The sequence below is a fragment of the Ricinus communis genome, chromosome 10 (genome assembly GCF_019578655.1).
Source record: "Ricinus communis isolate WT05 ecotype wild-type chromosome 10, ASM1957865v1, whole genome shotgun sequence".
NCBI classification, from domain to species: domain Eukaryota; kingdom Viridiplantae; phylum Streptophyta; class Magnoliopsida; order Malpighiales; family Euphorbiaceae; genus Ricinus; species Ricinus communis.
In genome coordinates, this window is record NC_063265.1 from 2,328,102 (window position 1) to 2,389,049 (window position 60,948).

Consider the following 60,948-nt stretch of genomic DNA (forward strand, 5'->3'; position numbering starts at 1 on the left):
CACAGACACACCATCACCTCTACAAATCCTCAAAAACCAAATAAGCAAGCAATCAAGATTCTTCGTATAATTTTCAACCCTTTCTAAAAGCAACAATGTAAATGATGTTAAACAACATAAGCATCAATTAATTGCATGGTAAAGTAAATCCATATCAAAGACCTAAAAACTATATCTGAAAAGAAAAATAAAAGAAAAACAGACCTGGGGAGTGAACATGAGAGGAGAGTGAGTGGCCCTAGGGCTATGAGGAGGGGACTGACCCATCAACTCAGGAGGCGGAGGAAGGTAAGCAAGGCGGGACCCATCTGGTACAACTACACCATCAGTGCCACATCCACCTTCTTCATCAACTACAACTCCAATCCCACCACCACGGCTTGATCCTGATGGACTTTTATTATTGTTAATAATATTATTTTCTCCATCTTCCTCTCCTCTTCCATTCACATTTCCCATTCTATTTAAATATATTAATTGTTATCTGCTAACTTCCACTTACAATTATTATTATTATTAATTAGTAGATTCCTGATTATTAGTTATTTATAAATTATATCCAACGCCTATTACTAATTACCCCAAACCCATCAACTACAAATATTTAAAACAAAATGAAAACGAAACCAGACTAAATTAACAGCAACCCATCAAGCATTTGGCTATAAAGATTCCTAATTTGGACAATTCTTGGAACAAACTGATAATAGGTAAATAGGCAATATGTATGAGAACTCATAGCAGAGTAAAAGCAGTTATAAGATAGGTAAATATAAAAAATAAAGAAAAAGATATACAAAGAAAGAAAGAAGGTGAAAAAGTGAAAAAAGGACTTAGTTTCTTTTTGTTTTCTTTTTTCCGATGAGCTTGGAAAGAGAGATTTGATGAAGAATTGAAATGAAGGGGTGTGGGTGCGGTGGTGGTGGTGGTGGTGGCAGTGGGCCAATTGATAGCTTGATTTATTGTGTATTATGTGTTTCTTTTTCTTTTAGTTCTATTTACCTGATAAATAAATTGAGAGAGAGAGGGGGGATGATGGTCACGTCATCATTTGACAAAGTCTTTTTTTCCCATAAACAAATTACTTTCTATAAGAAAAACTACTATCTTTTATTAAATTTAAACGAAAAATCACAATACAATTTTTATCATAGAATATTACATAATTAAATAAAAATATCACTGATAGTGCTTTCAATTTACAAAGCACAATTTTTATATTTAGATATTAAAAATAAAATATTTTATCTAATTAAATAAAATTTTTATATTTATGTTTATTTTTATAATTATATTAATAATTTTTATTTTTATAATTTTTATCAATAAAAAATTAAAAACTATAAACATTAACTATATAAAATTTATAATGTGTTTGTTATAATATATATAAATATAAGAAAAATGGTATTTACCAAAATTATACTAATGTGATAAAATTTAATGAAAAACGATAAATACTAGTATTATAAAAATAAAATTTATATAAAAACAGGATATTGTAATTATTATATAAAAAATTTAATAAAATATAGAATTAAAATATATATAGAAATAGAATATTAAAAGAAAAAGAAATGTTTCATGAAGTTGAGTTCATTAGACAATGTCGAAATCTTCATTATCAATCTTATGTTAAGATGTGAGGTCAAAGAAATAATTGTTATGAAGAGTGTAGACAAAATTTTTATTCTTCTAAATCTAAACCTAAAAGGTTAAATAGACAACCAAGTCAAGTTTTTATTGCTGAATTGTCAAAAGAGAACAAATCTTTAAGAATCAGCTTTGAAGCATTTAAGCATGGGCTTGAAGAGTTTAATATGTTGACTAACACCTTTCTTAAGCATCTCAAAGATAAAGAAGATTCTAAGTCATCATTGAAGATTAACATCAATTTTTTTTTCACTTATGATGGGAATTATAGGTTTCATCAATTAACTCCCCAATAGCAAAAATACTATGATAAGTTGAATTAGAAGAAAACTAGAAATTACCAATTTAATCCACAAATTCGGATCGTTCAAAGATTGAAGTAAGAAGATGAATGCTACTTAACCCCTTTACCAACAAGGATAAAGATACTAAGATAGACTTTGAATTTCCTCTTATGCCACAAACAAGAAAGTTTGATAAATAACAAGAAAACAAAGATTTAGATTTTGATACCACAAGCTAGAATAAAGTTTGATAAGTCACAAAGTTCAAGTAAGAAATTAAAGACAAAATTCCTCACAATAAAACTCAAACAAAATTTCATATATCAAATTCAATCCCCTAGCAATGTGCCCATGACCCAAACACATTTGATTCCCCTAGTTTGGGTTGGTTGATTCTCACCCTTTCCCTTATTACCCAAGTCAATTTTAGGTTTAGTTTCTTCCACTTTTGACTTAGTAAAAGGTTTATCATCCTTTTTCCCCCAAGAATTTTTCCAAGAAGAAGAAGAACCCATATTTGGTTTAGAATCATACCTCTTTCTTTTCAATTGCCTTTCCACTTTCATGGCCAAATTCACCATATCTTCAATCTCCACATAATGTTGCAAATCAATAACATCAGCAATGTCTTTGTTTAGCCCTCTCAAGAACCTTGCCATGGTAGCTTCATGATCTTCTATCACATTTGCTCTAATCATAGCCTTCTCCATTTCTTTGTGATACTCCTCAATGGAGTGAAAAGACAAAAAAAAGGTTGGTCTAGATTAAGTTGTTAGGTAAGGCCAAATTTAAAGTAGCTAGACACAAGAAAGCAATAAAATAAAATAATAGAATAGGATTTCTATGCCGTCCAAACTTTCTTTTTTTTTTTATCTTCTGATTTTTTTTTTTAATGATAATAACACAAGTGAAAAGAAATTATGAACAACACAATTTTTTTTAGCAAGGGACAACGAAGTTTTACTTTATGAGTACAAAGGTGTAAACTTTGAAAAGAAAGAGTACTTAGAAGGAAAATATTGAAACAAGAAGAATTCGGCACAAAAAAAAATAAAGAAGATGAGAAACTTTAATAAGATTTGCTACCATTGCCGTTGGACAAAGCTAATTTAGAGGGGAAACAAAAAGCTGAATTCATCAAGACTTTGCATGAGAAGGTGTGTGCAAACATTGAGAAGAAGACACTCCAATATGAAAAGCAACACAACAAAGGGAGGAAGCAAGTCATTTTTGATCCTGGAGATTGGGTGTGGGTGCACTTGAGGAAGGAAAGATTTCCTAACCAAAGGAAATCAAAGCTTATGCCAAGAGAAGATGGTCCTTTTAGAGTGCTTCAACGCATCAACAACAATGCCTACAAGCTAGAACTTCCAAGTGAGTATGGCAATGTTAGTGCTACTTTCAATGTTACTGATTTGTCTTTGTTTGATGTAGGTGATGAAGATGATGGAGCTGATTTGTGGACAAATCCTTTTGAAGAAAGGGGGAATGATGTGAATCCAAGTTCAAAGCTTAAAGAGATCCAAGATCCATTAATAGTACAAGAAGGCCCAATCACAAGGTCCAAATCCAAGAAGCTTCAACAAGCCATATTGGCTTTAATTAAGGACATTTGGAAAGCCCAAGAACTTCAACCCAATAAGGCATCCATGGAGGCCCAATGAATAATATTTAACTTGTTTTCATGTTAATAACAATTAGGGTTACATGTAGCCACCATTTTATTTTTTTTCTTATGATGGGAATTGTAGGTTTCATCAATTAACTCCCCAATAGCAAAAATACTATGATAAGTTGAATTAGAAGAAAACTAGAAATTACCAATTTAATCCACAAATTCGGATCGTTCAAAGATTGAAGTAAGAAGATGAATGCTACTTAACCCCTTTACCAACAAGGATAAAGATACTAAGATAGACTTTGAATTTCCTCTTATGCCACAAACAAGAAAGTTTGATAAATAACAAGAAAACAAAGATTTAGATTTTGACACCACAAGCTAGAATAAAGCTTGATAAGTCACAAAGTTCAAGCAAAAAATTAAAGACAAAATTCCTCACAATAAAACTCAAACAAAATTTCATATATCAAATTCAATCCCCTAGCAATGTGCCCATGACCCAAACACTTAAAACATTTGATTCTCCTAGTTTGGGTTGGTTGATTCTCACCCTTTCCCTTATTACCCAAGTCAATTTTAGGTTTAGTTTCTTCCACTTTTGACTTAGTAAAAGGTTTATCATCCTTTTTCCCCCAAGAATTTTTCCAAGAAGAAGAAGAACCCATATTTGGTTTAGAATCATACCTCTTTCTTTTCAATTGCCTTTCCACTTTCATGGCCAAATTCACCATATCTTCAATCTCCACATAATGTTGCAAATCAACAACATCAGCAATGTCTTTGTTTAGCCCTCTCAAGGACCTTGCCATGGTAGCTTCACGATCTTCTATCACATTTGCTCTAATCATAGCCTTCTCCATTTCTTTGTGATACTCCTCCACACTCATGGATCCTTGAATTAGAGTTTGTAATCTTTGATGAAGCTCTCTATAGTAGTGGCTTGGAACAAACCTCTTTCTCATGATTTGCTTCATTTTGGACCAAATGATAGGAAATCATCATCTTAGCAACCACACACCCCAATAACTAATGAGTTATGATACATATGGAATGCAAGAAAATACTCTCCAATCAAGATGATTCCAAAACCCAAGGATCTCCTCAAGTGAAGATAGGAAAAACTAGTTCCAACAATGAAACTAGCACTTGAATTCAACTCCAAACGCCACAAACCAAGTATGATTTGATAAGTTATGAATCAAACACAAGATTTTGGTTAGAGAACGCCACAAACTAAAAATAGTTTGATAAGTTCAAAGTTCATGCGAGAACTTAAGCAAAAACACTCACAAAGAGCAAACAAAGATTATCATTCAAAAATTCTATCTCTAACAATCATGGTCCTCTTATTAGTGCAATCACGTGCATAATGACCATGTCCAAGACACTTAAAACACTTCAAGCTTCTAAATTGATTAGCTTGATTCTCAACTTTATTTTTGCTGCCTATTTCATTTTTATTCTTATTCTCATCCACTTTAGGCTTAGCAAATTTATCATCCTTTTTACTCCAATTCGATTTCCAATTAGAAGAACTAGAACTCGAATTAAGTTTAGAATCAAACTTACTTGCACCTTTTCGCTTGAGTTGCCTTTCAATTTTCATGGCCACATTCACCATGTCCTCAAGCTCCACATAATGTTGCAACTCCACAAGATCAGCAATATTCTTGTCTAGACCATTTAAGAATCTTGCCATGGTGGCCTCTCTATCCTCCTCCATATTTGCTTTAATCATAGCCATTCCATTTCTTTGTGGTACTCCTCCACACTCATGGTTCCTTGCCTTAGAGTTTGCAATCGTTGATGTAAATCTCTATAGTAATAGTTAGGAATGAACCTCTTCCTCATGATGCGTTTCATCTCCATCAAATGATAGGAAATCATCATCTTAGCAACCACACACCCCAATAACTAATGAGTTATGATACATATAGAATGCAAGAAAACACTCTCCAATCAAGATGATTCCAAAACCTAAGGATCTCCTCAAGTGAAGATAGGAAAAACTAGTTCCAACAATGAAACTAGCACTTGAATTCAACTCCAAACGCCATAAACCAAGTATGATTTGATAAGTTATGAATTAAACATAAGATTTTGGTTAGAGAATGCCACAAACTAAAAATAGTTTGATAAGTTCAAAGTTCATGCAAGAACTTAAGCAAAAACACTCACAAAGAGCAAACAAAGATTATCATTCAAAAATTCTATTTCTTGCTCCCTCCCCTGATATTCCCCATATGAAGATTCAAGCTCTTCATATTGTTGTTTAATTCTCACTTGATCATCAAAAATGGCCTTGGGAGGTAATGGTCCAAGATTGAACTTTTGTCCATCAATAGTCAAGGAATATCGATTCTTGAACCCATCATAAATCACACGCCTATCATATTGCCAAGGTCTTCCCAATAAAACATGTTCGGCATACATGGGAACCACATCACAAAGCACCTCATCCTTATATCTCTCAATGGAAAAAGAAATTAGCACTTGCTTATTTACCTTCACAACACCACTATCATTCAACCATTGCAACTTGTAAGGCCTTGGGTGTTTGGTAGTTGGTAATTTCAATTTCTCCACAAGCAAAGTACTAGCAACATTAGTACAACTTCCACTATCAACAATCATGTTACATAACTTATTAGCAATTAAACAATGAGTACGAAACAAATTCTCACGCTGTACCACTTATGACGGGAATTGTAGGTTTCATCAATTAACTCCCCAATAACAAAAATACTATGATAAGTTGAATTAGAAGAAAACTAGAAATTATCAATTTAATCCACAAATTCGGATCGTTCAAAGATTGAAGTAAGAAGATGAATGCTACTTAACCCCTTTACCAACAAGGATAAAGATACTAAGATAGACTTTGAATTTCCTCTTATGCCACAAACAAGAAAGTTTGATAAATAACAAGAAAACAAAGATTTAGATTTTGACACCACAAGCTAGAATAAAGCTTGATAAGTCACAAAGTTCAAGCAAGAAATTAAAGATAAAATTTCTCACAATAAAACTCAAACAAAATTTCATATATCAAATTCAATCCTCCTCCAAAAGAAAGAAAAGGACTTGTTTATATAGAGTACAAGTCCATGCACACACTACTAAAATAGACTCACACATATAGGATTACTTTTACTCTTAAATGGCCTTAGTAACCACTATCCACACTAATAGCCATTACTTGGTATTAATTACCCCATTAATTTTTATATGGTGGCTCTTAATAACCACTACCCACATTGATAGCCATTACTTGGTATTAATTACCACATTAACTTGTATGGTGGCTACATATAACTCTAATTATTATTAACATAAAAACAAGTTAAATATTATTCCTTGGGCCTCCATGGATGCCTTATTGGGTTGAAGTTCTTGGGCTTTCCAAATGTCCCTAATTAAACCTAATATGGCTTGTTGAAGCTTCTTGGATTTGGACCTTTTGATTGGGCCTTCTTGTACTATTAATGGATCTTAGATCTCTTTAAGCTTTGAACTTGGATTCACATCATTCCCCTTTCTGCAAAAGGATTTGTCCACAAATCAGCTCCATCATCTTCATCACCTACATCAAACAAAGACAAGTCACTAACATTGAAAGTAGCACTAACATTGCCATACTCACTGGGAAGTTCTAGCTTGTAGGCATTGTTGTTGATGCGTTGAAACACTCTAAAAGGACCATCTCCTCTTGGCATAAGCTTTGATTTCCTTTGGTTACGAAATCTTTCCTTCCTCAAGTGCACCCACACCCAATCTCCAGGCTCAAAAATGACGTGCTTCCTCCCTTTGTTGTGTTGCTTTTTATATTGGAGTGTCTTCTTCTCAATGTTTGCACGCACCTTCTCATGCAAAGTCTTGATGAATTCAGCTTTTTGTTTTCCCTCTAAATTAGCTTTGTCCAACGACAATGGTAGCAAATCTAATGGAGTCAATGGATTGAATCCATACACAACTTCAAAGGGTGAGCAATTTGTTGAACCATGCACACTCCTATTGTAAGCAAATTCCACATGTGGCAAACATTCTTCCCAATTCTTCATATTTCTTTAGATGATAGCCCTCAAAAGTGTTGCAAGTGTCCTATTGACCACCTCTGTTTGTCCATCTGTTTGCGGATGACAAGTTGTAGAATACAAAAGCTTTGTCCCCATCTTTCCCCAAAGAGTCTTCCAAAAGTGACTTAGTAATTTGATATCCCTATCACTCACAATGGTCCTTGGCACTCCATGCAGCCTTACAATCTCCTTGAAGAATAGATTCGCAATATGGGTTGCATCATCTGTCTTGTGACATGGAATGAAATTTGCCATTTTGCTAAACCTGTCTACAACAATAAAAATAGAATCTCTCCCTCCCTTGGACCTAGGTAATCCTAAAACAAAGTCCATAGAAAAGTCTACCCAAGGTTCATTTGGTATGGGAAGAGGTGTATACAAACCATGAGGCATTGCTTTGGATTTGGCTTATTTGCAAGTAATGCATTTCTCACAAATTCTCTCAATATCCCTTTTCATGTGTGGCCAAAAGAAATGGTCACCCAATATATCCAAAGTTATCTTAATCCCAAAATGTGCCATTAAACCTCCACTATGTGCCTCTCTCACAAGTAACTCTCTCAAAGAACTTTGTGGCACACATAATTTATTTTTCCGAAAAAGAAAACCATCAAACTTATAGAACTTATCAAAACCCCCTTTCTTACATACCCCATAAACATTAGCAAAATCAGGATCATTAGAATAAAGATCTTTTATGTATTCAAATCCTAATAATTTTGCATCAAGTTTAGAGATCAAGGCATACCTTCTTGACAATGCATCGGCCACCACATTTTCTTTCCCTTGCTTGTACTTAATGATGTACGAAAAGGATTTAATGAATTCCACCCATTTTGCATGTCTCTTGTTGAGCTTTCCTTGTCCTTTGAGATACTTTAAGGACTCATGGTCCTTGTGAATTTATGAATTCATTGTAGCCAAGGTAATGCTGCCATGTCTTTAGAACGCTCACTAATGCATAGAACTCCTTGTCATATGTAGGGTAGTTTAGAGTTGCTCCACTTAGCTTTTCACTAAAGAATGCTATGGGCTTGCCTTCTTGCATCAAAACTCCTTCAATACCTATGCCACTTGCATCACACTCAATCTCAAAAGGTTTTTAGTAAAATTTGGCAAAGATAACAAGGGTGCAGAACTTAATTTGTCTTTTACCAAGTTAAAAGCCTCATCTTGTTCAATTCCCCACTTAAAACCAACATTCTTTTTTATGCATTCAGTTAAAGGTGCAGCTATGGTAGAAAAATTCTTAATGAACCTTCTATAAAAGCTAGCTAAACCATGAAAGCTTCTTACATCACTTACACTTGTGGGTGTTGGCCATTCTCTAATTAATTTTACCTTTTTTTGATCAACATGAATACCCTTGTCATTGACAATATTTCCAAGAAAAGTAATTTCATTAGTGCAAAAACAACATTTCTTTAGATTTGCATACAACTTCTCTTCTCTAAGCACATTAAAAACACAAGTCAAATGTTGTACATGCTCATCTAAATTTTTGCTATAAACCAAGATATCATCAAAATAGACAACAAAAAATTTGCCTATGAATGCTCTTAAAACATGATTCATCAATCTCATGAAAGTGCTTGGTGCATTAGTTAAACCAAAAGGCATTACTAACCACTCATATAAACCATGTTTAGTTTTAAAACCTGTTTTCCATTCATCACCTTCTCTCATTCTAATTTGATGATAACCAGATTTTAAATCAAATTTTGAAAACAAATATGAACCATGCAATTCATCCAACATGTCATCTAGCCTAGGAATGGGATGTCTATACTTCACCGTGATTTTGTTGATGGCACGACAATCAACACACATCCTCCAAGTTCCATCTTTCTTAGGTACTAACAAGACGGGTACGGCACATGGACTCATGCTTTCACGAACATAACCTTTCTCTATAAGCTCACTTACTTGCTTTTTGATTTCCTTGGTCTCCTCCGGATTACAACTATATGCTGGTCTATTTGGAATGCTTGCTCCGGGTATGAAATCAATTTGGTGCTCAATGCCTCTTTTAGGTGGCAAACCATTTGGAATTTCTTCCGGAAATAAATCTTCATAAACCTGCAAAAGATTAACAACAACACTAGGCAAACAATTGGTTATTTCGTTAGAAATATGCAAAATCTCCTTGTACATAAGTACAAGCATGTGTTGCCTCAAAAGCATAGCTTCCTTCACATCGCTCATTTTTGCATAAACACTCATTTTTCTTTCATTTGAACCTTCCTTGTTTTCTCTCACCTTGTGTTTCCCATTTTGGTCCAGAGAATTGGTATTTTTAGGTTCACTCATCTCACCTTTTTCTTTACTCTCAAAGGTTTCCCTTCCCAAACAGTTTCCCAATGAAGAACCCATTTCTTCATATTGTTGCTTGATGCGCATTTGGTCTTCAAAAATCTGTTTTGGAGTTAATGGTCCAAGGTTAAACCTTTTTCCATCCATAGTCAAAGTATACATATTTTTGAATCCATCATGACTAGCCCTTCTATCATATTGCCAAGGTCTCCCCAACAACATATGTCCGGCCAACATTGGCAACACATCACACAACACCTCATCCTTATATCTACCAATTTGAAACGAAACTAGAACTTACTTATTTACCTTTACAACTCCACTTTCATTAAGCCATTGTAACTTGTATGGTCTTGGGTGCTTGGTAGTAGGCAACTTCAATTTCTCCACTAGCAAAGTGCTTGCTACATTGGTACAACTTCCACTATCCACAACCATGTTGCACAACTTGTTAGAAATCAAACAATGAGTATGAAACAAATTTTCCCTTTGCTCCCTATGGACATCATGTTTATTTTGCAAACTCAATGTTCTTTGAACAACAAGATTATCTCCCTTAGCACATTCAACATCACTACAATCTTCTAAAGAAGGCATATCATCATCATTATCCCCCTCACTCTCCGACTCAATATCACCATTCCTTAGAATCATAGCTTTCTTATTTGGACATTCCCTAGCAATGTGCCCATTACCTAAACACTTAAAACATTTGATTCCCCTAGTTTGGGTTGGTTGATTCTCACCCTTTCCCTTATTACCCAAGTCAATTTTAGGTTTAGTTTCTTCCACTTTTGACTTAGTAAAAGGTTTATCATCCTTTTTCCCCCAAGAATTTTTCCAAGAAGAAGAAGAACCCATATTTGGTTTAGAATCATACCTCTTTCTTTTCAATTGCCTTTCCACTTTCATGGCCAAATTCACCATATCTTCAATCTCCACATAATGTTGCAAATCAACAACATTAGCAATGTCTTTGTTTAGCCCTCTCAAGAACCTTGCCATGGTAGCTTCATGATCTTCTATCACATTTGCTCTAATCATAGCCTTCTCCATTTCTTTGTGATATTCCTCCACACTCATGGATCCTTGAATTAGAGTTTGTAATCTTTGATGAAGCTCTTTATAGTAGTGGCTTGGAACAAACCTCTTTCTCATGATTTGCTTCATTTCTCTCCAAGACTCCACGGGTCTTTCTCCATATCTACGTCTTTCCTTGCAAAATTGATCCCACCAAACAATTGCATAATCACTAAACTCAACAGCGGCAAGTTTTACCTTTTTCTCCTCTGAATAATTATGACATTCGAAGATGAGTTCCACTTTCCTCTCCCATTCAAGGTACACATCTGGATCATTTCTTCCTTGGAATGAAGGAATCTTCATTTTGATGCTTCCAAGGTTGCGATCAACATCATCATTTGGATGTCCTCTCCGAGCTTGTCTCCTAGGATTGATTCGTTGTCCCAACAAGGTGACTTGATCATCATCCAAATCATCCTCTCCTTCATAGTCCTCTTGGTCAATTGGTGGACGTCTCCTTTGTCTAGGCTCTCCATGTAATTGGTTAAGGATGCCATCATACTTCTCTAATTTTTCATTGACTCCCGCCATCATATTAAACATTCTTTCAAATTGTTGTTGCATAGCTTGAATCACATGATCATTTGTAGAAGAAGAACTTGTGTCTTTTGACATAATTGTAAAACCTAAAATTTTAACAAAAAAAAATAGAAAGAAACAATCTCACAACACTCCCTCACGTGTTTCACTCAAAATTGATGTATACCACTCGTGTTTACACTCAATTTTGGCTTTTTTTTTCTAATGATCTCACACTCTTGCCTTTTACCTCTCAAATTTGCCTTTTGATTTCTTAGATGAACTAAGTTTCTCAATCAAACAAAATTTCAAGAATGTAGTAATCAATGATAAAAAAAAAGGTAGGCTTAAAGAAATGAACAATTTGTAACAAATAGGCTAATAGAAATGAATAACAAAGATACATCATCAAGAACACAAAGAGACAAAATTATAAAGATAGATCTCAATGGAATATGAAGAGTCAATTTTTTTTTATGTAATCTGAGATCTAACACAAGAATATCAAAGATAACAATTTTTTTCTTTTAGGACGATTTTTTTTTTTGATATATGCAAACAAAATCTTGAGATAAGAAGAATAAAGATAAAAATAATAATAACAAGAACAATAGATGGCAAAAGGTGCAAAATATAAGATGAACACAAGATATTGAGAATTAAAAGATAGTTTTGGATACGCAAACCTCAATCTTGAGCCAATGCTCTGATACCACTACCCACATTGATAGTCATTACTTGGTATTAATTACCCAAGTTAATTACCGCATTAACTTGTATATAGTGGCTCTTAATAACCACTACCCACATTGATAGTCATTACTTGGTATTAATTACCACATTAACTTGTATGGTGGCTACATGTAACCCTAATTGTTATTAACATGAAAACAAGTTAAATATTATTCCTTGGGCCTCCATGGATGCCTTATTGGGTTGAAGTTCTTAGGCTTTCCAAATGTCCCTAATTAAACCTAATATGGCTTGTTGAAGCTTCTTGGATTTAGACCTTGTGATTGGGCCTTCTTGTACTATTAATGGATCTTGGATCTCTTTAAGCTTTGAACTTGGATTCACATCACTTTCAGTACAAGAAGGAGGCTAACACAACTAAGACAACTCTTCTTAGGTAACAAACACCCATAATTACAGAGCTCCTTTAAGCATTAGCTAAGTGTCACAGCCCGACTCATCTTGGGCGAGGCAAGGCTTGTCCATGGGCAGAAATATGCTCAACATATGCCCAGTCCAATGCTGCTGCCTAGCCCAAGTTGGCTGTCCAAAGAAATCAAGGGAAGATCCTAAAAGTTGCTAGAGGATGCAAGGCTGTGTGCCAAGCTAAGGAGCTGCCTAAAAGCTTCCCTTATTTGTACATAGAGTAGCTTCCAAAGGAAGCCTTGTACATAAGTAGCTTGTAGAAATTTCTAGATGGATTAATCTTGACCACATGTTTAGGAGGTGGGAAGCCTATATAAAGGCCACCCCACATACTTATAAAGAAGGTTGGAAAAATATTAACAAAAGCTCTCTACACATTTTCAAGTGCTCTACTCTAGTCCTACACCCTTGCTGCCTACTTTGCCCATTTAAAATCGCTCCCAACTCTCATCTAGGCTTATTAAGTTCGACTTTGACAAATAAATTAACTAAGTGCCGCGCGACTTGGCTAACCTCTAAGCCGAAGTTTCGTGACAGGTGGTATCAGAGCAACGGTGTGAATCCTAGGTACCGTTGGTAGAAGTGATTCGAGTGATAAGAAGAAGAGGAGTTCCCAACTATACCGAATACTTGGTGAAGTGGAAAAATCTACCCGACACCGAGGTTACGTGGGAACGTGAAGATTTGATATGGCAATTCCCGAGCATATCCAAAATTACAAAGCTCAAGGCGCGATGAGGACGTCGTGAGATTGAGTGGGAAAGGGTGTCACAGCTTGCCTCATCTTGGGCGAGGTGAGGCTTGTCCATGGGCAGAAATATGCCCAACATATGCCTAGCCCAATGTTGATGCCTAGCCTAAGTTGGCTGCCCAAAGAAACCAATGGAAGATCCTAGAAGTTGCTAGAGGATGCAAGGCTGTGTGCCAAGCCAAGGAGCTGCCTAGAAGCTTCCCTTGTTTGTACATAAGTAGTGATGTGAATCCAAGTTCAAAGCTTAAAGAGATCCAAGATCCATTAATAGTACAAGAAGGCCCAATCACAAGGTCCAAATCCAAGAAGCTTCAACAAGCCATATTGGGTTTAATTAGGGACATTTGGAAAGCCCAAGAATTTCAACCTAATAAGGCATCCATGGAGGCCCAAGGAATAATATTTAACTTGTTTTTGTGTTAATAACAATTAGGGTTACATGTAGCCACCATACAAGTTAATGTGATAATTAATACCAAGTAATGGCTATCAATGTGGGTAGTAGTTATTAAGAGCCACCATATACAAGTTAATGGGGTAATTAATACTAAGTAATGGCTATTAGTGTGGGTAGTGGTTACTAAGGCCATTTAAGAGTAAAAGTAATCGTATGTGTGTGAGTCTATTTTAGTAGTGTGTGCATGGACTTGTACTCTATATAGACAAGTCCTTTTCTTTCTTTTGGGACATTGATTGAATTTGATATATGAATTATAACTTTGTTTGAGTTTTATTGTGAGGAATTTTGTCTTTAATTTCTTGCTTAAACTTTGTGACTTATCAAGCTTTATTCTAGCTTGTGGTGTCAAAATCTAAATCTTTATTTTCTTGTTATTTATTAAACTTTCTTGTTTGTGGCATAAGAGGAAATTCAAAGTCTATCTTAGTATCTTTATCCTTGTTGGTAAAGGGGTTAAGTAGCATCCATCTTCTTACTTCAATCTTTGAACGATCCGAATTTATGGATTAAATTGGTAATTTCTAGTTTTTTTCTAATTCAACTTATCATAGTATTTTTGCTATTGGGGAGTTAATTGATGAAACCTACAATTCCCATCATGAGTGGTATCAGAGCATTGGCTCAAGATTGAGGTTTGCGTATCCAATACTATCTTTTAATTATCAATATCTTGTGTTCATCTTATATTTTGCACCTTTTTCCATCTATTGTTCTTGTTATTATTATTATTTTTATCTTTATTCTTCTTATCTCAAGATTTTGTTTGCATATATCAAAAAAAAAAAATTCATCCTAAAAAAAAATTTGTTATCTTTGATATTCTTGTGTTAGATCTCATATTACATAAAAGAAAAAGAAAAAAAATTGACTTTTCATATTCCATTGAGATCTATCTTTGTGTTCTTTGATGATCTATCTTTGTTTTTCATTTCTATTAGCCTATTTGCTACAAATTGTTCATTTCTTTAAGCCTACCTTATTCTTTTCTTGTTAGCCTACCTTATTTTTTTTATCATTGATTACTACATTCTTGAAATTTTGTTTGATTAAGAAACTTAGTTCATCTAAGAAATCAAAAGCCAAATTTGAAAGGTAAAAGGCAAGAGTGTGAGATCATTAGAAAAAAAAAAGCCAAAATTGAGTGTAAACACGAGTAGTATACATCAATTTTGAGTGAAACACGTGAGGGAGTGTTGTGAGATTGTTTCTTTCTATTTTTTTTTGTTAAAATTTTAGGTTTTATAATTATGTCAAAAGACACAAGTTCTTCTTCTACAAATGATCATGTGATTCAAGCTATGCAACAACAATTCAAAAAAATGTTTAATATGATGGTGGGAGTCAATGAAAAATTGGAAAGGCATGATGGCATCCTTAACCAATTACAAGGAGAGCCTAGATGAATGAGACATCCACCAATTCACCAAGAGGAATATGAAGGAGAGGATATTTTGGATGATGATCAAGTCACCTTGGTGGGACAACAAATCAATCTTAGGAGACAAGCGAGGAAAGGACATACAAATGATGATGTTGATCGCAACCTTGGAAGCATCAAAATGAAGATTCCTTCATTCCAAGGAAGAAATAATCCAGATGTGTACCTTGAATGGGAGCAAAAATGGAACTCATCTTCGAATGTCATAATTATTCGAAGGAGAAAAATGTAAAACTTGTTGCTGTTGAGTTTAGTGATTATGCAATTATTTGGTGGGATCAATTTTGTAAGGAAAGATGTAGAAATGGAGAAAGACCCGTGGAGTCTTGGAGGGAAATGAAACAAATCATGAGAAAGAGGTTTGTTCCAAGCCACTACTATAGAGAGCTTCATCAAAGGTTACAAACTCTAAATCAAGGATCCATGAGTATGGAGGAGTATCACAAAGAAATGGAGAAGGCTATGATTAGAGCAAATGTGGTAGAAGATTGTGAAGCTACCATGGCAAGGTTCTTGAGAGGGCTAAATAAAAACATTGCTGATGTTGTTGATTTGCAACATTATGTGGAGATTGAAGATATGGTGAATTTGGCCATGAAAGTGGAAAGGCAATTGAAAAGAAAGAGGTATGATTCTAAACCAAATATGGGTTCTTCTTCTTCTTGGAAAAATTCTTAGGGGAAAAAGGATGATAAACCTTTTACTAAGTCAAAAGTGGAAGAAACTAAACCTAAAATTGACTTGGGTAATAAGGGAAAGGGTGAGAATCAACCAACCCAAACTAGGGGAATCAAATGTTTTAAGTGTTTGGGTCATGGGCACATTGTTAGGGAATGTCCAAATAAGAAAGCTATGATTCTAAGGGATAGTGATATTAAGTCGGAGAGTGAGGGGGATAGTGATGATGATATGCCTTCTTTAGAAGATTGTAGTGATGTTGAATGTGCTAAGGGATATAATCTTGTTGTTCAAAGAACATTGAGTTTGCAAAATAAACATGATGTCCATAGGGAACAAAGGGAAAATTTGTTTCATACTCATTGTTTGGTTTCTAACAAGTTGTGCAACATGATTGTGGATAGTGGAAGTTGTACCAATGTAGCAAGCACTTTGCTAGTGGAGAAATTGAAGTTGCCTACTACCAAGCACCCAAGACCATACAAGTTACAATGGCTTAATGAAAGTGGAATTGTAAAGGTAAATAAGCAAGTTTTAGTTTCTTTTCAAATTGGTAGTTATAAGGATGAGGTGTTGTGTGATGTGTTACCAATGTTGGCCGGACATATGTTGTTGGGGAGACCTTGGCAATATGATAGAAGGGCTAGTCATGATGGATTCAAAAATATGTATACTTTGATTATGGATGGAAAAAGGTTTAACCTTGGACCATTAACTCCAAAACAGATTTTTGAAGACCAAAATGCGCATCAAGCAACAATATGAAGAAATTGGTTCTTCATTAGGAAATTCTTTGGGAAGGGAAACCTTTGAGAGTAAAGAAAAATGTGAGATGAGTGAACCTAAAAATTCCAATTCTCTTGACCAAAATGGGAAACACATGGTGAGAGAAAACAAGGAAGGTTCAAATGAAAGAAAAATGAGTGTTTATGCAAAAATGAGCGATGTGAAGGAAGCTATGCTTTTGAGACAAGACATGCTTGTACTTATGTACAAGGAGATTTTGCGTATTTCTAACGAAATAACTAATTGTTTGCCTAGTGTTGTTGTTGATCTTTTGCAGGTTTATGAAGATTTATTTCCGGAAGAAATTCCAAATGGTTTGCCACCTAAAAGAGGCATTGAGCACCAAATTGATTTCATACCCGGAGCGAGCATTCTAAATAGACCAGCATATAGATGTAATCCGGAGGAGACCAAGGAAATCGAAAAGCAAGTGAGTGAGCTTATAGAGAAGGGTTATGTTCGTGAAAGCATGAGTCCATGTGCAGTATCCGTCGTGTTAGTGCCTAAGAAAGATGAAACTTGGAGGATGTGTGTTGATTATCGTGCCATCAACAAAACCACGGTGAAGTATAGACATCCCATTCCTATGCTAGATGACATGTTGGATGAATTGCATGGTTCCTATTTGTTTTCAAAATTTGATTTGAAATCTGGTTATCATCAAATTAGAATGAGAGAAGGTGATGAATGGAAAACAGGTTTTAAAACTAAATATGGTTTATATGAGTGGTTAGTAATGCCTTTTGGTTTAACTAATGCACCAAGCACTTTCATGAGATTAATGAATCATGTTTTAAGAGCATTCATAGGCAAATTTATTGTTGTCTATTTTGATGATATCTTGGTTTATAGCAAAAATTTAGATGAGCATGTACAACATTTGACTTGTATTTTTTATGCGCTTAGAGAAGAGAAGTTGTATGCTAATCTAAAGAAATGTTGTTTTTGCACTAATGAAATTACTTTTCTTGGATATATTGTCAATGACAAGGGTATTCATGTTGATCAAGAAAAGGTAAAAGTAATTAGAGAATGGCCAACACCCACAAGTGTAAGTGATATAAGAAGCTTTCATGGTTTAGCTAGCTTTTATAGAAGGTTTATTAAGAATTTTTCCACCATAGCTGCACATTTAACTGAATGCATAAAAAAGAATGTTGGTTTTAAGTGGGGAATTGAACAAGATGAGGCTTTTAACTTGCTAAAAGACAAATTAAGTTCTGCACCCTTGTTATCTTTGCCAAATTTTACTAAACCTTTTGAGATTGAGTGTGACGCAAGTGGCATAGGTATTGGAGGAGTTTTGATGCAGGAAGGCAAGCCCATAGCATTCTTTAGCGAAAAGCTAAGTGGAGCAAGTCTAAACTACCCTACATATGACAAGGAGTTCTATGCATTGGTGAGGGTTCTAAAGACATGGCAGCATTACCTTGGCTACAAAGAATTCATAATTCACACTGACCATGAGTCCTTGAAGTATCTCAAAGGACAAGGAAAGCTCAACAAGAGAGATGCAAAATGGGTGAAATTCATTGAATCCTTTCTGTACATCATTAAGTACAAGCAAAGGGAAAGAAAATGTGGCGGCTGATGCATTGTCAAGAAGGTATGCCTTGATCTCTAAACTTGATGCAAAATTATTAGGATTTGAATACATAAAAGATCTTTATTCTAATGATCCTGATTTTGCTAATGTTTATGGGGTATATGAGAAGGGGGTTTTGATAAGTTCTATAAGTTTGATGGTTTTCTTTTTCGGGAAAACAAATTGTGTGTGCCACAAAGTTCTTTGGGAGAGTTACTTGTGAGAGAGGCACATAGTGGAGGTTTAATGGGACATTTTGGGATTAAGAAAATTTTGGATATGTTGGGTGACCATTTCTTTTGGCCACACATGAAAAGGGATGTTGAGAGAATTTGTGAGAAATGCATTACTTGCAAACAAGCCAAATCCAAAGCAATGCCTCATGGTTTGTATACACCTCTTCCCATACCAAATGAACCTTGGATAGACATTTCTATGGACTTTGTTTTAGGATTACCTAGGTCCAAGGGAGGGAGAGATTCTATTTTTGTTGTTGTGGACAGGTTTAGTAAAATGGCATATTTCATTCCATGTCACAAGACGGATGATGCAACTCATATTGCCAATCTATTCTTCAAGGAGATTGTAAGGCTACATGGAGTGCCAAGGACTATTGTGAGTGATAGGGATGTCAAATTCCTAAGTCACTTTTGGAAGACTCTTTGGGGAAATATGGGGACAAAGCTTTTGTATTCTACAACTTGTCATCCGCAAACGGATGGACAAATAGAGGTGGTCAATAGGATACTTGCAACACTTTTGAGGGCTATCATCCAAAGAAATCTGAAGAATTGGGAAGAATGTTTGCCACATGTGGAATTTGCTTATAATAGGAGTGTGCATGGTTTAACAAATTGCTCACCCTTTGAAGTTGTTTATGGATTCAATCCATTGACTCCATTAGATTTGCTACCATTACCGTTGGACAAAGCTAATTTAGAGGGGAAACAAAAAGCTGAATTCATCAAGACTTTGCATGAGAAGGTGCGTGCAAACATTAAGAAGAAGACACTCCAATATGAAAAGCAACACAACAAAGGGAGGAAGCAAGTCATTTTTGAGCCTGGAGATTGGTTGTGGGTGCACTTGAGGAAGGAAAGATTTCCTAACCAAAGGAAATCAAAGCTTATGCCAAGAGGAGATGGTCCTTTTAGAGTGCTTCAACGCATCAACAACAATGCCTACAAGCTAGAACTTTCAAGTGAGTATGGCAATGTTAGTGCTACTTTCAATGTTAGTGACTTGTCTTTATTTGATGTAGGTGATAAAGATGATGGAGCTGATTTGTGGACAAATCCTTTTGAAGAAAAGGGGAATGATGTAAATCCAAATTCAAAGCTTAAAGAGATCCAAGATCCATTAATAGTACAAGAAGGCCCAATCAAAAGGTCCAAATCCAAGAAGCTTCAACAAGCCATATTGGGTTTAATTAGGGACATTTGGAAAGCCCAAGAATTTCAACCCAATAAGGCATCCATGGAGGCCCAAGGAATAATATTTAACTTGTTTTTGTGTTAATAACAATTAGGATTACATGTAGCCACCATACAAGTTAATGTGGTAATTAATACCAAGTAATGGCTATCAATGTGGGTAGTGGTTATTAAGAGCCACCATATACAAGTTAATGGGGTAATTAATATCAAGTAATGACTATTAGTGTGGGTAGTGGTTACTAAGGTCATTTAAGAGTAAAAGTAATCCTATGTGTGTGAGTCTATTTTAGTAGTGTATGCATAGACTTGTACTCTATATAAACAAGTCCTTTTTTTTTCTTTTGGAGCATGATTGAATTTGATATATGAATTATAACTTTGTTTGAGTATTATTGTGAGGAATTTTGTCTTTAATTTCTTCCTTAAACTTTGTGACTTATCAAGCTTTATTCTAGCTTATGGTGTCAAAATCTAAATCTTTGTTTTCTTGTTATTTATCAAACTTTCTTGTTTGTGGCATAAGAGGAAATTCAAAGTTTATCTTAGTATCTTTATACTTGTTGGTAAAGGAGTTAAGTAACATCCATCTTTTTACTTCAATTTTTGAACGATCCGAATTTGTGGATTAAATTGGTAATTTCTAGTTTTCTTCTAATTCAACTTATCATATTAGTATCTTTATACTTGTTGGTAAAGGAGTTAAGTAGCATCCATCTTTTTACTTCAATTTTTGAACGATCCGAATTTGTGGATTAAATTGGTAATTTCTAGTTTTCTTCTAATTCAACTTATCATAGTATTTTTGCTACTGGGGAGTTAATTGATGAAACCTACAATTCTCATCAAGTAGCTTCTAAAGGAAGCCTTATACATAAGTAGCTTGTAGAAATTTCTAGATGGATTAATCTTGACCACATGTTAAGGAGGTGGGAAGCCTATATAAAGGACACCCCACATACTTGTAAAGAAGGTTGGAAAAACATTAACAAAAGCTCTCCACACATTTTCAAGTGCTATACTCTAGTCCTACACTCTTGCTGCCTACTTTACCCACCTAAAATCGCTTCCAACTCTTATCTAGGCTTACTTAGTTCGACTTTGACAAACAAGTTAACTAAGTGCCGTGCGACTTGGGTAACCTCTAAGCCGAAATTTCGTGAAATAAGTCTAAAGATACTGTAAATATCACAAAACAATTTTCGTTGGCTTACATAGAACAATTCTTTTATGTATATTGGGACTTGCATAATTTGCAGTGCATAAATTAAGAAATTTTGATTTTCTATTCTCTTTAAATTTTAATTAGTATTATATAGCCATATATGTTTTATTTAATTATTAATAAGTTTTGTTTAAATATAAAGATATAATATTTCTACTTTTTAAATTAAATATCTAATAATAAGATTTAGAAGTTTATAGACTTAACGATTTACGTGCAATGCTTAAATGTATATTATCTTACATTAAGTAAATAATTTAAACTTTGTTAAATGAATAATAATGGGTCTGATTATTTATAATTTATTTATGCAATAAAATAAATTAATTAAGACCTATTGTATTCACTTGATTTTCTAAATAAAATAGTAATTAAAAATAAAAATCAACAATAAATTTAATATATAAAAGATTGTAATGAGTTTGGATATATTTGAAAAAGACAATTAAATTGTTTTTAATAATATTATATAAAATTTATTCTTAAAATATTAATTAACAATTATTAAGATTAAAAACAACTGTTATAATAACAAACAATAGAAAGAATTCTAGTTTAAAATAATAATAATAAACCAATTGTATTTAAACATAATGCTATCTAATGATGCTATCTTTTTTTAATACTAGAGGTCCATGTGATTCTAATATTTTTACCAATTATTTAGCTAATTAGATTAATTTAGTTATTTAATTTAATTTAATAAATAATTTATTAAATAAAATCTTCATTATTAAAATCCAATTCTATTAAATTTTCAACCGTTAGATATATTTAAGTTGAAAGAATATAAAACTAAATTTAATAGGCAATTAAGGAAGAAATTGAAGCATAACTTTCTAACAGATTTCCTAAAATAACTTGAAATATACAAGTTAGTCATCTAAAACTAATCTTACTGACGATTGATGTATTTATATTAACCCTATGTTGTGGCAAACAATTGAACTTTCTAATTCAAAGATTATACAAATTACTTTTCATATTTAAATATTAAGATGAATTAATCAAATTTAAAAATTATACCATAATGTAACACTAAAGTGTTTATGATTCTACTATAATAATTATTTTAATTTTTGTTATTGGAATATAATAAGAGTGTAAAAAGGAAAGAGACAAAGAGATTTACCGAAAGGACTTTACTGATTGTTTGATTAATCTGATTAATTTGGTCATTTATTAATTAAATTTCTTAATTGATAACATTAATAATTCATAAGTAAAAGTCTAATTCTATTAGAATTTTTTAAATTAATTATAAAAATAAATTTATTAAATAAAGATAAAAATTAATATTTTATACAAAATAAACTATTAAATTTGAAAAACAATTCGCGAAATCTAATCGCAACTAAAGATAATATTTTTGTTGTTGCCTTTTTTAGATAGAACATGATTACTAATGAAAAAATGAATAGAGAAATTTATAAAAGAAATTATTAGTAAATAATATTAAAAATATATTAATATAAAAATTTACTTTTATACCTAATAAATTATTAAATTTAATTAAAATAAATGAAGTATAATAGCTATTAAAAAAAAGAATTGAGAAGCTTGTATATATAAAAAAATTAATATTTTGCATGGAGATGTAGGATTTACTATAAGTGTGATTTTTCTTGTATATTAAAAGTTATGGTAAATTTAAGGTATAAATTTTTAATGATTCCTAAAATATTATACAATAAGCAATATTCAGAAAATGAGTTATATTCAACAAAGAAACATATAATGACATATTTTTAGAGAAATATAAATTCTATATAAAATTGTAATTTTATATTAAAAACTTTTAATTAAATTTATACCCCTATTAGGATTTTATTAAATTGACAAATAAAAGTATCAAATAAAAAGTGTATCACATTCTTAGAATTTTTTTTTCAATATTTGATGATTTTAGATTTGAGCAACTAAATATCAACTTGGCCTATATAAAATATTAAAGAATATAATTTGATGCATTCTCGACATATAAGATGTGATTAATCAAGAAACTTTTAGATAAATGCTTGAGATAAAAAATTTAATTTAAAATATGTCTTATTTTTAATTAATTGTTTAAAATTAAAACTGAGTAATGTAAAAGCTAAAGATTAATATAATAAAATATACTACTACAAATAACTTGAATCGGTGATTTAAAAATAAAGCAAAGTATTATTTGAATTCATTAAGTTAAAGAGAACATTAATGAAAAAAGTATTATTTTTTCCTTGTGTTTCAATCACATTTTCTATTTCATTTATACGATAAATTAATAATAACGAGTTCAATAATTTAATATTCATATGTAACGCACTTAGACAAAAAACTAGTTTAATAAAAAATACATAGTAAAATAGAGTGTTATTTTATAATATAACTCTTTTTAAATTAAAAAGTTTGACATATATATAGAATGCACCGGAAATACTTTAACGATCTATCATATTATTTATTTTTTTAAATATAAAATAGAAAATTGATTTAGCTCTCTCTATACAAAGAGTTAAACTCTACTCTCTATTTTAAATTTAGTAAATGCACCATAAATTTTTATATATTAAATTAATTGATATTCTTATAAAAATGAAAAGAAAAAGAAGTGAATTTGATGAAATATTTTCTCTTTTATATTTAAATACATGTTATTTATCATAAAAATTATACTCTTTTATAAATAAAGAGTATAACACGCCTAAATTTCTCTAGCAAGGGTATCTCTCTCTACATTTTGTCTCCCAACTAGACCTAAAGATTATGGATTTTTAAGAGTGACTATAACCATCGGAAGCCCACCCTGCGGCTTTGTTTGCTTTACATTTGTATATATGCTCAATCATCCATTAACAAAAATTTAGTTATCTACTATTTAGTTATTTATTCTTTGTTTGTGTTGGTTGTTGGTATTATTTTGCTCTTCGATCCAAGGTTTCATTGTTAATGCCTTTGATAGGCCAAATAGTGCAGCGGTGTTCGCCTCCCAAGTCTACCGTTGTTCCGCAGGTGTCTGTCATTTGATAGATGTGGGATGATGAAGAGGAAGAGCTGTTAAGTTCTTTAATGGAGATCGTTGGAGTGGGAAACCGAGATTTTTTCTATTCTTTTCATGATCTTCTATCATCAAAGCTAGAAGCTTGAAGGCTGATCGATTTCTAAAGGTATTTTGTGCTTGTCCTTTTATTGCTAAAAGCTTTTGGCGTTTGTGCTCTCAGGTGCTTTATCCTTTTCTGTTGAATCATAGGTTGGAAGCCTAGTAGTTTTGGTGTATTTGGGTATTTGAGGTAAAGGGGTTCTCTATCGCCCTTGACGGGGGAGTTGCAGCTGAAGATGGTGGCTTCTTCTAGAAGAGAGGGTCTTAAGTGGGGGCTCTTAATAATTCCTCTCGTGTTATAGGTTTCGGAGACGATTCCCGTTTGGCTTTAAGGGTTTAACGGGCTTTATAACCATTAATCTAAACCCTTTGATATTTCAAAGAAATTTCAGAGGACGCCAACTATTTTTACAACTTCTTTTTTAAAAAAAATTTATTTATACGATTTTTTTTTAAAATTTTGTTTGAAAAAATATTATTTTAACTTCTATTATTGTGAAGTCAATTTTTATTTTATATTATTTTTATTTTTTAAAACATTTTATAAGAAAAAATACTAAAAATATCTAAAAGATAATAAAATAATATTATTTTAACTTGTATTATTACAAAATTAGCCAAAGGAGATAGATTTATTGTATTTATTTTATATTTACTTTTTTCTTTTCAAAATTTTGTCAAAAAAAGATATTCAAAATATATCTAAAAGATACCAAAAAGATATTGTTTTAAATTGTATTATTATTAAACTAGTTTAATATCCGCGCTTTATGCTAAACTTAATTAAATCTTTTATTTATAAATTATATATTTTTTATTTATGAATTAAATTAATATTTATATTTTATAGTTAAATTTATTATGTCTTATACAATAATTATATCATTCGATTTTTTATTCAAATTATTATAATTTCTCTATAAACTACATAATTAATAGAGTATATATATTAAATATTTCATATTAATATTAGTTTGTTTATCAAATATAAATATAATAACTATCCTAACATATATAAATGTAGACATTGTGGCAATGAAGTTAGCCGGTTCTAGTTCCAACCAATTTTTTAAAAATACAAAATGAATTAAAATGAATCATTTTATTTTATGAGTTGGAATTGTAACCGATAGCTTCAATTCTAGTTGACAAAAAGTTAAAAATTTATTTGAGTCGATTCTAGTCTGTTTTGACCAATTCAATTTTGTTTACCTAATTTATAAATTATTGATTTAAATATTAAAATTAAAATAATAAAATATAACAAGAAATAAAGAAGATCATACTTAAGATTTAACTTTGTTGACAACATAAAATATGCATAAATAAATACCATTAATTTTCATTACTAATTAAATTTTAGTAATATAAAATAAAACAAAAAAATTGAAATATAGAAGTATAGAGAGAAAAAGAATTAATGTGATTTAAGAAAAATTTAAATGATTTTAATATATTCTTATTAAAATAAAGTTTTTATTTTCTTCTTTAAGTGTTTCTAGGTATAAATTATAAAATATTATAAACCTATATAATTTTTAGACTTTTTTCTATAATTAATAAATAAAAGATATTAAAAATGAAAAATGAAAGCTAAAAAAATGCAAATTTTAAATTTAAATGAGTAAACGCAAAAAATAAAAATAATTAAATTGTAGAAAAGAAACACAAAATTCATTAATGAACTCAAATTAATAAAAAAAAATTAAAATTAACATAAGTCTATCAAATAAATTATTAAATTTAAAGCAAGACTTTATAATATAGCAAAAGAATTATATACAAATAAAATAAAATAAATAATTAATTAAAATAATAACATAAAAAGTACATATAAAAATTTAGATTTAAAAAGCTGTTATTATTACATTATAAATTCAGAGATAAAAGAGTTACATTTTATATATTAATATCTAACAAAAATGATAAATGTCACATTTTAGTAATCATACGTGTCAAGTGTAGTTAAATTTTCTTTATTTTAGCTTTAATATATATATATATTAACCAAATGAGACAAGCGGGCGTGGTTTGCACATCAAATCAAAATCCTTTTCGAGTTTACAGAGCGTGACTTCTGTAGCTCACCAAGATATTCTTTTTGTTGTATCCTTAATATTATTTTGTCTCAATTTATTTAAACGGATGCATGCTTATAAATTTCGACAAATCGGAGGCAACTGTCAGTATCCATTTTTCATATCTAGATATCAAGAAATTACTGAAAATCCGATAATGAAAGTTACTGCCTTTCTCGAGTCTCCAAGATTGAGAAAGGGTGAATATGAGAGAAGGATGAGATTAATTGAACTTAAAATTACTAGTCTAGAATCAATTTGAACTCAATTGATAGAAAAAATAAAGTTTGAGGGGTAAAATGACAGTTTCACAAGTAAGAATACTACTCTTTTGTCTCTTCCAACCCAAAGGAGAATCTAAATAGCTCCAAAACTAAGAGTTAGAATGATGCATAAGATGTATATTATGCATAATACATATGAAATGCACAATAGAAAAGCTTAGCAAACACTAAAAAAGTAAACGCAGGGTATAGCACAATCATTCCTTTCGCACAAAATTTGAGGTGACTCTCCCTTTCTTAGGATTTTTGGTTTGGAATTACTATCAATAAGGGATGGTAAGTACCAATGCGCATGCAAAAAGCTCTCAAAGCATTAAAGAAATAATAGGATATTTTATAATATAATTGCAGTTTTGGGACGAGGCTTTCACAATGTGGGCTTTAAACTCTTATAAGGGAAATTGCCTAAAAAATAAGCAATTGGGTACCTAGTGGAGATTTCAACTGTCATTACCATTGGGTGAGTCTCAAATAAGGATAAAGGCTCCCACAAATTAAATATTCTTCATTTGCTCGCCTTTCTACTCAAGGGTCCATGCAATAGAGGAAATTTACTTGTTTTATGAGTGATGATGAGCCAATGTTGTAATTCTAAGGTTTGAATGGAGCAAAGAACTACTAACCGATGCAATCAAAGCTATAGGGACCAATGTGCACAATATGTAAAAATGGTGTAGTAATGCAAGTGATAAAATTAAAAGTAAGAATATACTGGAATCAGCTTCTCTTATCCCAAATTGAGTTGCCATTGTGGGCGGCAATTTCGGGCGTGCACCCAAATGTCTTTGGTGACTATGGCACTGCAAAGCTTTTCAAAATTAATCGGGAGCACGCTTACTAGTCATAGAAACTGGTGTGAAGAAAGAGAGTCGTTACCCGAGTAAATATCAGGACACTTCTTCTAATTGAGTAGCATAACTATATTTCTTAAGGAAGCATCGCCATATTCGAAGATGAATATAGAAACCAATTTCCTTAATTGTGTATTGTAACCTTTAATTTTATTAGTTAAGATTCTATTCCCTATAAATACATTAGCAATACAACATGACATAGATCCACCTAATTCTAGCCATTTTATTAAGTTTGGCCCAATCCCCTCTTTATTAGTTATCCTAGTCAGCTAGTCAATTATATGCAAAAGCCACTTAGCCTAGCCCATTTTTATTTATTAAGTCAAAGTTCACTGGTTTTTAATACTAAATGGGCTATTTATTACATGCCAAAAAGCCTATTTTAGATTTTTTAAGTCTAAATGGGTCAATTTATTAATTAGACATAACAAAACCTACCTAGGTCTAGTTATGTTTTATGATTAGACCCAATTTTATCATCTGCTTAACCTAATAGACTATTGAATACAGATCAAAGTCTAATTTTAAGCCTAAGTCTATGTGACTATTTTTAGTTAGCAATCACCAAGTAGCTAATTGCTCACTACTTTACAAGTTACAAAATACAAAAAAAAAAAATTGAAAAATAAAAGAGCAAGAAAATAACAAAATTACATCTTCAAAAACTTAAAAAATAAGTAAAAGCTGTCTAGGTAGGTAAAAGAGGCAAAAATTGTCGAAATTGCTCAAATGAGTGGGCCTGAGATAAGTGTCGATCAGCACTGGGGCATAACTAATCGTCTCTGCAGATAGCCGATTGGCTGTATGTTGAGCAAATTGGCTATGTGGCTTTTCGGGAGATAGAGACAGTCTAATTTGGCAATTTTTAAGCTTTCAATGAATTTCAGTCTCAAAATCCTCCAAACCACGATCAATCATGCATACAGCAAACTAAAAGCAATTAACCATTGATGAAAATAATAAAGGAAAGAGGCAGACAGTGAAATAGGGCCATTTGACCTAAACACGCAAAAAAAAAAAACAGCTCAAAAGGAATACTTACAGTAAACTTAGTTGAAGCATGCATAGATGCAAAAATGGTTATCTAACATGTTAGATCAGATCAATTAATCATGGAGAATAAAAAAATAATGATTCCTAAAACATGTTGGCAATCAAGTTGACAAATAGGAAAAAAATAGATTCATCAAATGGTAAAAGAAACTTTACTAAAAAATCATATTGTAACAGAATGACAGATTCATTACTCTTTATCTTAAATATGGCAAACCGTTTAATAACTTAATCTAACATGCAAATCTAACTTATTATGATTTAGGTTATCAAATTCATTTTCTAAACATATAAATCTTTTAAGTTAAGATTCCCATAGACTTCATATCTAAATCTAAATACCAAAATCATATGAACAGATCCTAAACGTGCCACTAAAACATAAATTGAATAATAAGAGAAGAATGTGAGATGATTGAGTTTTTAGGAACTCTCAGGATGTCACCATTGTGTAGATCCTTGAGTCTGAGGAGTAGAGAAAGAGGTTGATCCAAAAATTAAATAGGAATCTAGAGTGTTTAGTGGGTTTATGTTTGCTCTTTAAAATCATAGTATGTTCACTAAAGATTACTAATTGTTGTTTGCCAAAAATTGCCAACCTCTTGGCCTAGGGTTTTTTTTTTCTATTTATAGAGGTGGAGAAAACCCTAAAGGCTAGAAATATTATCCTTTTAGTTATCAATAATTCTTAAGAATTATTGATAATTAAAGGAATTTGTTAAAACCCTTTCAATTGATAAATGTAAGAGTTTTAAAAATTAAGATAATTATTGATACATAACCATTTAATTAGAAAAATAATCACAAAGCTAGATAATTATCAATAAAATCTTTTTAGAAAGTTGATCTTGATTATTATGGATGTTTAAAATCAGAAAACACTGAAAAACGATATAAAAAAAATTGAGTTTTGGGTTAACTGACACTGTGCATAGCCAATCCACTATGTGTAGAGCCGTACAAAGAGCCGATTGGCCATGATGGTTGGAAAACTTCTAAAAATTATAACTTAGTGACTAAGCTTGGCTATTTAACTGGTTTTGACTCTGAAATCGACTATTAAATGATTTTGATTTTGAAAAATAAGTTCTATAGAATAAATAGTTTCCAATTTTATAAAATATTAATGCTTTGCAAAAGTAAAGAATAGCTATGCAGTTGTTATAGAGAGATTTAAGTCTATTTGATTAATTAGTGGATAGTTATAAGGGTTAAAATCTTTTGTAGCGGTTAAAATTCTTCCTATGAGTTATTGAAGAGAAAAGGAAAAAGTATTATTCTCTTTTTTTTAAAAGGAGAAAGAAGTTTAAGGAATAGTGATCGATTTTTGACCGAGAGCTATCCTTCTCTTTTATTTGTGTCTTTAGTTTTTATTTTTAATTTTAATTTTTTTAAATTTGATTTAGTTCTTATATTTTATTATTATAATGTTTATTTTATTTTTTATTAAGTGCGTGTTTTTATGTCTATTTTCTTTCTTTATGGGAGTTTCGTCATCTTTTATTTTTTTTATAGGAGTTTTGTTTTCTTCCTTAATAGAATTTAGATAATTTAAGTAAAAATTCGACCATAATACAAGACAGAAAAATCATCGGATATAACAAAAGAATATTTTGAAACTATATTAACGTGATTGAAGATCTTTGTTCAATTTTCTTTTCCTTTTTTATTATTATATTTTCTATCATTGATATTGTGATATTAATTTTATATAAAAATGTATGAATTTATTCCTGTAAATGACAACTGTTATCGTTCTCCAAAAAAAAAAAAAAAAACAAAAAAAGCTATTATCTTCTTAGAGGAATACACTATTTTCTAAATTGCCCGTCAATTTCTCTCATTCTACCATATGTTATCCTCCTCTCTTCTTTATTCTGTCACCATCCATTGACCCTGCCGCTGGTGGAATATCAACTTTCCTCACCGGAGCTTCTTCACTCTGCCGTTCACGACCCATTTGCCTGCGAGCAAGCTATTCCTTACTCTTGTCATTCTGTTTGAACTTTGAACTTCCTACTAATGTTGTACTGATGATTCTTTCTTTTTTACTTTTGATCTTGACAGTACTCACCATCATGTTTCCAATATTGGCAGTGAATTGTTGGTGAAGTCCTCAGTGGTAGCATGGCAGCTATTGAGCAGGCTTGCTCCTATGGTTTTGCCTATAATATTCATATTTTGTGTGATTACTTGTGATGAGATTCTTATTATTCCAAGTACTTGTCATCATTTTATCTCAAATTAATACTTCTAAGGTTTATGTTGGGAAATACAGCCAAATCAGTTTTTGAAGCTTTATAATTGCGTCTGTGATTCACCCATTTCCATGTTAACAATTAGATAATTGTGGATGCTAATCATTGGTTATATTTAGCTCCGGATGGATATTTTCAAACAAAAAATTGAATTAACTATTAGTGCAAGGAATGATATATGATTTTTTTTCTAATTCTTTTTACATTTTGTTATGAATTGTCATTGAAAAACAACATAAGCAAAAAAATGAAAAAAAAAAATAAAAGAAAAGCCAAATGCATATTTAAATATTTTTTAAAATATGACTTCACTCAATCCTTTAATTTCACTCAATACTTCAATGCGTATTGCTCATAAATATTTAAATATTATCAAAAATTTATATTAAATAAAAAATTAAAAGTGTTTAACAGGTTATAAAAATAAAATTCAAGTGTTTGTTATACTAAATTAAAAGTTAAAATATTCAAGTGATTAAATTACTAAAAGTGTTCAATTATGCATTATGCAAAAAAGAAAAAAAAAAAAAAACCAAATAAAACAGCTACGTCTTTTGCTTGATTAATCGCTCCACTTATACTTAAAAAAGAAGAATTTTATTTTATGATGTACTTAAATTATAGGAAGATAAAAAAATAGATATAATTTTTAATGTATTATAAATTCAATTTTTAAGTAAAAATTGCTGACGTTATATGCCTATTCAATTTCAATATCATTTTAGATCCTTTAGCAATATTTGCTAATAGTTTATGCTTAAATTAGTACATATGCTAATTTTTCTTTTCACTTATTTGTAAGGTTTCATCTAGTATGACATGCATCATCTTATATAAATTGAATTTTATAGTTAGTATTATGTAATATGAAAAAAAAATATTTTCTAAGGAATCACAAATAAAAACATAAATTATGGATAAAATGTACTAAATTTATGAAATTTTTATATTTAGAACCATGATTTGCAATGAACCTATCTAGGTTTCATTCAAGAGCTTAAGAATGAAGAATACTTGCTTCCGTCTCTCGATACTTCAAATTGTATGCATTTCCTATTTCCCCTTCCTCATCTAGTTCCAACACTAGGACCTGCTACAAAACCACCGTCTGACTATTGACAGACAGCCCGAAGCACAGGGCTCTTAAGAGCAAAAGTTTACCCATTATAGATAGCTCTAGAAAATTTGGAATAGTGTGAACAAATATTCAGGATATATTAAACCAAACCCGATCACTGCAAGAGTGACACCAATATGAGTATTTTACTTTAAAAAAGAAAATAATAAAAAGTTGATAAATATCATATTTAATATAACTAGCCAATACGTGTTAAACATCCAAAAGTTTGGTATAATACCCTCAGACCAGACAATAATTTTTCATGAGAGTTTGATAAACAGGGTGCATAAAGGGGGAGGTTCAAAGGAGCAGAAAACTAAGGACGCTATCGGAGAGTGAGTCGGTAATGCAATTGCTCCCAAAAGTCGACAAATCCAATCTAAACTGAACCTCAAAATGAACTAATTGACAGAAAATTCAGCTCAGATATGTCTAGTTGCATAACTCTTCCAAATCCGTCCTCAAGACCAACCATTAATAGAAGTGTAAGACAGTAGCTAATATTTTTTAACAAATTGTCACGTGTACACTTTCACAATTTCTGGGCCAAGGCTTATCCATAACTTGCATATTAGACTCCACTCTCTTTATTCATATTTTCAGAGTCTGAAAACTAGAATTTGGTTTAGATTTAGAACTAGAATCAAGAGCAGTATCTAGATTTTTTTTTTTTTAAAAGTAAAGGCAAAATGTAAAGAACAAATTAAAGAATGGCATTAAAGTACTTGTATTCCGAATCCTCTTCACAAAAGGATCATGGAGGATGAAACTGATGATATACAAACTTTTGGGTTGTTAGTATGCAGCGTATACAAAATTCACTTGGAATCATGCCAATTACCTGGTTAGTATTTGATAACATGGTGGCGCAACCAAAGATCAAACATGACCATATGGAACGCATCGTATTTGATTGGAGGTGAATTCCATTGGAAGTGCTTCTGAACCTGATATAACATGCCATTGAGAGATTTCATCAGTAACAAGTTGCTATCATGGAATATAAAGTTGCTGGGGCATCTAGCTCCGAAGCAAAAATATCTTGACAAAACAAGCAAGGTTTAGAATAAAAAGATCTCTACCTCAACTAAATTCTCATGTAGTGCAACAAATTCATCATCAGATATGTCCTTGAGAACTTGCTTGAGCCGGTATACATCTTTCTCCTTAAGTATGACAGAGAATCTTTTCCAATCAAGAATGTCATTGAATGGCAGGTCATAGTAGTCGGATAATATTACTGCAAAAGTTGCAACAAAAGAATGCAGGTTACCGACTTTCAAAATTTAAAATTAAAGCCCAAACCTCAAACAGAGACCATTGTTGCAACTCTTTTGACAGGCAAAAGAGATAGGTTAACAATGGCTCAACTAGTGCCACTGCTGTTGTGTATGTACTATGGAAACAAAGATACATTGCTGGACCGGTACTAAAGCAAACAATAGACTTTCAATTTTTATCTTCATAAGCGAAGGTGTATCAGAGATACATGTCTAAATGAAATGATGTGCCTCTTTCAATCTAACTAAGAGGTAATAAAATAATTATAAATATTTTATTTTTCTAAAAAATTTTATTTTTAAAAAGGCACTATCAGTTATGCTCAACAGGTGACCCTCACTTCTTGCTATCACCTATAGGAATTCAAGGTTATTTTAATAAAGCTCAAATATATATGAAAAGATAAATGGTAAGATCAAAGGAATAGTTCTCATCTTGCACTGAGCAAGGTGTTGCAAAGGCTACCTGTCACTGTTAAGGTCAGGCACCATAACTGTTAACCACCAGTCAAGCATCTAAAAAGCAATGAGAAACAGAAAAGAAGTAGTAAATCTTAGACAGGTTCTTTTCATTTTTCAGGAGGGGGGAAGAGCAGAAGGAGAGATTTGATGGGGTTGGGTGGCGGGAGTTATTGGCGGAATGCCGGAACTTGGTCTAGAGATGCAAACATTGACTTCATCATCTGATTTGTAAACAACATATGGTTTGCAACAATTACCTGGAACACATCCATAATGGATTGAATCAGCTATGCGAGCACTGTTGACCTGAGAACCACCAGGGCATATGCAGAACTTAGTCCTGTAAAATCTCTTTTGATAGACTAGATGTCCAGTAGCCCTATTTATTCTGTTGTTTGAAATATCAAGTTCCGTATCATTCTCCCAAACCCGTGCCAAAATGACTCTAATTTTGGAGTTTCTATGACCAGCCCAAAAACCAAGCGTTGTCCTGCAAAGCATGCTTCTTGTTAAGCAAAGAACTCAACAAATGACTATTGATTTGAGAGATAATTTAATCCCTTTTTGCAGATGCATTCCACAGTAATCAACAGCAGCTAAAACAGGTAGTAATTCAGTCACATAGCTATCCCTACTCTGAAACTTCTTTCTTTTAGAAGCAAACATAGATACAACAACATAATATATCACTACCAATGATAAGAATTCCAGATTTTACATTAGTTTATATCTAAGTTGTTTTTACTCCAACTAATGCTAGGGAAAAGACTGAAAATGGAGATAAGGACTGGAATAAGGATCCTGAGAACCCTCATGAAACAATTGGGCAGACTGAGGTTGGCAACACAACCGGAATACAAGTGAATTAATTAGGCTGTTAAATTGTACTGAGTGACTTAGTTTGATATCATATACTCGATAACCATGTCTGAGTTGGTGACAAGATGTGCTCCTAACCTAAAGTCAGAAAAGTTCATAATTACCGCAATTTATAGTGTTACCTGTTCTCTAAATCATTTCCTCCAGCTGGGAGGGCAAATGGCTGTAAGACTTGAGGAAGAGCAACATCTTTGTGAGGAATGAATCCAACATCATAACTTGGGGAGCACACAACTCGAATTGCATTCTTCACAAGAAATGGAACTCCTTCAGTTGCCCTTACACCAACGTCATGACAGGTAACGAAGAAGTGATCTGCACCCAATGTTCTGTTCCAATAGGGATACTTGACTGCTAAGCTCTCAACATAATTCTGAACAATTATGGTCATATTCTCATAAGAGGTGCCCTGAATACAAGAAAGAAAGCATCATATGCCATTACAGACGGGACCCCAATTCTAAGGTGGAGGAGCAACTCAATTAATCAAAACAACTGACATCATATATATATATACACTTATCAACTTAGTATTTAAAATATCGCATAAAACTGGCTCACAAGGGGCAGTAAAGAAAATAGTGATGTCATCTGGAAAAGATTGCATCACATGGAAATCATACTGTGGCAGATGCTTATCTGTTACCTTATAGCAAACTAAAGCAGACAAAGGCAAAACTTACCAAATAATCTGCCAAAACAATAGGATGAACAAATTGTGAATTTAAAGATCTCTACCCTCAATCAAAACTATAAACATCTAATTAAAGACTCGGTTGCTTTAATAATAGTTCATTTATCATCCTTATGAAAGAATCAGCAACTTGCCTGAAGATTTTATGAGCATCAACACGTATTTAAAACAAAATCTTCTTTTTGTACATAAATTAACAAGAATGTACAAAACGTCATCTAAAAATGTCTGATAAGTCTAGAACTTGTGGAGACATGTCATGTCATTAATTTGTCATTCTAGTAATCATACATAGCATACATTCCAACAACAGAAAAGACAGAAAATATATCACTCTTGTTTGGAAAGTCTTTATAAACATGCAGTAATTCAATTCCATTTGGTTCTATTTATTCAGCTTTCATGCTTGAAAAGCTCGTAATTGCTACAATTCAATTATGTCCAACTTTTGGAGGAAAGAAAGGAATTGAAAAGAGAACAAATCATTTTTTGCAAAAATTTCAATTCACTGGGATTAAATTCTTACGCAAGAATGATTACGCGCTTTTAGTCAACTTTTTATAACTCACAAGCAGTTTACAAGCTAAAACATTGAGTTAGCTTTAACATTTAAGATAGCACATTATATACATTGCATTATAACCGAACTCAATGGCCATAAATAAACAAAAGAAAATGTAAGTTAGTTCAAGCTTTTGTTTTACCTTTCCACGCATCTTATGGCAAGAGATGGGAATAAAGAAGAGATGAGCCTGATCTGGATCGTTAGTTCGAAACTTACTTTCACGAATATTCTGGAAAAAGTAACCCTCACTAGCATATTTACCAGTCAATTTCCTAGGTGTTTGATAAAAAGTGTTTGGATCTCCATCTGGATATATGTAAACCTTGAAATTCCTCTCCATTTCCTCATAGTTCAATTTGAATATCCTCGCCGAATGATATAGATCCGACATTACATCATCTGTATCATCTGCATGTACAATAGAGTTGATGACTCCTGGAGGAGATTCAGAGTGGAGATAATTGACGGATAGGTAAACGAAGGAAATTAGGGTTAAGACTGCTAGAATGAGAAGTGAGCCTTTTAGTGAAAACATGAATTGTGGTGCTGCTGCTTGTTGTAGGAGTTTTCCGGGGGTCATCGCCGGCGGGATTTACCGATGATAATTGATAACGTGCCGCTAGTGGCGGTCGCGGTAAAATGCGAGGGAGAGTAGCAAGTAAAAAGAAGAATCAGTGAGATGAGCTGAGAAAGTAAGCGTGTGTCTGTAGCTTTTGGTAATCAGCGTCGGTGTAAGTGTAACTAATCTAGACGAGTCAAAGCCACTGAGTAAGCTTGCGCTTGCACATGACAGGGATGAATTTCAATTTTTCAATTTCTTTTTTTATTAAGAAAAATCTTCTTAATGGGTTTTCCTTTTATCAATTAAAATGATTGATAGGAGTTAATTGCACAAATAATTTTCACTTATTCTTGCATTAACTATAAGAATCGTGTGGAGTACGGTGCAAATTAAATATCAGGTAAGTATATTACATGTTTTTAATTTTTATAATTGTATATAATTATTTTAAGATTAATTAATTAATCATCTTTTCATGCGTTACAAGTTTTTGCTTTTATAATTTTGATTATATAATAATTCAAAATTTTTACTTAGAAATATTTTATAAAATTTGGTTAGTAACAAATTAGATATATAAAATAACAATTTAACAAAAGATATAATTAATATTTTTAACCTATTAATTAATATACTAATTGTATTAATATTAAAAATATAATTAGTATAATATTAAAAATTATATTATATTTAAAAAATAAATTATATTTAATATTAGAACCATTGTTTAATTAAAAAAATAACTTATATTGTAATATTATTATATAATAATTTGAATAAATATAAAAATAAAACATCATCATTATGTATGCATGTCAATAATAAATATACATATTAAAAATATTTTATATATCAATTTAAGTCATAAATCATAATATATATATATATATATATATATATATATATATATAAGTATGTGAAAAATAGAAACATATAAATTTACTAATAGGATATTAATTAAGTTAATTTTATCTTTTATTAATTTAATTTAATAATATATGATTTTATTATTAATAATTTATTTAGTACAATTCTAATTCCATAAGTCTAATCCTATTAGAATGTTAAATTAATAATGATTCTAATCTTTAAAATAGCTTTATAATTATATTTTTAATATTTTATTAACTATTATATTATTTTTTAGTTTTAAAATAAATTTTAATTTTAAAAATTAGTATATTAATTATATTTTGATATCAATTATGTATTTAATTCAATATCAATGTAATAAATAAATAATTAAAATAACATACTAAAATAATAACAATAATAATAAAAAATATTGTATGAGAGTAATTACAATTTTATATGTAAGCTTGTAAGAATTCATAGTTTATAAGATAAAAAACTAAATATATCGAGATTACATAATAGAGTTATTACATAAATTAATAGAGTAAAGAATTTATTAAAAAAACTAAAAATATTATCGATTGAAAATAAATATTGACATACTATTATAGCTTTATTATGGCAATATAAATGTTGCTGTATATTTTATGAGAAAAGAGTTTTTATTTATTATTTATTCGGATTCAATTTTAGAATGGTTTACCTGATTAATCAAAAGATATAATATATATAATATAATTAAAATTTATTAATATATATAGGTTGATGTATATCTTTATGTGGAAACTAACTTATAACAATAACAACAATAATAATAATATTATTAACGTAATAATAATAGTAGTACTTTAATTGAATTATATTAATATGATTGTTACTTTATTTATCTAATACTGATCTTAATTGAAATACAATTTTAAGATTATATAAATTTACTTAGTTTTTATAAAATACTATCTAAATTTGAGATTGTATGCAGATTCTAGATTAAAAGGAGTACAATATTATATATTATATGTGTATATATATATAGTAAAACTATTGTTACAAATTAAAGAAAATAAAAAGGAAAAAGGTTGTAGGGACGTATAAATATATTTACATGAAGTATTAAATTATTATTCTTATTATGATATATGTATATATATATTATATATATTATAAGAGTTTTGTATATTAATATATTCTTATCAGTTTATAACGAAAGTTAGAAATCACAATAAAATTAACATATAATCAATATATGAAAGTATTCTAAAGTTTAAATAATAATTTGGATAGTTTTTTATTTCTACTTCAGATAATTTTGGAAAGTAAATTATTAATTTAATAAAATTAATCCTAAATAGTGATAATAACTTAAATGTATTTTAAATATCTAAACCTATATAAAATAATAAATTTAAAAGATTTAGTTTTATAATTTACAAAGTAAAAAAGAAGTTAATAGTGGAAAGTATTTGTTGTATTTTACTTTATTAAAATATTAATATATAATTTTTTCAAAATGTATATAAATCTTAATTTTCTTAATAAAATATTAAATCTATTTGTTGCTAGCTATATAAATTATTAGTATAAATTTTCTACGTTATAAATAGGTTGATTTTCATATGAATTTTCTAAGTTATAAATAGGTTATTATTGACAACCAATGTCACACACATAGAGTAGCTCAAGTTACCCTTTTCTTTGAAGTCTGGCGCTAGTCAAAGGCAGGCAATGGTTGGAGCTGGTAGCTCACGGTTGTAGATATCAGGAAAGAGAGGGAGAGAGAGAGAGAGAGAGAGAGAGAGAGAGAGAGAGAGAGAGAGAGAGAGAGAAAGAAGGGAAGATACTATATATTATATATATATATATAATGTATAACTTTTTAAAAAAGTATAAATTTTTCGATTTATATCCAAAATAGAACATGAATATAAAATTATTAAAATATCTTAAAGTGAAGTATAAAACTAATTATAATTAAAATTTTCAAATTATTATTTTAAAAATTAATTTAAATTCTAATTAGTATCTAAGTACTCACAAAAGTATGTATCATTTAAGAATATAGATTAAGATACTTTGACATCCATCTCAAGGAACCGATTGTAGTAAATCTATTATATAACTAATTATTAAATTAATAATACTAAAAATATAAATATCTAATTAATGATTAAATTCTGAATTTTACCCTTATTAATAATTTTATTTAATTATTTTAAAATTTTAATTTAAAGACCTACGCTTACCATTTATTTTTAAAAACACGTTTCGAACATTTTCTTAAATTTTAGAATAAGAAAAATAACGTGACAAGTCAACTCTGCTTACTAACATAAAGAAATTAGCGAGTCAATAAAAAATTGTTATGTTTAGATGTAAAATGTGTGAAAAAATACGCATATGTGAGACTTTTAATGACCATATTGTTAAGTCTAGGACAAAATAATTTGGCTGATTCATAATTATTATTCTTTTAATAAGCACAACAGACTTCCTATATCATTTTTTAACCATAAAATTATAAAAATTTGCATCAGAAAGTATTTTTAAAAATAAATTAAAAGCATGACATTTTTTTTAAAATTGTAAAATAATCGGATAAAATTAGTAAAATATGTAAAATTCATCTAAAAACACTTTAATCTAAAATTTAGAGTTGATTAAAGGAAAAATATTACTAAACCAAACTAAAATAAAGTAATTAAATAATGCAAATGATAATAATTAAATGATATGAGGGGAACGATATTTAGACTGGTATTTATTTTTTAATCCTTTTATTGCTAATTTAAGAATGGAATAACATATGAAAAGACGACATTTCTTCTTCTAATTATCCAAGCTAATAACATAATTATATTTCAATCAACATAAATTAAATCATAGATGATGTTTTTAAAGAGTTAACCTTCACATTTTTCATAACAATTACAAATAGTAATGGCCAAAAAATAATTGATAAGTGAAATTAATAAGAGCATGTTGGAAAGAAAATTCATCAATTAATCAAAGAATTAAAAAAAAATTATTTTGGGTCACTAAATACTTAAAAATATCTAGCCTAACATCTTTAATTCCATAATCAAAATAATTTAAGAATTAAACTTAGGTGAAAGAAATAGAAATTAAAACTTCTTCAAAATCTAAGAGAATCTTTCAAAGGTATTGAGATGTTAATTTCGATCTTCAACCTCCAAGAATCTCCAATCTCTAATCTCCAATCTCCAAGAGACTAATAGAAAATGAAAAAAAAAATCTTAATCTAGAAAATAAAAGCTAAATCTCAAAGTAAGTTGATAAAATGACAGCTTGATCTTTGTGTAGGCTTCATAAAAATTTACTTATATAAATTTCAATCACTTAAAAACTTTAAGTGTGTGTCTCAAAGTTAAAAAAATACCTTTAAAATATGATAGAATTGAACTCTTGAAAAGTTGTCACCCCGCACAAGGTAGCATGGGTCGTATCAGGTCGTGTGGGCCTGTAGCGTCACCTCCTACCCTTGCATGGCCTTATGCAATCATCTAGCGTTTCTTTTCTACACTAAGTTGCATGGGCTGGTACGGCGTCTTATACGAGCTTGCACAAACCCATGCGAGCACCAAACAACTTTCTTGCTTTCCATCTCTTTTAGGTCGCTCGGGTCGTCCTCCGCAATGGTGCTTGCCTAAGAAATTATGAAATAACCCTTAAAGTATTCTTTCTTTGCGATTTTGCCCTTTAAACTCAATTTTTGCTCCAAAATGTTTGAATTGACAAATACATCCAAATGAGCTATTTATTATAATATCCATCAAATTAAACATAGAACATGCAAATAAAGCTCTAAATATCCTAAATTAAGTATGAATAATTTGAACTCATCAAATACTCCTACACTTGAACTTTTACTTGTTTTCAAGTAAATAATAACTAAAATTAATCTTTACAAAAGTTCAATAAAGAACTATCATACTCAACTGCAAGTTGCCATTCAACATGATCCCGTTAATGCATTAAATATGTCAATTCAAGAACAACTTAAGTCACAATATCTTTACTTAGCAATGTAGACTTAATAATTATCAATTCATAAAACTCAAGCATCCAATTAGTTATACATATTACATAATAGATAGTCTAACTCATCTTCAATGGATATAACTATGAATAAAAAAGTCTACATCATCACAAACTTTATTGACTTAAAAATGGCAAGCCTACTCATAAAACAAGAGATCATTAGATGGTTTTCTATAACATTTGATATATTTTTTTTTACTTTTAGCTCATTTTCTCTCCTTTTTTATTTGCATCCTTATATTTGAACTCTTTTTTTCAATGTCACTTTTTATAATAGTTTTATGACTAGCCTTCTCTTTCCCAAAATCATATATAGAATGAACTATATATGTGAATTAGTGTTATATTTTTCCGTATCAAATTATATGGTCTATATATATGAATATATCATATAATTTTTTTTTTAATTTCCTTGTGTGCATAATGAGTTTCGAGTACTATGAAATTTGTGCCAATTTCAATAATCATTTAACTCAATCCATTCTTTCTAATTATATTATTTAAATAAAATTATTTAACACATTTAATTAAGAGAAAGTTTAAGTCCTATAAGACTCCAAATATCTATTTATACGGTCATGGGACCCATGATCTTTTTATTTGAATGGAATTTATGTATATGATACTTGATGATGTACAAAAGCATGAAATCCAATTTGGATCAAAATATCTGTGCAACATATATATGATAACAAAATTATATGAATAAAAAATGAAAAGATGATAAACAAAATAAATTTTATCATATCAAATAAATAAGATATAGCTAATAGTTATTATTAAAGTATAGTGGTTAAATAATGGCATTGTCTCTTTTTTCACTTTGCTAATTAGACTAGTGTTGAGTGTATTGTGGTTCAACCTATAGTTTCACATATAATCACTTATTTTATAAAATAATGTGTAAGAGACATGCCTTATTTTGGTTAAGTAATGTTTTCCCTTTATACACCAACAATAGGGGGTTTAATTGGTGATAGGAAGAATAACGGATAATTCAAAAATTTTAAGAAAGAAATTGAATAAAGAAGAAAGAAAATAAGACTTATAGTGGTTTGGGTGTTAACAAACTCTACATTCACTCTTCAGTCTCCAAATAGATATTTCACTATCATTGACTCAATTTACAATGAAGTTTTACAAGCTCACTCCTAACTTAGTGTTTAGCCTCACACATAACCTCACATTGTGTTTTATGGCTAACACATAAACTTATAAGAGTTTTATAGCTAAAATAACTCTCAAAACCAATTCTTAGTATTTAGAAGAGCATTCAAACCTCACAAGAGCAATCAAAGCTCTTACAACAATCAAAATAAGTTTACAACACAAAAATATTAATGTAAAAGGATGAGAAATCAAAGTGTAATAACTTGGCATTCAATGAGCTTGTTAAAATATTCCTTAAAGGAGGGTATTTATAGCCCCAAGTAATCAAAGAGATGTTAGTCTATGATACTAGGGCAAATCTTTGCTTCTAGTGCTTAATAGTGCATTAAATGCATTGCTAGGGCTCTGGCGGAATTATTACACCTTTATAACGCTCGTTATAGGTGAATACTAGTCATAAAACTCCAATGGCAATCGCCGTTCTTATAGTTGCAATTCCACATGTTACGTAGACATTGGTCTTTGTAATGTAACCATTGGCGGTTTTCCTAACCAGGATTAAAGCCGCAATAGTGATTCATTCATAGTGGTCACGATTTCATCTATCTTAAAAAGGCTTATATAACGCCTTATGTCATGTTCATGATCGTGGTGGCGATACTCACTATGCTTAAAGTCATCCTTGTTCGCAGTCGTAAATCTAAGAATAGCGGTCGCGATTTCTCCACCACTTATAATGGCTATGGGCAGCGATTTTGAGTGCTCATCCAAGTGTTTCTAGCGACTACAACAATGCAACGCTTTTCAACCTATTCGAGAACAAGTTAACTAGTCATAGAAATTAGCGTAGAGAAAGGGAGTCGCCACTTGGGTAATTCTTCATAACACTTCTCCTAATTGAGTGGTGTACTAGATTCTATAAGGAAGCTTCGCATATCTAGAGATGGATCCAAAAGCTAACTTCCTTATTTGTGTATTTTTACTTTAAATTTTATTAGTTAATAGTTCATTCCCTATAAATGCGGCATAGTAATAGTCTAGATACCAAGTAATACAACATGTGAGATCCACTTAAGTCTAGCCTAATTCTCCATTTATATGATTAACCTAAATTAACTATTCAATTATATACAAATAGGCCCGCCTAGTCTAGCCTAATTAGTAATTATATTTCAGTTACTAGGTATTTATCCTAGATGGGCTACATTTTACATGTCAAGGTCCGATTTAGTTTCCCAATCTAACTAGGTTAATCCATTAATTAAACATGGCAAAGCCCGCTTAAGTCTAAATGAATTTTATAATTTAGGTCTAGTTTACCATCCTTTTTAAAACCTAATAGGCTATAAGTTACACGCTAAAGTCCAATTATAAACCCTAGGTCTAGATGTCCATCTTTTAGGTTTTCAATCACATAGTAGGCATTTGATAATCAAATTATAAAAACATAAAGCAGAAATAAAGTAGAATAAGGGAAAGTAATACAAACTAAATTATTACAACCCTCATACAATTAATTAACTCAAAAACAACTGAAAATATGCAAAAAAGGATAAAAATGGTGAAAATCCTCGAAATTAGTAAAAACGGGCAGCTAAACAAATGAACAGTAGATCGGCTGTATCACAAACTCGATCAGCTCTAGGGTTTCTTCATAGGCCGATTTTGATAATCTTACTCCTCCAATGCCCATTCATTCGAGATATATACATGAAAACATGTAAGAATTGACTAGAACACATACAAAACACTAAATAATACGTAAATAAACCTATTTCTAAGATAAGAAAAATTAAAATGATAAAAAAACTTACAATAAATAAACATAGCGATTTCCTAAAACATATATATTGAACTAATCATGCATAATCTATATCTAATCATTCAAATACATGAATTATCATTAAAGAAAAGTGAATCTAGCATGTTAACATACTTATTGACTCATCATATTCAAGATCCAAGAACAAGCAAGTAATTCGTTTCAAAACCTAGGAATTTGAACATAATGTAAAATGCACAAGATAATGTAATTCTAATTCTAGCCACGTAAAATATATGAAATAATCATTAAAAGGCAATCATAAGAAAATCTAGCATGTTACTAATCATAAAGAAATCATAAAAAAAGAAGAAGATGCTGATGTGATGATGGATTTGAGAATCCTCAGGTTATCACCATTTTGTGTAGATCCTCGAGCCTCACGAGTAGAAAAGGAGGTTGAATAAAAAATTAGGTATGAATCGAGAGTAATTTTTTGGCTGTGTTTAGTTTTTAGGAGTTTGTGCGCATTTCTTTAAAAAAACTTATTGTTGTTCTCTCTATTAATAGTTACCTTCCCACAGGCCTAAGGTCTCCCTTTCTATTTATATAGAAGAATGGAGGAAACCCTATAAGCCTGGATATATGTCTCTTTAATTGTTGATAATTATCAATGGTTAATAATAATAATTTGGACTTATCAAAATGTATTGGACGATAAATATTGTTAAATATTTGAATAAATCATGGAAAGTATTAAAAAATTGAATTGTTATCAATAAAACCTTCTAGAAGATGCATTTTAGTTATTTTTTGACATTTTAAAGTGAAAAATACTCCAAAATGATACAAAAATCTGAACTTAAAGCCAATTCAAACTATGTAATACAGAGCCGATTAGCTTTAGGTTGGCCATTGTAAAGAAGTTTTTCAATTTGACCCTTGAACTTCTAAATTTTTCAATTTCACCTCATAAATTAATCTCTTATGTCAATTTAGTCCAAATTGATTTCAAAAAATGATTTTTGGTTTAATTATTCGCAATCCTAGTTGTGATTTGACCATCCTTAATTTCTTGAGACTCAGGAGAAGTAGTAACTTTCATTATCAGATTTTCTATAATTTCTTCGATATTTAGATCTGAAAAATGAGTGCTTATAATGACTAAGTAGATTTAGATGTAGCGCTTGCAATATGCTAGTGGTAGTCCCAATTTATAAAGTAGAAATATACTTAGCCATTTTTAGCACAAAAGAAGAATCTTTTAAAAATCTATAAAAGGACACTTAAACACATAATTAGACATACTCAATTTGATTGTCAAAATTAAAATCAAGGGCTCTTAAGTTCATAAGACGACTTAGGATAATAAATAGTACCATTGTCTATCTTTTGTAGCTATATTTAATATATTTTTTTAATTTCCCATGAAATTTACAATGTATAAGTTATAAAATTTACAATGTATAAATTATTAAGTATACTCTATTTTAACTTATTAAACCAGAAAGAAAATAATTTATTATTATTATTTTTTATCGAATTAGATGCACTCTAAAATTGAATTAGGTTTTCCATATTATTAATATATAATTTATTTTATCAGAAAATGTGTAAGATATGTCTTCTTGTTGGATTTGTATTCCATTTTAATTTTCATGAATTTTGCTTTAGGGCTTTAATTTGTATGAAACTATTTTTTAAAAGAATTTATGAGAGTATATTGATTTTTATGTAATAACTCAATTATTTATGTTTTCTTATTTTATATTAATTTCAAATTTTTTTACTTACATTCTCTTCATCTCATTTAGCACATGGACTTTATTGACTTTAGATATGAAAATGAAGTTTATCTTTTGTGCACTTTTAGATATGTAGAAAGATGGTTATATTTATTTAGTTTTATGAAATTTCATTTGTTCAACTAGGTATTTAGCTAAAAGATTATAATTTATGTTCTAGTATGACAATTCTATGTCTATTCTCTTTTGTTATTTGTTTATTTTCTTACCGTGTCTTTTCTCATCTCGCCATCCATAAGTTTGTATAGAAATTTGAGAATAGAATCAAATAGAGCTTCATGTTATTAGACTTTGTCGCCTAGAAAAGAAAAGATTGAATAATGTATTAGGACCTGGTTAGACAAGGTCATTTCACTATTAGTATAGGTGTGATTACAATAACTATTAAGAAGTCGCAATAAATTTTTTAGAGGCGGAGTAGTAAGATAAGAAAATTCATTAAAGACATTTGGATGCTGGAAAGGGTACTTACACTTAGCAGAGCACAAATACAACTATGTGAAGTTGTCTATTTTTTGAAGTTTCATAAACTAGAAATTTTTAAACTTTTGTTTTGGTTCAACTGCTTTTTGTTGCTATTGATCCATATTTCTTAGTTGGATGTTGATATCATGTATAATTTTTCAATGGATGTTAATATGGGCTAGCTCTTTTCTAGATTTTAAGATGAACTTTTGAAATAATAAGGTACAAGAATATTTTTAGAATTTAACATATCAAACAAGAATAATCCATAGCAAAATAAGAGTTCTTTTTCCAAATTATCCTACTTTGAGTAGGACTATGACCCAAAGCCCTATATTAGTGCATCACTATAAGATGAATAGGTACATAGGATATGCATAACTTGATTCTCTTTTACTTTCAAAGTCGCTTATCCATCAGAGTCAGTAGTCAGACAATATCGGCTATGACTCTACTATTATTTTATAGAATTATTGAAGCTGAAATCAACTAGGAGATTATTGTCAATAGTTGACTATCCAGTGACTAGTTATCAATTTGGATTGGTATTATATGTTATATGTATACTTAAATACCATTAATATTTAAAATTAGATTAACATATAAATTAATATTAGTATATTAAGTTCGCATCATAGCATAAATCCAGTAAGAATTTTTAGTATGAAAAAATAGTTACCATGCTAAGATATATGCCCAATTAATGTCAAAACTAAGCAACCCAACGACAAATAAAAGTATAGCGATTTTGCTCTCAATACAATATTTAGGGCCTGTTTGGCTAAGCTGTTGTTAGTAGCTAGAGGCAGTAGCTATTGTGGGTAACTGATAGATGATAGCTGATTGATAATTGTGTTTGGTAACATTATTTATAGTTGTTGTTTATATGTTTATTAATCAATATAGAAATCAAATTAAAAGTTATTTTCAATAATGTATAATATAATATTATAGTTTTAATAAGACGTGTTAATTATGCATTAAACATAAAATATATACTAAATTTTTTATTTATATAGTAAATAGTTTTTATATTATTGAGTAAATATATACTAAATTATTGTTTGAAAAATTTTAAATTAGTATTTATAAGCGATATAAAGAATAATTTATTTTTTATTTCTTTGTAAGAAAACCCAAATCAAGTTACGATAAATTAATATTAAAATAATAATAATAAGGATTAAAAATAATAAAAAGATTAATTTAGTCTATTCATTTTACATATAAGAGTTGTTGGTGAAAAACTCCGATTTAGAGTTGTTGGTGAAAAGCTCTAATTGAGAGTTTTTGTGAACTAGAATGTCCATTGTCATAATAGCTACCAATTAATGTTTAAAAAGTTTAACCAAACATTTTGATATAGCCGTTGGGAATTGAAAGCGATTAGCTGCTCTCCAACAAATATGCCAAACACCTTTTTAACCATATGTATGGATACAATTTTACTTGTATTGGAGTTTGTGTTAAAAAAAAGAGATGTGGCTATAATACTACTATTGTTATTGTAAAATAATAATAGAAGAAATATTCATTGATTATTTGCAGTACATAAACATATTCACCCTTATTATTGTCTATGAGTTGAGATAACATGAACTGTCATATATATTTCTAATCTTCATCTTTTTTATTGTAAATTGATAGAAACTTAAATTCAAATCTTAAAAAAAGAACAGTGATTTGTTGGATAATAAATTTCAAATTCGTGTATTTAATGGCCAAAGATTATATAAACATGACCTATCACGTTAATAATAATAAGAGAGCATCTTAATCCATTGTACATATACTAATCCCATTAGGGTTGCTTAAGACTTAATCAAACTGAATCGATTTGATCCAATTCAAAAAAAAAAAAATCATAATTTCAACATAATATGGATTGATTTTGTTTTTAAATTAAATAAAATCTAAAATTTTGGTTTGGTTACAGTTCAAAAAAAAAAATTATAAAAACTAAAACAAACTGAATATTGAATAAAAAATAACTTTTAATTATTTTTATTTCAGCATATAGAGTTAGTTTAGAAAATATTACTTTCATAAGTTATCATTAAAATTTGAAACTTATTATATAAAACCTCTATGATATTTTATATTTATATTTCGTTTTAGAGCTTTTAGTTTATTATGACATTTTATAGTATAAAGAAAATAATGTTTAGTTTTATAAATCAAAAGCCTTGTGTTTTACCATATGCAAATATTAATAATTTGACTTTATAAATCATAAATTTATTTATTACATAAAATTTTAATTTTTCAAAGAAAAAATAATATCATGCTAAATTTGATAATTTATGTAAATAAAAATAAATCAAGTATCCAACTTAAAGTTAAACTAGTCGTTTACCCGTACGTTACACGACCGTTATTATTATTTCGATTATAAATTCACGTTTATAGATACAACTTAATAAATATTTTGATATTTAATATTAGTTATAATATTTTAAGAAATAATAACAAACTAATTATTTTTAAATATTTTTAATTTCTTTCTAAAATTTTAAAATTTTATTAATGTAATAATATAAAAATTATCTTAAAAATATTTATTAATTTAATTCTAAAATTATATAAATTAATACTATCAATATAGTTGATATTACTATTTTTTAGAATTAGAAATTATTATATAATTAAAAATATTAATTTATTAGTGAATATAATATTTTAAGAGATTATTTTTTATAATTAAAATCATTATCTAATTAGAAAACTAATTTATTAGTTAATATATTATTAAAATATAATTAATATATTTCTTAGAATAATCATTATCTAATTAAAAAATTAATCATTATCTAACTCCTGATTAGGAATCTAATTAATTATTAATATATTATTTCTTATGATTAGAATTGGTATTTAATTAGAAATGTAACTTATTAATGAATAAATTAATATAGAAACTACAAAATTATACATAAACTTAAATTTTATGCGTCAAAATAAGTACACATGTTAAAATAAAAATCCTATGTGTCAAAAATTAAACATACATGTTAAAAAAAATTTAAATTTCAGAAATTAATATATAAATATAAATAGTTTTGATTTGGATAATTCTATTACTATGTGGTAATAATATGGTTTTAGTTTGAATAAATTCTATTATTATTTAGTAATGATATAGTTTAAACCTATCAAACCAAATCATAAATACCCCTAAATTCGATGCATGCACGTTTCATTAACTAGATTATCTCTATGGGATTACTACTATTATTATTATTTTTTATTAAAATATTTTGAGAAGAGAAATAGGCTGTGCGTAGATGAGGATGGTTGGGGAAGGCTTGAAAAACGTAGAGAGAGTTTCTCGTGCTCCTTTTCCAAAGGTTGTGTATCTATAATTAATAAAATAAGCTTATTTTTATTATAAGACGTTTCTATATACGTTTAAAGCTTGGCAAAAGGCATTTTTATGCTTATAGAAATTGTATAAAATAGAATTTAATTAAATGACAAGAGTAGGCAACCTACCCACATTTTTAACTTCCCTTTTCAACTTCTAACTCCTCTCTCTTGTAACAATTTGTGCAATGCCAACATACTTATGCCCCTCAACTTCTTCCAAACTTCCACTTTGCCCTCATTTATCACCCATTTTATTTAAAAAAATCTTGACACCTTAGTAAAACCCTCTTTTATATATGATTCTTTAAGAATTTTATCTATAGAATTATAACATTTTACCAATTTAAAAATATGTTTTGGTTACTGTATATTTTGATTATAAGAAATATAACAAATAAAATTGATTATTCATAAATAAGTTTTGAAATTGTGAAATAATAATCATTTTGTAATCTATAAAGAGGAAAGTTCAATAGCTAAGTAATTCTTGAACATGTAAAATGCTTTTTTATTGACAGTATGTGTATAATTAATTAAGTCATAATCTAGAAAAGTACATTTCATTTTATCAAAAACTCTTGATATAATAAAACACTAAGGTTTCCCAAATGTTTATCAATTATGTTTATGATATAAATAGTAAAATTCATTTGCTAAAGTAACTCTACGCAGTGCTAATCATTGGGAATATTTATAAGTTATAAACCTATGAGAAGTAAGTTCATTTGGTAAGTAATTCTTGAAATTATAGAATACTATATAGAAAGGATTAGGGGCATAATAGTAACAACAAAATGTGACAGCGGCATATAAAAGGCTAAGTAGCAAAGGTGGTGAAGTTTGATTATATATATATATAATCTTAATTTATAGGCCAACATCTTAAGAAATATTTATCTTCTAAGAGAACACAAAGAAGATGAGCTACTTTAGCGGCTGCTGCAGCAATCTCGTGAAGTTCGTCATCTTCTTTATCATGACGATGATGATTGTATCCCTTCAAACGTCAATGGGTTTCGAGGAGGAAGAAGATAACAATCACTTGCAGGAGTTTTGGAGCAGAGAGGAATTGGTGAGGTTGGCTGGTTATGGTGAAGAGAAGCTATCAACTGTGCTCATCACAGGCACTGTTCTTTGTGATGGAACCCCGCTTGGAGCATCTCCTGTATCAGGTTTGTGTATGAATCCACTAATCTGGTTTCCCTTTTTTTGCCAAAAATGTTTTGGAAATTAAAGTTGCGATCTCATGTAGTTTCAACTGCAAATGCATGTATAGATATTGCTTATATTTGTACATATATATATGCATGAACATTGATTTGGTCTCTGATTAATACATCCATAGATAATTGCAGGTAGAATCCCATGATCATGCATGTACTCCAATTTGTTAATTGTTGTTCTTTTCCTTTTCTTTGGCTTATGTAGTAATTATCACTACAAACGAATAAATATTCTTTCATTCATAGCGGCATTACATATCTGGACTTGAGAAAGGTTTTAAATTTAAGTCTCTAACGCACCTTAATTATAGGTAAGAATAAAAATTTGTGTTAGCTATAGCTATAGAGGTGCTAGGGCTATTGTCTTTTATGGGTTTCCTACTTCTACAACTATAATCTATGGGAGAAGTGTAATTAATTATATTAACCAACTTACACTATTATAGATTGTCTTAGCTTTTATTATTTAAAGTTTTTTTGGGTCATCTTCAATTCTCAGTGAAAGGGCACTTGCTTGTCACGGATATATAGTAGTTTTCAGCCAAACTTATAATCAAAGACAAACCACTAGAATTAGAGAGTAAGTCATAGCATTTCTTGGTGAAGAGTCACAGAAACCAAAATCCTTGATAACTGACAGAATAAAACATAAACAAGACAACAGCCTACTTGATTTTCTTACAAAGGTAATTGGTTTGAAACAAACAAATTCTTTTTGTGTAACTTTTAATTGTAAAAATTCAGCTCATATAGGGTTAGTTCTAATTTCTCTTAATAAGGGATCATCATTTTAGATACATACATTAAGTATTTTCTTTTAAAAAGAAAGATACATGGATTAAAAACTTTTTTAAGAAAATATTATCGTACAACCAACCAAAAATATGCACCTCGTTTCTTAAGTTAAAGAAATAATTAGAACTGTAAATTCCAAAAATATATGTTCTATATATCATATAAGTGAATCAAATCTTGATTTTCACTTTAGCATATATCTTGGAACAATTTTTTTAAAGAAAAAAAAGCCTTGAAATTGAAAGGTCCTAATTGATTGGTAAATACTCTTTATATATATTAGTATTATTTTGCTTTCGAATATCTTCATTGCCTAGATTAAAGAATGCCAAGAATCAAAGCTAAAGATCCAACAAACTTTACCCTGACATCAAAACCACCTAAAATTGCTGTCACCCTCAGCCGAGGCCTGGCTACTCATCTTCATTTATTACTTATTACGAGACTGCACTATTTCTATATAGAGAAACTCACATCTACAGCAACATCTCACCATAAATTCTCATAATTTATTTTGGTAAATTGACAAATAAATATTTCATTTAAATGAAACAAATTGATGTACAAAAACATTTTGAATCTTAGTATGATCATTGAACTTTTATGTATGAAATTGCTTAACTAGAATTTTGTTTTGGGTTTTCCTTTTAATGTGATTTTGTTTCAATAAGGTCATTTTTTGCCAATCTGGGTAGATCATCAATGTTATTTTGATATGAAATTCATGTAGGTGCTTTGGTGGGCATCAACTGTGGAGAGTGGAGCCAACAAAGTTCTGCAGCAGCAGAAGCAGTCACTGATGAATATGGAGAATTTCAAATTGATCTTCCTTCTCAGCTCCATGCAATTCTCAACCTGGAGAAAGCATGTTCACTTAAAGTTCTGAGAATGCCAAAGAACTCTGCCTGCAAACTAGCATTTGGCAAGGAAGGCAAAACACTGACATTGTTATTAGCTCGTGACGGCGTTCGCGTATACAGTGCTGGGGAGATAAAACTTTCTTCACTCAAAGATAGAGCAGAGTGATAGATACCCAGTTGTCAAGTAGAAGACTGGAATAGAGAGGACTACGGCTCATTTGGATGGCGCTTCAGTCACAGACATGAGTTGCGAGGGTTGTTCATATTTGTGTGTGAGAGATGTGAGATTGAGTGATGATGCGTCCTGCTTGTAAATGATGAAAATTATAATAACAATATGGTGCATAGCAACAATTTATGTCAGAAAATCTCCAGTCCTGAAATAACCAAGCACAGTATAAAAAGAGAAACATTTGAGCTTTTACACGTTTGGCCAATATCAGATCAAAGAGTGACAAAGTAATTGAAACACAAATGGTCTACATGATATATCATCCAAGAGGTAAAACTGAATCCTACAATCAACAGTTGACTCAGGATTCAGAAGTTTTCTGCTCACCTCCAGAAAATATATATTTTGCGACATCAGCACAACAACTAAGCTTATCCGCTTGCTCATCAGGGATTTCAATGGAAAATTCTTGCTCAAAGGCCATAACAAGCTCCACCCTGTCTAAGCTGTCCAGGCACAAATCTTTCTGAAAATTAGCTGTTTCTGTCACCTGGAAGGCGAAACAAGCAAGACCAGTATTAATTCTTGAAAAAGAAACGATAGCCTGATTTCCTAGATGAAACCTTCTGGACGTAATGTATCAGCTAATTAATCAATGGCAATTCTAATTTTACATCGGCTAGAGAGTAAAGGTGGTGTGCCTACTCAAATCACATAGTAATTTAGACCGATGAAGGGAACCATTCACTAATTACCTTACTGGCATCAATTTTATCAAACTTCTTAACCAATCCTATCACCCGATCCATGACTTGATCAGGACTGGTGGCGCTTGATATACACATTTGCCGCTGCAGTGGCTTGAACACATTGCCTCTTAACGACCGCTGCTGGGCAAAAGCTCTAAGCCTCATATGGCTCAAGATGGAGCTTCTTATGCTTTGCATTTTAATAAAAGCTGGAAATCATCTTTCATTTTTAGAATCAGAATGTGCAAAAATACATCACATAAAAGTCCTAGCAACTAGCAACTAGCAACTAGCAACATGATTATGTCAAGAAAAATTAGGTTTACAACTCTTCAAAACACATAGAACATAATGAATACATTTACATGATCATGGCAACGCTTCCAGTTCCAAGTAGGAGCCGAACTTAAAATCTTCGAAACACAAATACTTCACAATTTGCTTCTTACTGATGTTACTCAACAAAATTAAGGTATAACCCAGAAGGAAAATGGTCTAGAGCAAAAGCACATTAAGTCGCTATATGTGAAGTAGTATCTTATGGAAGTGACAGAAAAATTAATTAGTTTCAGAAGAACATAATTCCAAAATGGAACAAAGGAGCAACAGAATATAAAGGGAAGGCAAAAACGGATCACTCACGAGATTGACTGAGTTAGTCTGGGGTTATCGGCCTTCGATACAAAGAATCGTCGCTTAGGTGTTTGATTTATCGCCGCAGTGAAGTTCGCAGAATAAGATCAACGATATGCACGGCAGACAGATGCTTGTTGAGATTATGACGGGTATGTATATTGTGTTCTTTTGGTATGTAAATGGTGTAGGACAAAGGGTCATTTTGGCGCCTCAATTCGTGTCGCTGGTTCAAATAAACCGAATTACAACTTTTCCAGCAAATAAGTCTATAACTTGTCATATTTTAGTCAATTAAATCCAAATTCCAAATTTTGCACAACACACCCTTATATCGCCATGAAAAAATATATACTTTTAGTTTTTATATTTTAATCAAAACTCTAAAACATATAACCCATCCTTATCAAGCAATTGCTTCTTCTTCTTCTTCTTCTTTTTTTGTTCTCTTTGCAAAATTATACACTTCAATTGAACTATTACTTTCTCCTCTATCTTTGTTGACATTAGTAGTGGGGTGGTTGGGCATAGCAGTATGAATTTCACTTCTAGATATGTTGATGAATTTTCAAATTCAAAGTCCATCACATACAAACCCAACTGGGTTTCTATGTGATTTTAAGCAATTCTTTATCAATTGAGGTTTGCTCTTCATCTTTCAAAGTTATTTGTTTTGCAGGTTTTTGTTGCTTTTTCTCAATTGGGTTTCTATCAAGTTAATTGTATTTGAGATCTGAAGGACGATGGTGATGGTAGATAGTATATGGTGGATGGGTTTGATGGACTTCGATTTCAAGTTTAAAAAGTTGGAAAATAACGAAGTGTTTCAACTCTTCTTTCCGTTTGATGTATTTCAATGAAAAATGGCAGTGGTGTTCCAATTTCTTTTTCTGCATTAATGTGTTTGATGATGGGAATGGAATTGATGTAGTTTTGTTGGGTGGTAACTTCAGTAAGAGTTGGCAATGGTTCGGTTAGATTCCGACCTTTTGTAGAAGTTGTATTCTAATGGTAGTTTTAACTGTTTTAATTTTTAAATAAATTGTAATAATTCAAAGTTATATTCTATATAGAAATAATTTCATAAAAAATTTATTGTAATAAGTTATACATTTTTTAAGTCCCGTTTTAAGAAAATATCTCCCTATAAAGTAATATTTATATATATAACTTTGAAAAATATATATTATACTATATTTTATTTTATTATAATATTATTTTGTCTTATCAATCTTGTTTATATATTATGACAATATATTTATATATCTTATTTTTAATTTATGTTGTTTTATCAACAATATTAAATATGAGGTCTAAAAGAAAAATTGTAATACTCAAATTTCTATTAAGTTATAATTTTCTCATGGTCGTAAATTTTATTTGATTTCAAAAGTATGACTATAAAGTTAAAAAATAAAAATGACAAGTTTGGCTTTTTAATATTAAAATTGAATTTGTTAATTTTTATTTAATTAATTAATTTAATAGAAAAGTTGTGAAACAGGCACTAGAACTATTGAAAATTTGGTTAAATTAGTCTAAAAGCAAAAATTCAGGGTTTTATTTACCGGAAAAGTTACAATTCGGCTTATTGTCGGTGACACAAGTTGGGGGTCAAAATGTTCTTAGTAGAAGCGTCTACCATTTACATTTCATTTTAGACTTAATATAATAAATCTATTTATTATTTTATTTTAAAATTCGTTGCATTCTAAAAAGTAGAATTAACATTTTTTCATGGATTATTAGAATAATAGATGAAACCAAATTTGTAATTTATAAATTTATCTATTTATTATTTTATTTTAAAATTCGTTGCATGTCGTGAAAAATTTTGCAGCTAATATTTTTCTATTTTAATTTCCTGTATGCTGTTTTTCAATACTTGCAAACTGTTAATCCTTATCTAATAATTGTAGCAAATATTTTCTTGGTAAAAGAATTTGTTATTTCTTTTTTCACATAAATAAAAATATATTTTCAGAAAAAGATTTTTTAATTCAGGAAATTACACTTAATACAGTATTTTGACAATTTTTCTGTTATATGGTGAACTTAAACTTATTTTAATAACTTCATATGTCGAAGTTTAAAGAATTTTCAATGTCAAATTTGAGAATTACAAGTAAATACGAAATGTAGAAAATAATATTTATTTTCTGCAAAAATTAATATACTTTATATAAAAATATATACAAAATGGTATTTTGATTATATGATAAAGATGAAAATATATCTTATAAAATATTATGAATTATAAATGTTAAATAATAAATTAATTTTATGTTACATTAAATTTATTAAGAACATAATTTATTTTATGTACATCAATCATATTAAAAAATATAAAATAATTATAAAATAAATTATGTATTTATATATGTATAGTAAAAAATATATATTAAATATGCATATGGTGTTTTTTAATTAAAATTTAAATTTATTTTACATATTTTAATTAATTTTTTTAATACCAATAGATATATAATATCAATTTAATTGACTAATTAGTGAAATTTTGTATATAATAATACTCAATGCTATTAAAAATTAAAAGTTATTATTTTTATTATTATTCTATTAAAATTATTAAAAAATTATATACATTTATGATCGAAATAATAAAAAGACTAAAAATAAATAGCATTTATTCAACAACAACAACAATAATAATAATAATAATAATAATAATAATAATAATAAATAAATAAAAGTTATAGCACATGTGTGGGATGTAAAAAGTATCTATTTCATTTATTACAATTTTTTTAGAAAATTAAGCGTCTGAAGGTATAAAATTAGCAAACTTGAATATACATGAGGTATATAAAACTAGCGGAAACTATATATATATAGACACCCTTTCATAATAGATATCTATTAAACAAAAGCACTCTTTCGCAAAAATCACTTTATTCAATAAAAATGTCTATTATGAAAAAATGCATTTATGTCTATTGTGAAAAAGCGTCTTTATTTAATGAGGTTCTATTACGAAAGGGTATCTTTGTTTAATAAGAAATCTATAAATATGATTCTGTAGACTACTGGAAATAACGTTTTCTTTTCTTTTTCTTTTTAAAGAAAATCAGAAATATATTTTTTTTATTCTTAGGAGAATATTAGTTTATTGCAACTGCTATTCTATGGTTTTGTTTAATCCTTTAAATAGTTTGCTTATTAATCAGCATGAAATATACCGGCAGCATAATTTCTTTAAGGATAGTGTTATCACGTCCATAGCCTTCTGTAATTTTTCTAACAATCTGAAAGAAATTACACCATAATGGAGGCTACTAGTTCAAAGTCTGTTTTCTTAAAGATGTTTAATCCTGATACATTCAAATTGGATTGCTTTGATGGAACCAATTTTACTCACTTGAAAGACAAATTACTTTCCTTCTTACTGAATTAGGGATTACATATTTATTGAGTGAAAATCTGCCTGCAATTCTTGAACCAATTAATGATGAAAGTAAAGAAATCAAAGCATCCAGAAAGAAGCGTAAGGATGAAGAAGTTCGTTATAAATGATACATTCTGAATGCACTGTTTGACAGATTATATGATTTGTTCTGTTCAATCAAGTCCCCACAAGAAATCCGGCGTTCCTTGGAGAATAAATATACATTTGAAAAATAAAATACAACAAATTTGTGAGTATGAAATTCTTTGAATTTTAAATTTTTGATAATAAGCCTATCATAGATCAAGTTGATGAATTGTTTATCTTAGTTTCTAGACTCAAAGATTTAAAAGTGGAAGTGTCTGAACAATTACAAGTGGCTACTATAATTGTAAAATTGCCACCCACTTGGAATAATTATAGAAAAAAACTTTTACACACTTTTGAATATTTCACTATAGACCAAATTATAAAGCATATTTGGATTGAAGAGGAAGCTCGAGATCATGAGATAAAATTTGCTTGGAATGTGGTTCTAAAGTGAATCATATTGAGTATAGTACTAATAAAGGTGTTAATGGTCATACAAGTAATTCTAGAAATAAGTGAACCTTCAAGTGATGTTTCTGCCAACAAAAAGAAAACAAGGAATGCAGGTTTTATAAGAAACTAAAAATAGAGGCAAATGTTGGTGAAAAGAAAGTAAATGCTGTTGAATATCATCCTCCAAGTCCTACTTAAATTGTTGATATGGTTGCTAATCTTAAAATAAGTATGGTAACAGAATGCAACATGGCAACAATTGAAAAATCTATAGATTGGTAGTATGATTATGGTGCTATTGTTCATGTTTATAATGACAAGAATATATTTAAGAATTATGTTGCTATAATGATGACAAAGTTTTATGGGGAATCATAACACAATAAAGGTACTTGGAAATAACAATAGAACTGCAATTTACCTTTGGCAAGTAATTGATCTTAATGAATGTTTTTCATGTTCTTGATATAAGGAAGAATATGATTTCTGAAAGTTTATTGTACAAGAAAGGCTTGAAGGCTATATTAGAGGCTAAAAGAATTATATTATCTAAGAATGACATGTTTGTAGGACAAAAATATTCATGTAATGACATGTTTAAACTCAGTATTAATAAAGTTAATATTTTTGCTGGTATTGTTCAGTCTCCTTTGAATTTATAGCATGCTTGTTTATCACATGTTAATTTTAGATCAATTAAATTTATATCTAAACATGGTTTAATTTCTTGTACAAATGCAAATCTTGAAAAATATGAAATCTGTCTACAAGAAAAAATGACTAAGAAACCATTTCCTAAGAATGAAAGAACAACATAATTACTTGAATTAGTTCATTCTGATATATCTGAATTAAATGGTCATTAACTAGAGGAGAAAATAGATATTTTGTTATATTTATACATGATCATTCTAGATTCAAATATGTTTATTTAATGAGAATCAAAGATCAAGCCTTTGAAAAATTTAAAAGTTATAAAGTCTTAATTGAAAATCAAATGGAAAAGAAAATAAAGATCCTAGAAAGTGATAGAGATGGTGAATATTTTCCAACTTAATTTTAAATTCCATGAAGAAAATTATTTAATACATCAGACAAGTGCACCATATACTCCTTAACGAAATGGTTTGGCTGAAAGAAAAAAAAAAGAACATTAGTGAATATGATTAATTCTATGCTTATGCATGCTAAATTGCCAACAAATTTATAGGGAAAGGCATTACTAATAACTTGCCATGTGCATAATAAAATACCTTTGAAGAAGACAAAGACTTCTCCATATGAAATGTGGAAAGAAAGGAAATCTAATTTAAGTTATTTAAGGGTTTGGGGCTGTTTTGCCTATTATAGAATTCTAGATCCTAAAAGAGCCAAATTAGGACCTAGAGCTCTCAAAAGTATCTTTGTGGGATGTGCTGAAAATTCCAGAGTATATAGATTGTTGGATTTAGACTCTAATGTGATCATTGAGTCAAGAGATGTTGAATTTTTATAAATAATTTTTTTTAAAGATTCAAACATGAATACATAAGAAAATAGAGAAGTTGTTTAAAATGTAATACAAGATACTGTTTTAGATCCTAGTGAACCTAGAAGTCAAAGAGTGAGAAAGGAGAAGAATATATGACTTGAGTATGTTTCTTCATACTCTATAAGATTTTTCTTAGTAGAGAGAAGTAGAGATGAGGTGTTAAATAAAATACCTATAATATTGAGTTTGGAAGAAGATCCAAATACATATAGTAAAGCAATGGCTTTAAGAGATTCTGGTTTTTGAAGAAAGTAATAAATAATGAAATGGACTCTCTTTTGGTAAATGGAACATAGATATTGGTTGATTTACCACCTAGTACTAGACTCATTGGATGCAAATGGGTATTCAGAAGAAAATATAATACTGATGGTTCTCTACAAAAGCAAGACTTATGGCAAAGGGTTTTAAACAAAAGAAAGGTATTTATTATTTTGACATATATACTTTTGTTACAAGAATAACATCTATAATAGAGTTGTTTGCATTAACATCAATATATGATTTGCATGTTCATCAAATGGATGTCAAACAACATTCTTTAAATGGTGATTTAGAGGAAGAGGTTATATGAAAAAACCTCACGAGTTTGTACTTCCTGATAATGAAAAGAAAGTTTGTAAATTGGTGAAAAACCTTGTAGGGACTAAAGCAAGCTCCTAAATAATTGCATAAAAAATTTGATAGTTGATTTTATCACATGGTTTTATTCATAATGGAGTGGATAAATGCATTTATTCTAAGTTTACTAAAGACCATAGCATAATAATATGTCTCTATGTAGATGACATGCTAACCATATATACTAATATGCAAGGAGTTACTGACACTAAGATGTATTTATCTTCTCAATTTTAAATGAAAGATTTGGAAGAAATTGATACTAACTTAGGGATTAAAGGTAAGAAATATAGTGGGTCTGCTTTATGATCACATTATATGTCACGACCCCACCCGTGGGCCCGTGACTGGCACTAGGGAATGGGTAGGCTTAAGGCCACCGAAACCCGTAGTAAGCCTGACACTCACTGATTTAAACAAATCTCATCTCAAATTAATATTATTAAAACCAAAAATTATCTTAATAGCTACATTCTACATAAATACTTGATGCCCGGAAAAACTAGGGCGAGACCGGAAGCTCGAAAATTTACAAACTGATACATTTACTATTACTACTCATGGAGAATCTAAGATTTACCAATTTACATACCAAATCAAATACATCACCCGATGATGAAGGAGTCGGGTTCTTGAATAAGAGTCGCGGAGAACTAAGGTCGAATCACGAAAAAACATAAATGGAGTATGGGTCTAGAGTGAGTTAAAATCAAATAATCTAGGGACTATTGCTTCTTCTCAGAAAACATAGATTATTCAAAT

The 60,948-nt window shown here is 30.0% G+C and overlaps 4 protein-coding genes and 1 pseudogene across 6 annotated transcripts in view; 1 reads left to right on the forward strand and 4 right to left on the reverse strand.

Annotated features, from left to right (window-relative positions):
- Positions 1-1,038, reverse strand: part of LOC8280761 (SNF1-related protein kinase regulatory subunit beta-2) — a 5,864-nt gene extending 4,826 nt beyond the window's left edge. The window contains exon 1 of the mRNA XM_002522835.4: positions 205-1,038. Coding sequence (XP_002522881.1) covers positions 205-459 — 255 coding nt within the window. The 5' untranslated portion in view covers positions 460-1,038. The remainder of the gene's footprint in view (positions 1-204) is intronic.
- Positions 1,039-6,975: 5,937 nt separating this feature from the next.
- Positions 6,976-11,561, reverse strand: LOC125368674 (annotated as a pseudogene).
- Positions 11,562-29,604: 18,043 nt separating this feature from the next.
- LOC8280760 (probable glycosyltransferase At5g03795) lies at positions 29,605-36,480 on the reverse strand. Of its 3 annotated transcripts, none has more exons than XM_048370177.1 (6): positions 35,812-36,480; positions 34,536-34,822; positions 33,792-34,024; positions 32,875-33,032; positions 32,634-32,739; positions 29,605-30,579 (listed from the first exon to the last, which is right to left on the reverse strand). In XM_048370177.1, the coding sequence occupies exons 1-5, from the start codon at positions 36,250-36,252 to the stop codon at positions 32,638-32,640; spliced, it is 1,221 nt and encodes a 406-aa protein (XP_048226134.1). In that variant the 5' UTR covers positions 36,253-36,480; the 3' UTR covers positions 29,605-30,579; positions 32,634-32,637. The 3 variants fall into 3 exon arrangements, with proteins under 3 accessions (XP_048226134.1, XP_048226135.1, XP_002522880.1); XM_048370178.1 differs by lacking the exon at positions 29,605-30,579 and adding an exon at positions 31,572-31,907; XM_002522834.4 differs by lacking the exon at positions 29,605-30,579 and having other exon boundaries at positions 32,485-32,739; positions 35,812-36,479.
- A 14,026-nt stretch (positions 36,481-50,506) lies between these two features.
- On the forward strand, positions 50,507-52,955 carry LOC8280759. Its single transcript, XM_002522833.3, has 2 exons — positions 50,507-50,825; positions 52,402-52,955. Exons 1-2 carry the CDS (start codon positions 50,573-50,575, stop codon positions 52,695-52,697), a joined length of 549 nt encoding a protein of 182 aa, XP_002522879.2. The 5' UTR covers positions 50,507-50,572; the 3' UTR covers positions 52,698-52,955.
- Positions 52,886-54,258, reverse strand: LOC8280758 (acyl carrier protein 3, mitochondrial). The gene is made up of 3 exons (XM_025158036.2): positions 54,095-54,258; positions 53,459-53,661; positions 52,886-53,253 (listed from the first exon to the last, which is right to left on the reverse strand). Exons 2-3 carry the CDS (start codon positions 53,648-53,650, stop codon positions 53,065-53,067), a joined length of 381 nt encoding a protein of 126 aa, XP_025013804.2. The 5' UTR covers positions 53,651-53,661; positions 54,095-54,258; the 3' UTR covers positions 52,886-53,064.
- Positions 54,259-60,948: the final 6,690 nt, after the last annotated feature.

Bases quoted from the DNA above. Each gene is read 5' to 3' on its own strand.
- LOC8280758 (XM_025158036.2), bottom strand. From the start codon at position 53,650: ATGCAAAGCATAAGAAGCTCCATCTTGAGCCATATGAGGCTTAGAGCT. The intron at 53,254-53,458 runs GTAATTAGTGAA...TTCGCCTTCCAG, and splicing joins ATAAAATTGATGCCAGTAAG to GTGACAGAAACAGCTAATTT.
- LOC8280760 (XM_048370177.1), bottom strand. From the start codon at position 36,252: ATGACCCCCGGAAAACTCCTACAACAAGCAGCAGCACCACAATTCATG. The intron at 33,033-33,791 runs GTAATTGTTGCA...CAACTTTTGCAG, and splicing joins CCATTATGGATGTGTTCCAG to TAATATTATCCGACTACTAT. The intron at 32,740-32,874 runs GTAGAGATCTTT...ATGTTATATCAG, and splicing joins TACATGAGAATTTAGTTGAG to GTTCAGAAGCACTTCCAATG.
- LOC8280759 (XM_002522833.3), top strand. From the start codon at position 50,573: ATGAGCTACTTTAGCGGCTGCTGCAGCAATCTCGTGAAGTTCGTCATC. The intron at 50,826-52,401 runs GTTTGTGTATGA...AAATTCATGTAG, and splicing joins TGGAGCATCTCCTGTATCAG to GTGCTTTGGTGGGCATCAAC.